General features: G+C 44.7%; 2 protein-coding genes across 3 annotated transcripts; one reads left to right on the forward strand and one right to left on the reverse strand.

Annotated features, from left to right (window-relative positions):
* Positions 1-3563: 3563 nt before the first annotated feature.
* Positions 3564-50415, reverse strand: LOC147642418 (proteinaceous RNase P 1, chloroplastic/mitochondrial-like). 2 transcript variants are annotated; one of them, XM_086806300.1, is made up of 7 exons: positions 49841-50415; positions 48051-49724; positions 47760-47855; positions 40539-40720; positions 40298-40418; positions 4126-4194; positions 3564-4036 (listed from the first exon to the last, which is right to left on the reverse strand). In XM_086806300.1, the coding sequence occupies exons 2-7, from the start codon at positions 49137-49139 to the stop codon at positions 3674-3676; spliced, it is 1920 nt and encodes a 639-aa protein (XP_086662426.1). In that variant the 5' UTR covers positions 49140-49724; positions 49841-50415; the 3' UTR covers positions 3564-3673. The 2 variants fall into 2 exon arrangements, with proteins under 2 accessions (XP_086662426.1, XP_086662416.1); XM_086806290.1 differs by having other exon boundaries at positions 48051-50414.
* On the forward strand, positions 45138-46105 carry LOC147642419 (uncharacterized). Its single transcript, XM_086807296.1, has one exon. It carries the CDS (start codon positions 45138-45140, stop codon positions 45978-45980), a length of 843 nt encoding a protein of 280 aa, XP_086663422.1. The 3' UTR covers positions 45981-46105.
* Positions 50416-72089: the final 21674 nt, after the last annotated feature.

Below are 72089 nucleotides of genomic sequence, written 5' to 3' on the forward strand. Positions count from 1 at the left end.
GTAGAAGGTCTAGGGGCCAAGGAAGAAATCAAGACTCTACGCGCTAAAGGAGTACATTGGCAAACTTGCCAATGATGTGATAGTCTTCCACAAAAGTTACTCTCCAGGGTATGCAGAGAACTTTTTGAAGCTTAAAGCACTTACAAAGGGTGCGTCATTCAAACTTATTCTAACTAATTCAAGTTTGGAAAAAGTTGTTCTACTTCAACGTTCAAAGTTGTTTCATTTGTTCTCGACTCAAGGGTGGGTCCCCTTACATTCTGTGGTGGCCCTTGGCATTGTTACAGGGGTACAAGATCCCACCGTCATCAGGGTAGAGCTTGAAGGGTTCCATGTTTTGATTCCAGCCATCAAGACGGCTTGAGAGTCTAGAGAGCCTAATAGTAAGAAGCCTAGAATATAGCCATGATGACTATGTAACTTTGATGACTCTAACTTTTTATGCTTCGAATGGAAATTTGGGTTGCAGAGTTTTTTGTTTAATATATGTCTTGTACTATATTTTATTAGTCAGCTCAAGAAAATAAATTCAAATTACACACGTAACTTAAATGAAAATTGTAGCCATTTGAGGACAAATAAATCAACAAATTATATAAACTCAAATTAAAAGAGACTTATTTGCACCACAAGATAAGAGCAAAAACTTTGTATATTTATCAAGATATACATTAAGCTTTACATAGCTTTTAAGAATTACATTCATGCGAGATATAAACAAATATAACTAAAGATCCTCGCTCGGAGGATGTCTCGCGTCGTACCAACGGCATGTCCTTTTCAGTGATGGCGACCCTCTTCGGATGGACAGCTGCAAATACCGTGTCACCAAAAAAATCCACTATGTATGCCTGTGCAACCTCCTGGAGTGCCTCCAAGGCCTCACCGTGTAGATAGTGGGCTTGATGCTACGCGAACCCAAAACCTCATGTCATGACTGAGTTGCAGATCCTGCATGATCTCTCGCGCACCACACGTTGGAAGGACAACTTCGGCATGAGCAGCTAGACTGTTATTTGGTATTCCCTAATCTCACGGAGAGCCACAATGCTAGGCCTCCGCCTGCACTTGCGATGTTGCTACGGTGGTGGTTGGATGGAGGATACTCCACGTCCCACCTTGGGGGGACCAGACTCTCTTTGCAATTTGCTTGGTGAGAGCCATGCTCTTGGAGGTGAGGGAGAGAAATGAAAGATGAGAAATGAGGTCACTTCCATACTTATCGATGGAATTTTTAAAAAAATGATCTAATACATAAATTTGATAATTTTTTTATTTTTAAAAAATATTTGTTTTATCAGAATGAGCTCAAATTTTATGTGTACATAGAAGTATCATAGACCACCTCCTAGATAAAATATCAACCCCATCAGAGGCCTGTAGAGCCCTTGTCCGAAGGCTTGTGTGTAGAGACTTACTTTTAAAAAAAGAAGGCCTCTACACGCAAGCCTTCGGACAAGGGCCCTAGAATTCATGTGATTGAAATGTACAATTTCTAGAAAATTTTGGTGTTTGAAAGGATAAGCTTATGCAAGCTATCTCATCTCTCTCTCTCTCTCTCTCTCAATGAGGCCAAGATTAGCTCCTCCGCACAGAGAGGGCCAGTAGTTAGACAACACTCAACCATATCTTCACTCTCTCAGAGCTATCATTGAGGCGGCCATGTCATATAGATAATGGCTCTTTTGTTACTGTGGACTTCTAGAAGGCTTTTGGTTTAGTCCGAGATCACAGCTCTTCGGGCACCGAGGATGATGAGGGGGGTGTGATAGTATTTTACGACTGGCTGGGTTCAAGCATGAGGAAGCTCAATTTGGGAGATCTACAAGGGTGCTCACTATACTTTATACACTGCTTGGATTGTATATTGATGAGCTCTCAAACTTCATCGATAGATTGAGGGGCACATGCTCCCGACTGGTGCTTATCCTCTGATACGCAGATGACATAGTACTCATATTAGACTTACCAAAGGGGGCTGCACACAGACACCTTGATGCATGTCAACACTTTGTGAATAGAGGGATGTCACAATGAATCTTGGTAAGACCATGCTCTCTAACACTTCACATCATCAGGTTGCATCTAGAAAGTTGTTCATGTATCGTATGTATACCTCGAGGTTACTTTCATCGGCCCACTTTCCTCTTCATCCTGATTGTCGAGGCCTAACTTGCAAGAGGTTATGCCACCCTCGCCCAATGAGAGGGTGAATGCTTCCGAGCCCACTTTCCTTATCTGATCACTAAGAGTTGTTGGCTCTTTGACATATTGTGATATAGGATGCCTGATTTTGGGGACAAAACTTGGGAGAGGCGTATTGGTAGAGAGGATAGAGAGATTGCACATAATGATGTTCTCATGTCGATGATCACAAGTAAACCATTGATGCCACATGAGATTTTACCTCTTCAGTTCAAGGCACGTGCATTGGTCGATGCTCTTTACTAGACCATCCTTTGACATCTATCATCATGTATACACACAGGATAAAGACCAAGTGTTCTTGCCAGGATGGCATTCTCAAATCACCAACTGGTTTGATTCACATGGTCTCCGAATGGATCACTTCCCTCCGTTGGAATATCCTAGATGCACCTCTTTTGGATCTCTTTCGAAACGAGATCAAATTCCATCATCACATGGGCTGGACAAGCTATCTCCATTCGAGCTTCCCACAAAGCCTCAATTTTACAAAGAGCATTTCTTGAGAGTCAGGAAAGATAGTGTATTGAGAAACCTGGCTATCTATACGCCATGAGGATTTCCATCATTGGCCGACTGAAGGTGTCCTCTCCCCACCTTCATATAGACACTGAGAAATGGAGGGCATACCTTTGAAGGCACAGTTATGCATACAATGTATCACCAAGGAGAGGAGATCGGGGAGCACCATCTATTGAGATGCCTGATTGCAAGATGCACGGAAGGTTTCATTGTCTGTGTGCAAATGAGGTTTTCACGACCCACCACCCTCCCCCACCCCAAACACACGTGGTTTCCTAAGATATATGGATGTGCAACAACGAGTTGAAAAGTTGCAATGGGTTGCATTTGTCTTCCCACCACATCCTGGCTTAAGGACGGATTAATAGATCCATTAGAAAAAAACTCAACTAGCTTTTTTCCCCAACGCGTATACACCAAAGACACCTAATACATGGCATGTCAGAAATCGGCCCAGTCATAAACCAGTTTCAAATTCAAACAAAAATGTCCAAGTTCGGGGAATATGTGAATTCATTGGAGCATTAGAACTTCATACTTCAATTCTCTCTCTCAATGAAGCGGAGATTAGCTGCTCCGCACAGAGTTGTCCAATGGTTGGGCAAGGTTTAAGAAAAACTACTCAACATTTTGCTGTAGTTCAGGCCATTTTAGTAAATGATGTGAATGCATTGGAGTATTAGAGCTTCATACTTCAATCCTCTCTCTCTCTCTCTCTCTCTCTCTCAATGACGTCGAGATTAGCTCCTCCGCACAGAGGTGTCCAACGGTTAGGCAAGGTTCGAAAAAAACTACTCAAAATTGCTGTATATCTTCACCCTCAGAGAGACAATGACTCAATTTGAACACTCCTCCTGAGACTTACGATGAGTGAGAGGCAATCACGCCTCTATTACAACTATTCATAATCAACTAAATCTAGTAATCAATCTAAGAAAATGAATCATTATATTTGAAAAGAAATCGGAGAATCTGCGAGTCTCTCTGCTGCCTCCAGTTTCAAGAATGTTTCAGAAACCGTTGGTGACTCGTTCTGCTGTACCATGCTTTGGAGACAGGTCAAACTTGCAGGAGATATGGAAGCTGCACTACACACGCTTGCTTCTCTCCCAGAAGGTGATACCGGATCGGATTCACCACGGTCTGCATTCAGGAGCTTGCTCTTCACGAACTCTCTTTCTAATAATGCAGTTTCCAGTTCGGAATGTGATCTGTCCATGTAAGACCTTGTCACACACAACCACTCTCGTGGAGATTCAATGTCATCGCCCCCAGTTTGGGGTATATGCCAGCAGCCATTTTGAGACTCCTGCACAACAGCCTCTAATTTTAGTTTATACCTTGGCAAAATCTGAGGAAGTTGAACTAAAAATAGATAACCCTGAGCCTTGGCTGTACCTGAATTACAGTTGAGTATGGAGGCGGCATGAACAGCTCCAATCCGTTTGTTGAGAATGTAAACCGGACCTGGGTGATAAATCCACAAACAAAGGTGGTAAAGTGCCTCTGAAAACCAGAGTCACAACCCAGGGATACACCTGACTACTTAACAGCTAACAAACGATTTTTAAGAGAGACCATCAGCCCTTAGGCATATAAAGATAGGTCTGAACCACCTAACATACACAATGCCTACCTTTTTATATTGACAAATAAATCAGAAACTAAAGAAGTGCCCTTGATTTGAGAAGCCCATCCCTAGAAGAGATATCTTAAAAAGACAATAAAGGCTATATTAAGACAATCATTGCCTTACATTCTCCAATGAGCATGCAATGTTATCTTACATTGTGTTGCAGCTAATGCAAAGCCACATAATAAAAATAGCTAATCAAGGCACCTTTCTGCTAACATTAAACTACTGCTTCTACAAACAACAAACAGGATTGGCCAAAAAAGCCTAACACCTATAGTCAAGCCCACCCGTCTCCAAAACCAGAAAGAATCAGCAGGGGCAGCCATTTATGTAGAAACAGTGAATGCTGCCAACAGCCAATTACACTTGGAATTTTAAAAACAATGCAAAAATGGGCAAGCAGCCAATTCTCCATGTCTCAGCTTAAGTACTGTCATAAAGTGACCTTGCTGTATTTGGTCTGAAAAAAGGATGATGATATAAGTTTCAATAGATATTTATTTACACAGAACAGCATGAACATGAAGAATCTATAACCTTCAAACATGATTTGAAACTTGAATGTTGAAAAGATTCTCTTGCTGAAAATTGACCTCTCTCTATACCTTAACTAGTACCTTTGTCAGATAGCAAAGAGAAACCTGCTCATAAACTGTCACATGCACTAATGGAATAGAAAGAAGATAAGGAGCAAGGGAAATCTGCATCAATTCAGACAATAGAAAGTGGTGCAAATGGATGAGAAACGTGCTAGAAAAGAGCCTCCATCCAAGTATATCGTCAGGCTGACAGATACAGCCCTAAAACTCATTTTGAGGGGGGGAGAAACCGGAAAAGGGGAACCCAACTGCAATTAGTCACGAAACTCAAATTTCCCTACTAAATTCAGTTTGAGGTGGGAAAACCGAAAAGGGACACACAATCCACTATAGCCATTTCTAGATCCATGTTTTCAACAGTACATTCCCACACAAAAGCACACCAGCAAATACATTTAAATTAAAGCATTCTCACAGTCTATATGGTCCAGCATATACACATAACCGGTGGCTCACCTCCCAAACATAGCTCCCACAAAGCACCCTTGAGCCATGATGCTAGGCAAACACTCTGACCATGCTCTACACAAGGACTATGGTGTGTCCCATACCACGGTAGCCCGGGATCCGATAGTAGAGTAAAAGCTCTTTTATCAATGACTACTGGCTTTCACACCATCCCGTGCCCACAAGTTTCACTTATATTCTATGGCATCGCAACACTAGGGCTGCCTTAAGCATAAAACTAGCCTCAAGTATACATGCAAGCCATTGTGACCCATGGGGCCATAACATGAAGGCTGATGGCTGAGAGGTGGTTGGGTCCACTAGTGATGGGGGAAGGCTAGGAAATCTCTACGATTTAACCTAATTAATAGAGGATTAAGCAAAGCTCACACTAATCAGCCAAGTAGTCCTAATCAAAGTGAGAATGCTCAATGCACACCAAATTATTGATTAAATCTCTTACACAAGCTGAGGCCAAGTATAACATTTATAGCCAAGACAACGTATCTTGACATCATTGCTTACAACACATATTTGACCTCATCCCCTACATCACTCAATCTTCTCTATCCTAACACTCTATCCAACTCACCCAATCACTCACAAACCATTCAAGCTTGCACGTACTCTTTGGTGCACGCACACGCACGCACTCAAACCCACTCCTACTGGAGCTTATTTTCAACACCCTCCCATAAGCGACATAGGGGACACACAAGGTCCTTCCCACAATCTTAAAAGTGGTGAATGCTCATGCCACCCTCCTAGAACAGTAAACCCTTTCCACTCAAGAAACAGTGCCCAATTTCAACTATAAACTCTTGTCACACCATCCTAGGTGAGTGACATGCCCTCTTGTTGTGCCTCCATGACATCAGACACTAAAGATACTCCAACTAGCGTATCCTCCCAAGACGAGGACAAATGTGATGACATGTTTTTCTATGGTGCCTCCATGACATCAGACGCTAAAGATACTCCACCCAATGCAAACGGCAAGTGAGAAAAGTCCTCCTAAATGCCCGCAGAAACTAAAGCAACCACCACTGAAGCAAAAGGTTCTCCACTGAGTGCAAACGGCAACTATGAAGACTCTCCCTCAGAGACCTGGGTAAAAACTTCCTTTGATTGTACTTCTGGCATGATGCAATGAAACACCTTGGGTGTGCTCTCGACCTAAGAAATGAAAAAAGCTGAAACATGCACACATGCATCTCTGATGAAAACACGGATCCTCCCATTTCCCAAGAGGTCACCCATCCCAGTTGTGTTCATGCGCAAGGGCGCTTAACTGAGGTGTTCCACAAATTGATCCAGCCATCCAGACCCCAAAACCTTAAGGTATTAGGTGACCTCCGGTTATCCAATTTGTAGAAACCTCAACTTGCCAAGATTCAAACCTAGTCTCACCACGTGAGTTGTGTTTCTCTCTAGAAGTGTGGATTGCATCTCCAACGCCCCCCCTCAAGCCACACTTTGGTTGAGGTCTTAGCTTCCAACATCACAACCTCGGCTCTGATACCATGTTGAAAACATGGATCCTCCCACTTCCCGGGAGGTCACCCATCCCAATTGTGTTCCTGCGCAAGCGCGCTTAACTGAGGTGTTCCACAAATTGGTCTAGCCATCCCAACCCCAAAACCTTAAGGAAATAGATGACCTCCGGTTATCCAATTTGTAGAAACCTCAACTTGCCAAGATTCAAACCCAGTCTCACCACGTGAGCTGGTTCTCTCTAGAGGTGTAGATTGCATCTCCAACAATCTCCTTCACACTCATCCTCCATTTCTGAAGAAGCTGCCTCCTTAGACTATTGCTCCGATTCTGAAGAAGCCTCTTCCTCAAATTGCTTCTCTTAGGTCTTCGGACAATCCTTCGAGATGTGCTTGGTGGAGTCAGAATAAAAGCATTGTCCAACGACCATCTTGGCGTAACGCTCTTCAGGGATGAGGTGAGTCATGGATGGTGGAGTCACAATAAAAGCATTGTCCAGCAACCATCGTGGCGCGACGCTCTTCAAGGATGAGGCGAGTCATGGAGACTCCCCCACTTGGCTTGTCCTTACTATCCTTTGCCTTGGACTGGCGACCCTTGTCTTTGCCTTTCTGTTGCCCCTATAGTTGAGTTCCATAATTGGAACTCTCCCTCGCCTCAAAGATCATGGGACCTGCAACAACATTTGCTTGCGAAGACGGTTTCAAACAATCCACAAATCATGTTGGAAACATGGCCAGGTCCAAGAGGAAGTGTGAGAGTGGAAGGAGAGGTGGAGAGATCAAGCCATGGTGTGTGGAAGCATAGACATGGATATAAGAGAGAGAGAGAGAGAGAGAGAGAGAGAGAGAGAGATGCAATGGACACAAGGAAGCAAGATTGCAAGAAGTCAATGATACTCATTACTTTGGCAAGTATGAAATACAACCCAAGACTTTGCTTTTATAGGCACTAGGGTGCCCTTATCTTTAATCTCTTAATAAGAGGTGGTTGACACCTTAATAACCTTTCACACCACTAAGACTTGATTATTCCAACACCTCTCCTCAGAGTGAAGGTGGTGAGACCTAGATGCAAAAGAAGCAACCAGCCTCCAACTCCATCACATCAATGCAGAGAAGTAAACTAGCCATGTTCTCCCTTAATAACCTTATGACCATAGTTTTTTCAAACGTCAATCAAACGTCAAACGCGAACGAGTATGAAAGTATGATACGAGTTTGATTCAAACCCTTGACCTGAATCAAACGCAACCCTAATTTTTTAGCATTTTTTAAACAAATCCATATTTACTTGAACATTAAAACATCATAACATGAAGCACCTCAAAACCATAGTTGCATTCAAACGCGTTTGATACGCGAAGCAAACGTTTACAAACGTTTGAAAAAAATTTCAAACGTGGACTTTTTTGGGGGTTTTTTTTAACGCTTCGTCGCCCATCGCATCTCTTGCGCCCCCGCCCACCGTCTCTCTCTATTTCGCCCCGCCCATCGTGTCAAGGGAGTCGAGCGTATCTCTCTTGCAAGTTGCGCCCACTCTCTCTCGAGTGACGAATCTGCCCGCCCATCGTGTCTTGAGTCTAGACTCTCTCGAGTCTCTCTCTTGCTCGACTATGCAGGCACAGCAGGTTGAGGCAGCCCTGCACAGTGCACACAGCCGGGCAGCCCATCTCTCTCTCTTGCGTGATTGTGCAGGCACAGCAGGCTGAGGCAGCCCTGCACAGTGCACACAGCCCATCTCTCTCTCTTGCGTGACTGTGCAGGCACAGCAGGCTGAGTCAGCCCTGCACACAGTGCACACAGCCCATCGATTCTCGAGCAGCAGTCTTTCTCTACTGAAATTTGAAGGCCCAGCACTGCCACTCGCCAGCAAGCAGCAGCAAGCACCTTCCACTGGTGGGACTCAGCAGGTGGGAGTCGGGACTCGGGACGAATATACAGGTAAGTTGGTAACAGGGTTTTAACTTGTGCAAATGGGACGAAAGCGCAAAGCTGAATGGGAGCATGTGTCCATTTTGAAAACAACTGAAAAAGGCCAGACTACATGTAGATGCAAATATTGTGGGCACACTTGGGATGGTGGTCCATCGCGAATAAGGGCACATATTCTTGGTTTATCAGGTCATGGTGTGGGAAAATGTAATGCTGCACCCCAAAATGTAAAAGATGTATGTCGCAGATTGCATGTGGGTGGAGTGCAAGACTCCATGGCAAACATTGATGCATGCGTATCTGATTTGGGAGAGGCTTCTCATGGTAGTGTCGATGTACATGCATCAAATGTTGCAAGTGGTATTGGGCCTTCTAGCTCTCAACAGCACGTGAGCAGAAAGAAGGTGTCAAAGACACAGGGTGCTCTAGCTAAAGCTTGGGATGTACAAGCACGAAAAGAGGCAAACATTGCTCTTCGTCGCTTCTTCTATGCGGAAGATGTTCCTTTTTGGAAAGTTAGAAGCCCATATTTTCTTGACATGGTGAAGGCAATTGGGCAAGTTGGGCCAAGCTATAAGCCTCCCTCATATAACAGCTTGCGTACAAAAGAGCTTGTGGATGAAGTCAAATGCGTTGATCGTGACTTGCTAGACATTAGAGAAAAGTGGAAGAGATATGGATGCAGCATTGTTTGTGATGGATGGTCAGATGCAAGGCGCAGGCCAATTATCAATGTAATGGCTACATCCATATATGGGTCTGTTTTCATAAAAGCAGTTGATACAAGTGGGGAGTTCAAATCTGGCGAGTATATTTTTGGCATCTTGAAAGATGTAATCCTTGATATTGGCCCCGATTATGTAGTGCAGGTGTGTATGGATAATGCCTCAAATTGTTTGCGGGCTGGTGATTTGATCGAGCAAGAGTGGCCTAACATCTTCTTCACTAGATGCACTTGTCATTGTTTGGATCTATTGTTGGAAGATATTGGCAAGCTTCAATGGATTGCTCCTATTTTGGCTCAAGCAAATCTAATTGTGACATTTGTTACACGGAAGCACACAATCTTGGCTTTGTATCGTCAATTTAGTAAAAAGGAATTATTGAAGCCATCGATGACGCGCTTTGCTTACTCTTTTATAATGCTGGTGAATTTATTGGATGACAGATGCTACAATGGGTTATCTCGTATGGTTGTTAGTGAAGCTTGGACAAGGAAAAAGGTCTCACGTACCGTGAAAGGCTTGGATGTGGCTAACATTATATTGGGTGCAAGCTTTTGGCAGGAGGCTAAAGTGATTGTGAAAATTTGTGCACCTATTTTAAAGATCCTTCGTCTTGCAGATAGAGAAGGCGCCACCATGGGTCTCATGTATGAGATGACAGATCGCATGGTTGAGAAGCTGCAGGTTGTAGGAGGAGTGGATGCAAATAAACTGCAAGACATTAAGAATCTTAGTGTGGATAGGTGGGATATGATGCATTCACCTTTACATGCTGCAGCCTATGTTTTGCATCCTATTTGGAGAGCTAAGAATCCTGGTGGTGATTCTTAGGGTTGCGTTTGATTCAGGTCAAGGGTTTGAATCAAACTCGTATCATACTTTCATACTCGTTCGCGTTTGACGTTTGATTGACGTTTGAAAAAACTATGCTCAAAACTAGCAATTGAATTGAAGCAAATGAAAATTGAAAATTGAAATGCGCATTGTGCACTGCGCAAAGTTCAAACTGCAGTGTAGACTCTAGAGTGACTAGTGTAGAGTCTAGACTCTAGAGAACAAAAGCCAGCTGATACAAAATGATAAAGAATCACCACCAGGATTCTTAGCTCTCCAAATAGGATGCAAAACATAGGCTGCAGCATGTAAAGGTGAATGCATCATATCCCACCTATCCACACTAAGATTCTTAATGTCTTGCAGTTTATTTGCATCCACTCCTCCTACAACCTGCAGCTTCTCAACCATGCGATCTGTCATCTCATACATGAGACCCATGGTGGCGCCTTCTCTATCTGCAAGACGAAGGATCTTTAAAATAGGTGCACAAATTTTCACAATCACTTTAGCCTCCTGCCAAAAGCTTGCACCCAATATAATGTTAGCCACATCCAAGCCTTTCACGGTATGTGAGACCTTTTTCCTTGTCCAAGCTTCACTAACAACCATACGACGCAACCCATTGTAGCATCTGTCATCCAATAAATTCACCAGCATTATAAAAGAGTAAGCAAAGCGCGTCATCGATGGCTTCAATAATTCCTTTTTACTAAATTGACGATACAAAGCCAAGATTGTGTGCTTCCGTGTAACAAATGTCACAATTAGATTTGCTTGAGCCAAAATAGGAGCAATCCATTGAAGCTTGCCAATATCTTCCAACAATAGATCCAAACAATGACAAGTGCATCTAGTGAAGAAGATGTTAGGCCACTCTTGCTCGATCAAATCACCAGCCCGCAAACAATTTGAGGCATTATCCATACACACCTGCACTACATAATCGGGGCCAATATCAAGGATTACATCTTTCAAGATGCCAAAAATATACTCGCCAGATTTGAACTCCCCACTTGTATCAACTGCTTTTATGAAAACAGACCCATATATGGATGTAGCCATTACATTGATAATTGGCCTGCGCCTTGCATCTGACCATCCATCACAAACAATGCTGCATCCATATCTCTTCCACTTTTCTCTAATGTCTAGCAAGTCACGATCAACGCATTTGACTTCATCCACAAGCTCTTTTGTACGCAAGCTGTTATATGAGGGAGGCTTATAGCTTGGCCCAACTTGCCCAATTGCCTTCACCATGTCAAGAAAATATGGGCTTCTAACTTTCCAAAAAGGAACATCTTCCGCATAGAAGAAGCGACGAAGAGCAATGTTTGCCTCTTTTCGTGCTTGTACATCCCAAGCTTTAGCTAGAGCACCCTGTGTCTTTGACACCTTCTTTCTGCTCACGTGCTGTTGAGAGCTAGAAGGCCCAATACCACTTGCAACATTTGATGCATGTACATCGACACTACCATGAGAAGCCTCTCCCAAATCAGATACGCATGCATCAATGTTTGCCATGGAGTCTTGCACTCCACCCACATGCAATCTGCGACATACATCTTTTACATTTTGGGGTGCAGCATTACATTTTCCCACACCATGACCTGATAAACCAAGAATATGTGCCCTTATTCGCGATGGACCACCATCCCAAGTGTGCCCACAATATTTGCATCTACATGTAGTCTGGCCTTTTTCAGTTGTTTTCAAAATGGACACATGCTCCCATTCAGCTTTGCGCTTTCGTCCCATTTGCACAAGTTAAAACCCTGTTACCAACTTACCTGTATATTCGTCCCGAGTCCCGACTCCCACCTGCTGAGTCCCACCAGTGGAAGGTGCTTGCTGCTGCTTGCTGGCGAGTGGCAGTGCTGGGCCTTCAAATTTCAGTAGAGAAAGACTGCTGCTCGAGAATCGATGGGCTGTGTGCACTGTGTGCAGGGCTGACTCAGCCTGCTGTGCCTGCACAGTCACGCAAGAGAGAGAGATGGGCTGTGTGCACTGTGCAGGGCTGCCTCAGCCTGCTGTGCCTGCACAATCACGCAAGAGAGAGAGATGGGCTGCCCGGCTGTGTGCACTGTGCAGGGCTGCCTCAACCTGCTGTGCCTGCACAGTCGAGCAAGAGAGAGACTCGAGAGAGTCTAGACTCAAGACACGATGGGCGGGCAGATTCGTCACTCGAGAGAGAGTGGGCGCAACTTGCAAGAGAGATACGCTCGACTCCCTTGACACGATGGGCGGGGCGAAATAGAGAGAGACGGTGGGCGGGGGCGCAAGAGATGCGATGGGCGACGAAGCGTTAAAAAAAACCCCCAAAAAAGTCCACGTTTGAAATTTTTTTCAAACGTTTTTTTTTTCAAACGTTTGTAAACGTTTGCTTCGCGTATCAAACGCGTTTGAATGCAACTATGCTTATGACTGAAGCATGGTGACGGAATGGAGCCTAGTTTTGATACCATGTTGGAAACGTGGCCAGTTCCAAGAGGAAAAGTGAGCGAGAGTGGAAGGAGAGGTGGAGAGGTCAAGCCATGGTGTGTGGAAGCATAGGCATGGATATGGAAAAGAGAGAGAGAGAGAGAGAGAGAGAGAGAGAGAGAGAGAGATGCAATAGACACAAGGAAGCAAGATTGCAAGAACTCAAGTGATACTCATTACTTTGGCAAGTATATTTAGGCCTTAGCCTATTCTTGCACACAAAAAACTTTTTGAAAACGTAATATTTCAATGTAAAAGACAATACAATGCTAGAAAACATCACCCATATTCATCAATAATCAATGATCAAACATCATATAGATTCCAATCTCAAGCATCCATAGGCAACCAAGAATCTTATACTTCAAACATCCTAATATAAATAGATAATGATGACTAAAACAAAGTTTCACTAGTAATGAAATCCAGATAATCTCAAAAAAGTACATACTACATGGCTATACTATATAGCTAAACGACTAGTGTAACATGCAGCGGAAGTATTCTTGATTTGAGGATCCTGTCACACAAATGCTCACACCGTCTTCTGTATCCTGAGTTTCGCGAGTTTAGCAATCCACTTTAAGACTTCAAACTTTAAGAGATTTGAGAGAGAGAAAGAGAAAGAGAAAGAGAAAACTATATTAACGTCCTTTAGAGGCCACATCTGACCTATAGGACTAATCAGATACATCCATGTGATTACATTCCACTTCGGGGGCAACAAAATGAAAATAGAGATAAAACTAAAAATAGTTCAAATTCCCTACATGACCGTAGGAGAATCCTAGATAACATGAAGGATTTCTCTAGCAGCTACTCTTCATTACTACCATGTTTGGTTGTCCTGAAATCTGCAATAACAACTCTACTTCTACGGTAGACTGCCCATTTTCCTTGTTTCCTTGCTTCGTATACTTTATTGAGTTCTTGTTTCCTGTTTTTTAGTTGTGTGGCTATGAGTTCATCCGCCATCCACACCTTCGTTCCCTTAAGTGACCTTGTTTGCTTCATGACTTTAATTTTGTCTTTCATATCTGCGTACCTCAAAACCACATGTTTTCCTTTGATTGCCACTGAGGGATCTCCAATGTCGATGAAAGGGATAGCTCTGCACATCTTTCTTTGAAGAATCTCGCATTCCGGGACATAAGTATCATTCGCAATCTCCTCGTCCTCCAATACCTCCACTTGTTCCCAACCCTCTGACAAACCACCCACCCTAATTTCTTTTGCAATCCATTGCTGCTCGTTCTCTTCATTAATCTATGATATTACTTCTTTAATGAGAATTTCTTTAGGCTGTGGATCAAGTAAATTTACCTGTGTGATTTTCTCCCTGTTTTCTTTTTCGTGTTGTTGTTCCTTAATCTGTTTCTCCAGGGTTGAAAGATGTTGTTTTGTCTGATGTAGTTCATTTTGCAAGGCTGAATTTGTTTGCTGAAGATGTTGAATCATGCCCAGGAGGTACCGCTCCCATGGTGATGGTTTTTCATTGGGTTTGGTAGGAGGGGAGATAAGGGTTTCGGAGAAGGTTTTCTTGCTGGCCATGTCAAACTGCTGGACTGTTTGAGAGGTTGCTCTTCACGAACCCCACCCCCATGAGGTGCAAGCCCTTACCTGCTTGGAGGTGGGTTACAACCCTACCCTACAACTAAGGTGCGCAGGTGGGCAATAGGTGCACAGGTGCGTATGTGAGTAGCAGGAGAGATGGGCAACGGGAAAGAGAGAGAGAGAGAGGGAGAGTTATGTTGCTGCCTTGAGGGCCTGAGCAAGGGCGGGTGGGGATAGGGGGAGCGCACAGAGAAGCGAAGAGAGAGAGAGAGAGAGAGAGAGAGAGAGAGAGAGAGAGAGAGAGAGACGGGCGCACAGAGAGAGGGCGGGTGGGAAAGGGGGGCGCACAGAGAAGCGAAGAGAGGGAGAGAGAGAGAGAGAGAGAGAGAGAGAGAGAGGGCGGGTGGGGATACGGGGGCGCAGAGAGAAGCGAAGCGAAGAGATAGAGGGGGGCGCACAGAGAAGCGAAGAGAGGGAGAGAGAGAGAGAGAGAGAGAGAGAGAGAGAGAGAGAGACGGGCGCAGAGAGAGGGGGCGGGTGGGAAAGGGGGGCGCAACGAAGAGAGGGAGAGAGAGAGAGAGAGACTGTACACCGTATGGGGTCTTGGATTACCCAGTGAAGGGCCCCCTATCCCATTGCCGGAATAGTATTTGCTTTATTACTTTGAAGAGACTGACGGTGGACTGACGATAAGCCAAACACGATCTCTGAGGACCAAGTGTCGGTCTGAACTGTACACGGCTGTAGAAGCAACAATGATGACCAATCTCGAGCCTATGCACTCAAAACGATGCATATGAGAGCGTTGAAAACTGTATGGATGCAGAAAATGCAAGGGAAACTGAATGCTGAATGCTGTAGATGCTATGTTTTACTGCATAGAGGCTGAATTGCTCAAGCATTGATGCTCCTATAAGCTGATGAGGAAAACGCTGAGGTATGAGGTGCTGAATTCTGCAATCGCTTTATGCTCCTTGTGCTGAAGGCTCCAAGCGATGAGGTCTTCAATGCTGATTATGATATGAATGAATAAATGGATGATATGCTGAGCTATTTATATGGACATGGGGTGTTGGTCGGCTGGCTACAGGGCTAGCCGACTGCAGTTGTCCAAGGAAAATATATAAATGATGTAAAAAATGCCCAATAAATGCTGAAAAATATGGAATCTTCTTTGTATAACAGGGTATCACCCATGAAACGGATCTCCTTGGAAGTGCAGATGCGAGTTATGAACCCTGCAAAGTCTTCGACGATGCGGGAACACAATAACAAGCTGCAGGCCCTTCAGCAGGAAGTCCTACAAGCTGGGAAAGAGATATCATCTGAAGACATGGCCATCATTTTGCTGTCCCACTTGCCTGCTCAATATTCTGCTTTCTATTCCTCGTTGATTATTACGAGTGGCAGGCTCAGCACCATTACTTGGGAGGAGCTTGTGCCAATGCTATGGTCTTGGACCAGGAGGAACGTTTCACGAACCCTCCTCACATCGGAGGTTCGGAGGCCTTAACTGCCCAACGGTCGAAAGGCCGGAATAACAACAAGGGCAAAGGGAAGGCTTCACCGGAGAAGTCTTCTGAGAAGAAACCTGATTCAGAACGAGAGAAGCTGAAGGCCGAAAGATCATGTAATGATTGTGGCGAGAAAGGCCACTATTGGAGGAAGTGCCCTAAGCGGACAGGGAAGAGTGCTGATTCCTCAGCCTCAGCTGCAAAGACTCCGGCATTTGTGCACTTAGAGATGGTGGACTCCGATGCTTCATCATCTTCGAGCGAGGAGGCAGTTAGCTTCACCACGAAGGATACCCGGGAATGGATTCTTGACAGTGGTGCTTCCAGGCACATGACTCCATCCCGTGACTTCTTTCTGGATCTGAAACGGCAGTCAGGTCGCATCTTTATCGGCGATAACTCCACTATTCCGATACATAGTGAGGGCCGGATGGAGATTATTCCCGACGGCAAGGGGGGCAAGCATGCTTCCCGTGTTCTTTATGTCCCTGCTCTGGGTTTTCATCTTCTGTCAATGCATGAAGTATGCAAGACTGGCTTTCGGGTGGAATTTGAGGAGCATTCAGTTGCTCTACGGGACCGAGAGACTGGCCAGGTTGTTTGGGAAGGCGGTGTGGAGAATGGTATCTACAAGCTCTCTGCACTCTCCTCATTGACAGATTCTCAGATTGGCGATTTGTGGCACTTTCGTTTTGGCCACTTAAATGTGGATGCATTGAGGCGAGCTTTTCGAGACCAGATAGTGGTTGGCTTGCCAGATGTTGGTAGTAGGCAAGGGCACTGCAGTTCTTGCATACGTGGTAAGCAGCACAGGGAATCCTTTCCGAAGCAGGCTTTCAGGCGGGCTTCGAAACCATTGGAGTTGATTCATACTGACTTGTGTGGATCTCAGCAGACACCATCTTTGGGAGGATCTCTTTACTTTATGCTGCTTGTTGATGATTGTACCAGATTCACATGGGTCTACTTTCTTTCCCAGAAGGACCAAGCTTTTGCTCGGTTCGAGGATTGGCACGTGATGGTGAAGAAAGAGTCTGGATTTCAGGTCAAGACTCTCAGGGCTGATAAAGGAGGTGAATTCTCCTCGACTGTATTTCTCAGGCTTTGTGCAGATCATGGCATCAAAAGGGAACTGGCCAATACTGGATCCCCTTCGGAGGATGGAGTTGTTGAATGCAAGAACAGGACTGTGGTGGAGATGGCGAGGACCATGCTGGAGCATCGTGATCTTCCTCATCCGCTTTGGGGAGAGGCTGTGGCAACGGCTGTCCATACCCTCAACCGATCTCCGACGACTTCAGTACCCCATATGACTCCATTTGAGGCATACTTTGGTAGGAAACCTAATGTCTCACACTTCCGTGTCTTTGGGAGTGACGCATATGTACATATTCCGAAGAAGCAGAGGGGGAAGCTTGACTCCAAGTCCCGCAAGCTTGTATTTGTGGGGTATAACTCTCTTTCCAAGGGATACAGGTTGTATGATCCAGACAGGAACGAGATTGTTGTCAGCTGGGATGTGGTCTTTGACGAGCATGTTCCACTGTCGAGGAGCCGCCACTTCTTGGAGATCCAGAGGAGTCTGATGATGATTCCCATACCATCATTCCAGTTGATCAGCCTCAGTCAGTACAGGAGGTTGAGCCCGCAGCTAGAGTAGAGCCCCCGCGACCACAGGAGGCTCCACGATCTGTTCGAGTACCTAGGTGGTTGTTGGACACCCTTCGGGAGTAAGGTGTCACGGAGCTACCCTCCGAGTGGACCACAGAGGACGGCCCTCAAAGATCACATAGAGTCCGAGATAAAAGCAACACAGCAGAGCTTCTTCAGGTGAACTATGCTTTGATGTCTCGTATCATGCGGGACAAAGAGCCCACTTCCGTAAAGGAAGCCCTTTCACAGGATACTTGGAGGAAAGCCATGCAGGTGGAACTTGATGCCATCGAGAAGAACAACACTTGGGAGTTGGTACCGAGTCCATCGAAGCGGTCAGTCATTGGTGTCAAATGGGTCTTTAAGACCAAATATGCGTCTGATGGGTCGGTGGACAAACACAAAGCCAGACTTGTGGCTAAAGATTATGCTCAGCAGCCAGGCATCGACTACGAGGATACCTTTGCACCGACAGCGCGGATGTCCACGATTCAGACCGTTCTTGCCCTTGCTTCTTCTCAGAGGTGGCCCGTGTATCAAATGGATGTAAAATCTGCGTTCCTTAATGGTGACCTGCAGGAGGAGGTGTATGTTGAGCAGCCTCCAGGCTTTATTGTTCCACGATCTGAAGGGATGGTTTACAGGTTACGTAAGGCCTTGTATGGTCTTAAGCAGGCTCCCAGGGCTTATATGCTTGGTCCGGGCATGGAAGACCGGGTTCCGAGCAATAGCTATACAACTCTGGTTATCGCACTGGATGACTATGGGCTCCTTCTTTTTTTTTCCGAGAAAAGATCCTTTCATTAGTTATGTAAAAAACGCCCGTAGGGCTACAAAAGAGATCTCTCCTGCTCCTAAAAGAGGGAAGAGCAGTGAATACATCATGGCAGCCCGGGAGACTCTCCCTAGGTGCTGCAAAATACAAGCATCAGTCTAAAGAACTGAGCGGCTAAATCATACAATAGGGGGGGGGGAAGAGCCAAACAGGTGGCCTGTAGTGCCAACGGGGGGATCCCGTGTGTAGGGTGTAGAACGGGCCGCAGCGCCAAGTGGTGTGGAAGGCCTGGCGCCGTAAGATCGCCTCATCCACCGGATGCGGTCGTACTGTCCTCGCAGGGTGTGGATCAACTCCTGCCAAATCCCCCGAACAGTCTCTGCTGGTGGCTCTAATCTCCCCTCAAAGGCCGAAAAGCACCGGGCCCTCCAGGTGAACCAGATGGTGAGGCTGCTGAGGAGCTCCCATCGTAAATCCCTCTCCTGTGTCCAGCTGGCGGACGAGAAATCCGGTGCCGGAACCAGGCGAGGCTGGCCCCTAATAAATCTGATGGCCTGACTGCCCTGCTCCATCTCATAGCCCATAGCAGGCCCTGACGAAGTCGACCAAGCAGCGGCACCCCACGTAAACATACCCTCTGGAGAGAGGGGGGCCAGAATACGCAGCATCCGCAGCCAAATCTGCTGTGCCTGAGGGCAGTCCCAAAGGCAATGTCTCTGTGTCTCCATAGGGTGGCCGCATCGGACGCAGGCCGCCGGAAGACCGCTGTAAACAAGCCAAGTGCCGACTGCTGAGCCCCTGTGGGCGACCAGCCACTGAAAAGCCGAGATCCTGCGGGCCTGTCGACTAGCCCAGAGCCGAGCCCAGAAATCCTCCAAGAACTCCTGTGATAGTCCCTGCAATCGCCAATGCCCCGCTGCCGCTGGAGAAACCGTCCTCCTCGCCGTCAAAATATGCCGTCCCAGCCGAACAGTATACTGGAAAAAGGTGATCTCTGTGGCCTCAAGGGATGCATAAGGATCATGCCACTCGTACTCCCCGGGGTCCCACTGTAGCCGGGCCAAGGGGCGCGCTGCATATGCCCATATGCGCCAATCCGAGAGCACGTCAGCAGGGTCGGGGTCAATATGCCACTTCCGAGAAGCGGCAGCCACTACCCGAATCCTCTGAAAGGTGCACTCTGCAACCAAAGGCGACTCCACCTCCACTCTCTGGAGTCTGCCCTCATCCTGAATCTCATAATAGAGGCATCTGCCATCCTCAGTGCTAGCTCTGACAGCAATCAGGATCTCCAACTGTGTAAAGGCTCCCATCCACCGTGGGGCCACTAGCTCGAGAGGTGTGAACCACTCCTCTGTAAGTGCCTCCTGAATATCATCCCGCATAATCAACCCCCCTCTGAAGTGACTCAGCCTCTCCACCTGGGTCTCCTCTGGTAGACTGCAGAAAGCCTGCCAGTCTCCAAAACTACGAGCTGGGCCTGCCGCTAAAGGTCCCCAGGCTAGACGAGGCCGAGAACCCAGCATATGACCCTGCTCTGTACGAACCGCTGGGCTCCAGATGAGCGGCTGCCTGGCCCGCTCCTCAACACAAGAAGGAGGCCGCTGGGAGAGCCCCGGTCTCAGCAGCTCCCAAGCCCTCAGGATACTCAAAGCAAATCTGTCCTCCCATCCTCTACTGAGGCCTGTCCTCCTCATCTCTATGAAGATCCAGCGAATCTCTGGTGCCCAAGTACCCCCTGCAGGAGGCGCCCGAGCCTGCAGTCGCTGCAAGAGGAGCTCTTTCCAAGGCTCAGCGCCTGGAAGCAACCCCCGAACAATAAGCTTCCCCAATAAGGCTCTACTCTGATCGACTGGATCTATAATGCCCAAACCGCCCTGAGCCAGCGGAAGTGTAATAATTGCCCATGCAACCTTTGCCCGAGCTGGCTGACCGTCCCGCCCAGACCACAGAAAGTTCCTGATCAGCCTCTGTACCTGGCTGATGCAAGAGCTCGAGAAAATCCAGCAAGACGTAATGTACCACATAGTCGCTAACAGCACCTGATTTGCCACCACCACCCTCCCAGCCAAGGATAGTCGAGCTGTACTCCAATACAATAGCTTCTTCCGAATGCTCAGAAGAAGCGGGGCAATCTGCTGCTCAGGTGACAAATCAAGGCCAATCTGGCATCCCAAATACCGCACTGCTGTGCCTGGAGGAATCCATCTAAAACCGGGGTCCGGGCTCCATGCCGGAGTGGGAGCACTACTGATCCAAAAGGCCACTGTCTTGCGCCAATTGATCAATGCTCCCGAAGCTGCACTAAAAACCTGGAGCGACTGCTCTGCCCGAATAAGATTGGCCTCTTGGCCATGCAAAAATAAGCCCGTGTCGTCTGCAAACTCAGCATCAAGCAAATCCTCCCCCCGGACTGGGAGCTGAAGTCCTCTCAAACCAACCTCCTCTGCCGTCAAATACATACTCATAGCCTCCGCAAAGAAGAGAAAAAGGAAAGGGGCGAGAGGACACCCCTGACGGACTGATCTGGTCAGCTCAAAACTCGGCCCCCGACCTCCTGCAATCAGCACCTGGCTGCGAGCTGTGGAATACAAAGCTGCCACCCCTCTGATCCATCCTGGCTCAAAGCCCAGGCGTAGCATAGTGCCCTCTAAGAATCCCCAATCAACTCTATCGTATGCCTTCTCAAAATCGAGAAGCATCACGACCAAGTCCTCGCCAAGAAACCTAGCTCGGGCCGTCGCCTCCCAGAAAGTAAAGATGTTGTCAAGGATACTGCGCTCCTTGACAAATCCTGTCTGAGTAGCATGAATCAACTCCCCCAGGAAGGGCTGGATCCTCAAACTCAAGGCCTTTGCTAAGACCTTGTAGACAGTATTGAGGATCGTAATAGGCCTCCAATGCCGAATGTCATCCGATACTCCCTCCCCCTTGGGGATAAGATAGATCAAGCCCTCTGAAAAGCTCTGCGGCATCACCCCAGTATCCAAAACATGCTGAAAGCCCCTGCGGAGGCCTGGCCCCAAAAGGTCCCAATAGCGCATAAAAAAGGCCGGCGTCAGTCCGTCCTCCCCTGGGAAACTATGTCGCGGCAGGACCCTCAAGGCCTCAGCAAGCTCAATCTCTGACAGAGGCGCACCTAGAACTGTGCGCATATGGTCTGTAACCCTCCTTTGCACATGGGCCCACACAGTCTGTCTGCACACATCTCGATCCTCAGTGGCTGGCTCCGCTGAAAGCAGGTCACTATAAAAAGCAGTGGCAATGGCTCTGATCTCCCCGATCTCAGTAGCTATCGATCCATCCGGTCTACCAAGCTGGCGAACTCCTGCTCGCGCATGACGGGGTCCAGTGATCTCAAAAAACTCCCCAGTCACTCTATCACCAAGCTGCGTCCACTGAGAGGCCTGACGACGATAGTAAAACTCATGTCTCTGCTCCTCTACCTCTCTAACCTCCTGGCGTGCCTGGCTCAGCTGGGACGCCACCCACTCACATGCAGGCTGCTGCTCCTGAAGGCGCTGTAGCGAAGCAAGGCTGCGTCTCAGCCGTTGCTCTCGCTCGCGAATCTCTCCCAGTCGTGTCAAAGCTGCAGCGTGTAGAAAAGAGCTCAGATCAATGAGTCCCTGGGCACACTGGCCCGCTGCATCCTGGTCAGAGCACTGACTATCATGCCAGATCCTCTCAATGTCCTCAGCGAGACTGGGATCTGCAAGTACCCTCTCTGGGATCCTCAACTGCAAGCTGGGCTCCCGTGTCCCCTCCTCCAATGTCAATATAACTGGCGCATGATCTGAAAATGAGGTGCCAGCAAGAATGCCGACGGAGCCCCCTCGCTCCCCTAACCGATCGCCCACATAAAAGCGATCAATCCGAGATAGATTAGTCCCTCCCTGCCGGCGATCCGACCGAGAGAAACTAAGACTGTCCTGAGACCGGGAGAAAGCCCCATGCTGCCATGCATCAGTGATCCTCAGTGACATGCAAAACCGGTCCCAAGCTGCAAGCTCCGTGCCGTGCACTGTAACATGACTGCCTCCCACCCTATCTGCCGGGTCCTCAAGCATGTTGAAGTCTCCCCCAACACACCAATGTGCGGCCTCTGGCAATGCATCTGTAACCTGAGTCCAGAACTCTGCTCTGGCACTAGCATGATTGGGCGCATAGATGTTGAGCACACCCAATAGCTCATCATGCATCCTCAGAGTGACATACTGTGCTCTACCAGGCACAATGATCCCTCGATCCACAATGGCCTGCCGCCATACATCTGCAATAACCATGCATACTCCTCCCTGTCCACCCAAAGGACCAAACCCTGCAGACCAAAAAGTGTCCCATCTACCAGGCATCACCGAACCATATCTCCGGATCCTGCTCTCACCCAAATGGTGCTCCTGCATCATCAAAATGTCAATGCTGCCACCAACCAGGCATCTCTGAAGCTCCTGCCTCAAGCAACCTCGATAGCGTATAAAGTGTGCTCCGCCAAGGCCCTGTACATTCCATGAGATGATCCTCATGGATGCCCTGCTGAGGAGGATGCTGTCTCAGCCGTACGGCGGGCCTTCGCAAGCGGCTTGGATGGAGAGTAGTCCCCATCCGAACGGCTGCGAATCTGCCCACCCGGTCTACTGCAAGAATCCCGGATCAGGCGCCAGTGGCTGTGGCCCATGGCGACTGCCTCCTGCTCTGACAGAGAAACCTCGTGTATACTCACATATCCAGGGTCGCGTGCCAAGTCTGCCACTATGCGCACGACCAAATGCCGAATCCCTGAGGTATCCACACTCCCGGGATCCAAGAAGAAATGAGCCAACTCCCAAAGTCGGCCTATCACATCAGTCACCTCCAGATCGCTCATGTGGTGAGAAAACTCAACTGCTTGAGTCTTCAAAGTGCTGAGAGCGAGCTCTAGAGTCCACTCCCGATCACAAGGTCCACATAGAGGGAACGAGAAGGCCACCGCTGAGTCTAGTGCCTCCTCCCCGCGGGCCGAAGGTATCACTACATGAACTCGAATGGGTGCTGGCTCATGGGGGCCCTCTGCTCCAAAAAGCCGTGTAAAGGTATAATCAAAGGCCTCCGAGCGCTGTCTAATGCCAAGGCGACTCAGCCGACTGCGGATAGATGAAATCCGTGAGGCCCTAATCGGCATAGGTCTCCTCTGTGATGCTCGAGCGAGGTCAGTGCTCAGCGCTCTCCGGACTGCAGGTGAGTACCGAGCCCACCAATGCTCCGAGCCTGGAGAGGAGCGGAAGATACTCCCGGCGGAGACCAGGGAAACAAACTGTAATATGGAAGAGGCGCTCTCCCTGCTCCGCCGCTGCTGGGTCAAATCCATGCTGCCAAGGTCTGAAGAAAGCCCGAGCACCCCTGATGTCCAGAGGACTCATGGCAAGGACCTTGGCAACGCTCTGGGCGGCCTCGAACTCGATCTGATAATGGCCCCGGCCCAGGAGCTGAACATCTAGAATCTTGCCCACATCTGCAAGGAGGCGAGCCTGAAGAAGATCCCTGATCTCCCCTCTGCTGGGGCGAGTGCCGACTATACGGCAGATGGTGGAATGAGCCTGGAGGCGTTCCACCTCTGCAGTGAGGCTCGCTTCCTCTTCCGGCGAAAGAGAAAGCCTGATGGGGATGTCCTCGGGGGCGGGCGAGGGGGCTGCGGGTGAGTCCCTCTGAGGCGAGGCGGGAGGAGTCTCCATCAGAGTCTGAAGCTCAGGCGAAGGCGAGGCGAATGCGGAAAACCTACAAGAAGCGGGCTGCACCCAAAGAGGCGGAAGACGCGGAAAACCTACAAGAAGCGGGCTGCACCCAAAGAGGCGGAAGACCGGATGAAAATGAAGAAAAAAAAAAAACAAAACAAAACAAAACCCCCTGGGGGTGACCAGTAGCACGAAAGAGGAGGGAGAGGGGGAAAGCGAAGGAGAGGCCCTGGGGGGGGCGGCAAAAAAACAACGAAAGGGAGGGGAGGCGGGGCGCTGGCGCGAACAGGCGGAAAGGGGGCGAACAGGCGAACAGGCGAAGAGTGGGCGGAAAAACAAAAAGGCAGCTAGGCGGGGGGGGACGAAATGGGGAGGAGGCGCAGCAGCAGGCAGGCGGGGGGTGAAGATGCGAAACGGCGAGGAGAGGAAAGGGACGAAATAGCGAGGAGGGGGGAGGCGCAACAGCGAGGAGAGGGGAGCGAAGGCAGGCGGGGGGTGAAGAGGCGAAACGGCGGACAGATGGGGGGCGAACCGGCGACAGAGAAAAAAGGGGGGGACGTGCAAGCGCGCAATGCAGGGTGGAGGCGGGAGGCTTCAGCGAGCTCGTCAGATTTGCCCTAACTTTACAAACATCTTACAGGGCCACCTTGAAAATAGAGAAGTAGGGTCCTGAAAATAGAGAAGTAGGGTCCTGAAAATAGAGAAGTAGGGTCCGACTATGGGCTCCTTCTATGGAAACCCAATCTCGCCTAGTAGCCTCCGCAGCCACACAACCTCACAAGCAGCACCACAAGCAGCACGGTACTCTGCCTCTGTCGAAGAAAGGGCAATAGTTGGCTGCCTCTTGCTGCTCCAAGCTACTGCTCCTGAGCCGAGGGTAAAACTGTATCCTAAAGTAGATCTCCTCGTGTCCGGATCTCCTCCCCAATCTGAGTCACTCCAGCCTTGGAGCCTGACTCCATTCCCTCCTGTGTAAAAGAGTCTCAGATCCTTCGTACTCTGCAGATACCACAAGATCCGCAATCCTGCGTCCCAATGAGTCTTCAATGGCGTCTGCATAAAAGAGCTCAACAGCCCCACGGAGAAGCTCAAGTCCAATCTGGTGTTCAGCAACCAGATCAATGAACCAACCAACTTCCGGTACTGCGAGGCAAGGATCAGTAACTGTTAACTTTGTGTTCGGGTCCATCGGCGAAGTAATAGGCTTACAGTTCTCCATCCCAAAGGCCTACTGTTGAGAGACGAAAAACCCCCTCTGGGTCTGCCAGATCTCCAATCCCAAAAAGAAGTGGAGTAAGCCTAAGTCGGTCATCTCAAACTCCTTTGACAAGGCAGCCTTCGTCACTCTAATGTGCTCCACATGACCGCCGGTGAGGATGAGATCATCCACATAAAGGATGATAAGCGTGACCAGTATCACTTTGTACGTGACAAGATCTTGGCTGGTGACATCTTGCTACTTTATTGTTCGACGGAGCACAATGCGGCGGACCTCTTCACAAAGTCTCTACCTCAGGCTACGCTCAGGCGGCACTCCAGCTCCCTTGGGTTGGTTTCACAGCCAGGAGCTGAGAGGGGGTGTTAGAAGTCATCTCCTGTCTATATTTATACACAGGGCCTCTGTTGTGGGTGTGCCCGCCCTGTATAAGGTGTTTTATCATTTTTCCTCACTCCCCGTATTTTTCCCTATTTTTCCCATTTTTTCCAGTGGTGTGGAGGGATGCCAGAGGTTGGCAGGAGCACTTAGTGGTTGGCCGACTGTCCCATCTGCAGTCCTGTGGCTGGCCGACTGCCCACACATCATTCGTGGGCTTCTGGATTGCTGGCCGACTGGATGTATGCAGTCGTGGACCTTTTGATTACTGGCCGACTGCTCATGTAGTCATGAAGGCCCTTCAGTGCTGGCCGACTGCTCACATGGGGCATATAAATAGGCCCCATGTCCCCACCACTTCCTCATTCAGTCTTTTGTGGGATCTTGTGTATAGAGAAGAGTTTACACACCTATCTCTCTGTGTTTCTTGTGCTGTCTATTTTCTGCATTCTACTTGCTCTTGTCTACCCAAGTTTGGTTATCATTTCTGCTGCATATTCTGACATGTGGATGGATCCCAAGAAGGACTTTGGTGTGAGCCCACTCACATGGCAAGAGAACATGTGTGGCTTCTGAGACTTGACATGGCAGAACATGATGGCTTGTGAAGCTTGACATGACAAAACATGTGTCGCTTCTAAGGCTTGACATGGCAAGAGAACATGTATGGCTTCTGAGGCTTGACATGACAGAACATGTGTGTCTTTTGAGGCTTGACATGACAGAACATGTATGGCTTGTGAGGCTTGACATGATAGAACATGTATGACTTCTAAGACTTGACAGACAAAACATATATGGCTTGTGAAGCTTGACATGACAGAAAATGTATGGCTTCTAAGGCTTGACATGACAGAATATGTGTGGCTTGTGAGGCTTGACATGGCAAGAGAACATATATGGTGTCACGTAGGCTGTAACGCCTGTGACCGACGGCAGACCGGATGGCCAAACGGGGCTTTAGCATCGACGCCTCGGCCGGAGCGCCGAGGACGTGGCCATCCGGGGTTCAGTGGGAGAGGACGCCCATGCGGAGTCATGGGCGGCCAGGCTAGTGTGGACGGCAAGCCACACACTATATAGCCTTGGGGATGAGGGGCATTCCTCATTCTTCCTCTGTGGCTGGGTGGTGAGCCAGAGGCCGTCCCCTCCTGTGGTAGCACCCGTAGTGGCGCTACGGTGATCTAACATTGGTATCAAAGCTTGGCGTCGGGATCGCGAGTGGCGTGCGAAGCGGGCCCAGCTGTTAAATGATTGGCTCTCAATCAAAATTGGGGGGATAACCTTATCCCAAAGGTCTTCATCATCTTCTACAGCAAGAAGTCGTGGACAGAAGAGGAAGTTGGCCATAGCTGGAAGGAAGGTTTCCTCTATTTTCTCTCTCTCTCTCTCTCTCTCTCTCTCTCTCTCTCTCTCTCTCTCTCTCTCTCTCTCTCTTGCACACACCCAAGCTCTCCATTGTAGGTAAGCAATTTCTGTTTTTTTTTTTTGCTTTAGAGCTTGTCAATTTTGTGTTTAATTCTCTGTAAGAGAAGAGGTCGACTGTGCATTCACAACGGGAGAAGAGGTCGACTGCATGTTTCTGGAGCTGTGGGGAGGTGAGGTCGTCGGTGCGCTTACCATCTATCGATGGGTGATGTCGTCGTCCATCGCCTGCGTTGTGGGAATCTTGTAATGGTGGCCTGCCTGGTGCTGCCGACGGCCAACCAAGCTAGTGCCGACGGCCAGCCCACAAGCGGCCAGCCAGGCCAGCGCCGGCGGCCAGCCCGGCCGGATGCACCTTATCGGAGGGTGAGGGGTCTGCCTTTCCTTGCAGTGGGGGGGACCGCGTGTCAGGCCAAAAAACGAATTTTTATTTTTTGTTTTTTTTTAAATCCAACGAACACCTCTCTCCCGGCAGTGGAGGGATAATCCACGATGGTTCAGGCACAGGTTCCCGCGGGGAACAATTTTTCTTTATGAGTTGCAGGCACCTCTCTCTCGGATCGGAGCATCCCAGAGTAGCGACACTTGTAGAGGCTCGCAGCGCAACACAAATCGGCATTCGACAACAGTCGCAAGCGACCATAAGGGGGGTGACTATTCTCTCTCCACCGCTCATTTTATTAGCGTTTTTTGTAATTTCCGAGTTCTCGCATTTATATTTGTGCAAGAATTAAAATATATTTGCTAGGCGTAGTGTGTCCCCACTGCCTTCTACTTCTCTAGGGTTTTTAGGTCTCTTGTCCTCGGTCGCGGGTTTGACCCGACCGAATTGTCAGGCCGTATACGCTAGACCGTTGTCCAGTCCGGAGTGCGCTCGTCGATCACGCGTGATCCGCCAGCGCCCTCCTGGTCTGTTGACCCTGCATTAGGACACAGCGAGCCCGCAGCGGCCGCAGTAGCAGATGACTCCTTTCTGGCCGATGAGCCAGATAACATGAACACCGACGTCGCCGAGGGGACCGAGGAGGACCTCTTGGAATATGACGACGACGATTATGACCTATTGAACCCTGCCGACGTCCTAACAGAGACGGAGCTCTCTAGTGGACTTTTTAAATATCTTAATGCAAAACTGAACAATATGGGTAAAGTCCAAGCTGACTTAGTCACGATGCTACAGAGCATCTCCACACGGTTAGACGCACTAATAGCCGCCTCGGCTAGTACTCCGACTCCTCGTGATAGACGAGCTCCTGTGGCACGGGTGAGCGTAGCCTCGCCAATGGTTGCAGGAGTATAGGCCGATGCGCCTGCGGGGCCGTCCGTAGAGACAACTTCGTCGTTATTGAAAGACTTGAAGCCGCCTAGTTTTGGTGGCGAGGAGAAGGAGAGAAACAAGGACTCGGTCAACATGTTTCTAGCGAAGTGGTCAGGCTTGCACTCACTGCGACAGCAACCTAGCCGAGTGCAGCCCGTAGAGGCTAGCCTCTCATTAACCAGCAAAGCGTACAAGTGGTGGATGAGTTTGACAACTCGTCTTGCCACTTGGACGGAGTTTGAAGCGATGTTTCGAAAAGAGTTTTTGCCTATTAATGAGGCGGAGAGAAGCTGGGAGTTATGGGACAAGTGCTCGATGGAGAACAAATCCCTGACTCAGTACATCTCAGACTATAGAGAGATAGTACTCAAGCTAAAGGGGATCGATGCATTCCAGACATTGCGAGGCTTTAAAAGAGGCCTCAAAGATGATTACCTTGAGTACATACTACATAGAGCCCTTACAGCCTAAAGACTTAGCAGAGGCAATTAAGTATGCGCAGATATTTGATGACATCAAGCGCCGTAGTGCACGTGGTGGTTCGAGCAGGGCCGAGGGTAGTGAGAAGAGGAGGTCAGGCCTTAAAAGAAAAGGGTTCCACAGTGATAAGCAGGGGGATAGGATGGACCAGGGAGGACAAGGTGGTCATTGGTCTAAAAAACCGCGACCATCCAGGAAGAAAAGAGACAACGAAGTCCAAAAAAAAAGAGGAGTATATTAAAGCGCGAAAGGAAAATTGCTGCTTTAATTGCAACGATGTATGGCACACGAAGGCTGAGTGTCCAAAGCTTAAAGCCAGCACGAGCGGCAACGAGCCCAAAAGAGATGGTAATCCTCTACGCAATTGCATACAATGCAGAGACTCCCTCTCAGTTTCACAGAGTTCAGAGAGGTGACAGTGTGTCATTGTGATGAGCATCACACTTGTTCGGTGACACCAGCGATGTGGCAGCCTACTGTAGGTCCGCATGACATGGTGCGCATGTATGGCACCATAGGTGGCCGTAGAGTCACACTTTTTATCGATGATGGAGCTAGCCACAACTTCTTGAACTACTCGTTAGTCAAGAAGTTGGGGTTGACTGAGACCTAGAGCGATCATGAGTATACTGTTGGCCTAGCCAACGGGTATGACAAAACGGTATGGAATACCGTAGTATTGGGGATCCCATTATCTATGCAGGACTAAGAGGCTCCGCTTGACTTTCAGGTCATGCACTTAGCTAGAGCAAACGTATATCTAGGCAGGGAGTGGCTGTATGGCTTGGGCCCTAGTCTAGCTCGGAGTTACCTACATAATACGCTACGTTTTGAGCATGGAGGTAGAGTCATTACCCTGTAGGGCGACCGTACTGTCCCCGCCACACCACTTATTTCCTCCATGGAGCTGTGCACAGCGGTCCGCAAAGACCAGATAGCAGAGGTATATGCTTGTTACCCTCTTTTAAATTCTGTTTCCGTAGATGAAACTGTAGATGATGTTTGCGTAGACAAACAAGGAAAACAAAATAGCCCTGGACGAGACCCACTGTTTAAAAACCCTTTTTGGCATGCATACGATTCAAACAAGAAAAAATCCAAGGCGAAAGAGACATTAAATAAAAAGTACATAGATACTTTAATGAATTTATTAGAGGAATTTCAGGATGTTTTTCTTGATGATTTGCCAGACGGCTTACCACCATCTAGAGAAGTAGACCATGGCATCGAAGTTATGCCAGGATCAAAACCTATAAGCAAACCTGCTTATAGATTAAGCCACTCCGAGGCAGAGGAGGTGGAAAAACAATTGACGGAATATTTGAACAAAGGCTTCATTCGGCCTAGTTCAAGTCCGTGGGCATCGCCTATTCTTCTGGTAAAGAAGAAAGACGGATCTATGCGGATGTGCATAGACTATAGGGCTCTTAATCAGATAACGATTAAGAACAAGTATCCGATGCCACGCATGGATGAGTTGTTTGATCAACTCTATGAATCAAGATACTTTATAAAAGTAGACCTGAGATCAGGGTATCATCAGGTTAGAATTAAAGCAGAAGATGTTGCGAAGACAACATTTAGGACCCGTTTCGGGCATTTTGAGTTTCTGGTTATGCCATTTGGGCTAACCAATGCTCCAACGACATTTATGACACTGATGGACAGCATTTTACATCCATATCTGGGAAAATTCGTAGTAGTTTTCCTAGATGATATTCTTGTGTACAATAAGACATAGAAAGAACACATAGAGCATTTGCATCTAGTGTTGTGTTGTTGCGAGAGCACAAACTATTTGCAAAGAAGAGCAAATGTGAATTTTTTGAAACAAAAATTCACTACCTTGGCCATATTATATCTGCCGATGGTACACGGATGGAGCCAAAAAAAGTAGAGGCTATTCTTAAATGGCCAGCGCTGAAGAATCTCGAGGAACTGCAGATTTTTCTTGGCATGTCACGGTTCTACCGACAGTATGTGAAGAACTACGCGAAGATCGCAGTCCCGTTGTGACTGACCAGTTACGATCAAAAACTAAAAACATTAGTTGGGGAGAAGCCCAACAGAAGAGCTTTGATAAGCTCAAGGTGACCGTAGTAGCTGCACGTGTTTTGACTATTGTCGATCCAAATGAGCTGTTTGTCTTGGAAACAGACGCTAGTAATGAGGCCATTGGGGCCGTACTTATGCAAAGGGGACATTTGAGAGTAAAAAGTTAGATCGTGCGCAGCGTAACTACTCGGCTTACGAGCGAGAGTTACTAGCGATAGTTCATGCACTAAAAAAGTGGAGACACTATTTATATGGTGCTCCTTTTGAGGTTCGGACGGACCATGAAAGTCTGAAATGGCTTTCAAGTCAAAGTGAACTGAAGGGTAGAAAAGCTCGGTGGGCGGAGATTCTACAGGAGTTTGACCTTCAGATACGTTACCAGAAAGGTAAGTATAACGTGGTGGCAAATGCACTTAGTCGCATGCCACAGATTAATGAACTTAGTTTCACAGTCTTCAAGAATGATTCTTGGAGTCACTACGTGGTTTATGTGAGCGCGATCCATCTTTTACAGAGACCTCGCGCGCTGTACGCGTACGCACTTCTTCACAGACGTGACCACCTCCCTCGTTGGCACGGATTGCTAGTCCGAAGAGACTGGCCGAAGGTGCAACAGGAAGGGACGCGAGAGTTAGTCCGGAGAGACTAGCCGTGTCTTCTGGGTATAGTTTGGAGCCGGAGAGCTCTGACGTAGGCCCTTCATCACCTTTGACTGCCACGGCTTCAAAGGGGGGTGATAAACTTTGTCGAGGGAAGAAATATGCTAATTACTCCATTGGCGACGGGTACTTACTCTACAAGGGTAGAGTATGTGTACCAACTATTAGTGACTTTCGGGCCCAAATTCTTAAAGAAAGTCATGATAGTCCAAGTGCGGGTCATCCCGGGATTCAGAAGACCTATGCACTAGTAAAAAGACAGTTTTATTGGCCTAGCTTGTTTAAGGACGTCCAGACTTATGTGCTGAAATGCAATAAGTGCCAGGTCAATAAACACGAACGTCTTAAGATTGGACGACTACTCCATCCGCTGGAGATCCTCGGGGGAAATGAAAAAGCATTTCCATGGATTTCATTACGGGTTTACCCAAGAGGAGTCGAGGGAATGACTCGATGTGGGTGGTAGTGGATAGGTTAACTAAAATGGCAAAGTTTATCGCCACGAAGAAAACTGTTAAAACGCCAGAGTTGGCAAAACTCTTTATTGAACATCTCTACAAGCTATATGGCCTGCCCGCAGATATATAGTGTCGGATAGAGATAGAAAGTTCAACAGTCATTTTTGGAGGGAAGTCTTCAAAAAGTTGGATACTACTCTGAGTATGAGTACGACAGATCATCCGGAGTCTGATGGTCAAACTGAAAGAGTTAACCAAATTCTAGAGGATACGTTGCATTCTTATGTTAGTAAGAAGCAATCTAATAGGGAAGAGTACTTGCCCTTATTGGAGTTTGCCTATAACAGCTCCAAACACTCAGCGACGATTGTCATGTTAATGTATGGATTCCAGCCGAGATCTCCGATGGCTGTAAGCCTAGAAAAGGAGAAGATTCAATCTGTCAAGGATTTCCTTGAAGATATGAATGATATGCTCAAAGCCGCACGTGAGAGCATTCGTAGCGCTCAGGATCGCGCTAAAACTTATGCGAATAAAGGACGTAGAAAGGTGACCTTTGCAGAAGGTGACTTTGTATTCCTCAAGGTTCCTGCGAGGTCAGAAACCATGAAAACGGGAAAGTGTGATAAACTTTCTCCGAGATATTGTGGTCCTTTTAAAATCCTTAAGAAGATTGGGGACGTAGCATATAAACTTGAGTTACCGGAGAGTTCTCAAGTCCATCCTGTCTTCCATGTCAGTAAACTGAAGAAATCAGTCCACGGGTTAGAGAACGCAGTTTCTCCAGAGATTTTAGTGGACTTGATAGAGCCACCAAAGATACCACATGAACCTGAAAAGATTCTAGGGTATCGTGACAAACAAACCCGACATAAAGTGTACCAGGAGATACTTGTTAAATGGACAGACAGGGATGAGGAGGCAGCTACTTGGGAACGTCGTAATGCAATTTCCAAGAGGTTTCCCCAGTTTGTTTTCGAGGACGAAAACTCTTCTTAAGGGGGGAGTAATGTCACGTAGTCTGTAGCGCCTATGACCGACGGTCGGCAGACCGGATGGCCAGACAGGGCTTTAGCGTCAACGCCTCGGCCGGAACGCCGAGGACATGGCCATCCGGGGTTCAGTGGGAGAGCACGCCCATGCGGAGTCATGGGCGGCCAGGCTAGTGTGGACGACAGGCCACACACTATATAGCCTGGGGGATGAGGGGCAATCCTCATTCTTCCTTTGTGGCTGGGTGGTGAGCCAGAGGCCGTCCCCTCCCGTGGTAGCACCCGTAGTGACGCTACGGTGATCTAACATATGGCTTGTGAGGCTCGACGTGACAAAACATGTGTGGCTTCTGAGGCTTGACATGACAGAACATGTGTGGCTTGTGAGGCTTGACATAGCAAGAGAACATATATGGCTTCAAATGACAGAACATGTGTGGCTTTTGAGGCTTGACATGACAGAACATGTATGGCTTGTGAGGCTTGACATGATAGGACATGTGTGACTTATGAAGTTTGACATGACAGAGCATGTGTGGCTTGTGAGGTTTGACATGACAGAGCATGTGTGGCTTATGAAGCCTGACATAACAGAACATGTGTGGCTTATGGAGCCTGACATGACAGTACATGTATGGCAGATACAGCCTGACATGGTGTGCTTTTCTTGCAAAGCATGTATGGTAAATGCAGCCTAACATGGTGTAATTTTTCTCAACACTAGCAACCCCGGTGCTCACTTCGTACTTCTGTTTTGGGAAGGATTCAGCATCCCTGAACATTCAGAAAAGCGGCTTATGGATTTACGGATATTTGGGACACAGTTGGCTCTCGTGCATGTGTTTGGTTATTATCAGAGTTATTGACTCAAAATATGGAAATAGTTTCTTGATACGCTTGGCTCTTGTGCCCGTATCTAAGTTCGGATCGTGGATTTGGAATACTACTGATGTAATATTTATAAGTTAGTGTGTTCACATATCATTAATGATGGGCTAGACATATTATTATTTTTGGGCTTGGAAAGGTGGACAAAAGCAGGCACCTAAATGAAACTTGGGCATCAAGCCAAGAAAAGCATAAAGTTGATATTTTTGGACAAAAGCAGGCATCAAGCCAAGAAAAGCATAAAGTTGATATTTTTGGGCCAAAACTCGGAGTACAAGCCAAAGAAAGCATAAAGAGGATATTTTGGGCTGGTTCAGCCACTTTTATCCAAAGAGGGAAAAAGCACTTCAAAAATAGAGCTAGCCGACTCTTTTAAAGCAGGTTTGGGCTGTTTTATCATTATGTGCATCTCTCTTGGAGTTTTTCTCTCTTCTCTCTGCTAGCCGACTTGCTCCAAAGATGCTACAGGGCTGGTCAACTTCCTCCATAGATGCTAACAGGGCTGGCCGACTGCAGACTCTCTCTTATCTGTTGCGCTGGCCATACAGCGCACAGCCCTGTCTTCCCTCTTGCACAGGCCGTACAGAGGCTGCACAGCACCTCCTCTACTCTCTATGCTGACTGTACGGATGGTACAACAGCTATACAGTGGTTTTGCAGCCGTATAGAAGGTGGTACAGGTTTCCACACCAAAGGGGTATTTTTGGCTGTTTTTATGGACTGCTTATGGACTGTTTTTACGGCTGATTTGAGAGCTCTTCGGGGGCTGATTTGGGCATGGAGTTCGGGGCAGCTTTTGGCTCCGTACCGGGCTGATTTATGGATGGTTTATGAGCTGATTTTTGAGGACTGTTTTGGGAAAGTTTTGGACAGCTCCTAGAGATGTTTCTATCTTGGCACTGGATAGAAATCTGGACAAGATCTGTGCTGATGCTTTGTAGAAAATCCAATGCTGTATGCACCCGCACCTTGGTATCTTGTAAAAGCTTCTATGTGAATAAAGAAGTTCCTACAGGGGTACAGGGGGCCGGCCGTTCCGGCTCAATGCGGTGTTTTTATATTGTTTATGGTTCTTCCGCTGTGTTTTCATATCTTTGTTGACATCTAAAGTGACTGTCCATTGCATCCGAGTTCCAGTCTGGTTTCATTGAGAATCCCGCGATGTAAAGTGAAGCCACCGCGGAGGGAGAGAGCTACTCGACGAGAGGTAAGAACCAATGGTGAGGGTGGAAGCAAGGAAGGTGTTGATGAAGCTGTTGGTGATTCCGAGGATTTGGAAGTCTCCGGGGTTTCATCCAAGCGCACGTCCCAAGCTAATATAACTTTCTCTTTGTTGGGATCCCAAAGCCGGAAGGCTTTGGAGTGTTCGTTGTAGCCAACGAAGATCATTTTGGTGAGCCCAAAACTTTTGAGGAAGCTAAGAATGAGAAAGAAGAGATCGACCCATCTCAACCACGGTCCTGTTCTTCTGTTCTACTACCCCGTTTTGCTAAGGAGTGTAGGGACTAGAATACTGTCTCTGTATGCCATCACCCGTGGGAAGTACAAAAGGAAGTGAATGCTCGAGAAGTAAACTCACCACCATTGTTGGAGCGCACTTTGACGACTTTGAGGCTAGTGTCGGCCTCCACCATAGCAACCAGTCTTTGAACTTTGTAAATGTCTTAGATTTCTAGGACAGAAAAAAGACCCAGACATTCTTGGAAAAATCATCCACCAATAAGAAAAAATATATGGCTCCTCCAGGTGTGATCGTAGTCATAGGTCCGCTCAAATACATATGGACAAGCTGAAGAGCGGTGGAAGCCCTAAAAGAGGCCTCCTGTGGAAATGACTCCCGATGTTGCTTGCGTTGTAGACAAGTTGAGCAGATGCCATACATCTGAGGTAGTCGAGGCAAGCCTTCCACCATATGGCAGGAGACAAGAAACTCCAGTGAAGAGAAGGGAAGATGCCCATAGGAGGCATGCCAAAGAGTAATATCCTCCTCTGTAAGAAGAGCTTGATGAGAGACTAGAAGTTGGAACAGATGAGAGTGATCAAGATTGGAAACTAGTGATCTTGTAGAGACCACCCTCTTGTATGCCCCGAGCGATAATCCTATGAGAATCTATGTGAATGATCTCCAAAACCTAATCATCAAAGTATAAGCTGTAGCCTTTCTGGTCTATCTTGGAAACAAAAAGTAAGTTTTTGGATAGCTTTGGAACATAAAGAACATTCTCTAGGTAGTGGGGCCTCCTTGAGGGAGTGACCAAGAATATTACCCATAATCGGTGTATCAACAGGTTGATTGTTCGCAAGTCGAACCTCCATAGAGACAAAGTGAGAGTCCTCCAAGATATCCTTGTTGTGAGTCATGTGAGAAGTAGCCCCGGAATCCACAATCCAGTCCTTGAGAGAGGTAGTAGTCCGTGCCTCAATGGATGAGGTGCACTCCAAGGTGGAAAGGTACGTAGTGTACGGCACGCTATCAGTACGTACGGAACAAATTTTAAGGTACGTAAACAATACGTACCATTTGTAAGCAGTCCTAGAAACCTGAATATTTTGTAGACATAGCAACCAAAATACTTAAAATAAAGACTGAACCTCATTACTTAAAGTTTAAGTTTAAATCAATTATCAATTACCAAGCCCATTACACAATACCTCATGTCAACAGTCATAGTGATATAAGCAAGAACCATGAAAGTCATAGATGATAAAAGAGAGTACAAATATCATGTCTACAGCACATGTGTTGGTCCACAAGTGCAAAAAGCAAAACAATGAAACACTACACTTGTCTAGACTCTAGAGCATAGTCACAAGGGACGGGGGACGGGGACGGGACGGGGGACGGCCATAAGTAGGGAACGAGGACGGGGGAGGGAACGGCACTCAAAAAATACTCTCTATAAATTTCTGCCGCCGGGGGGATCCAAGGGGGGCTCGTCTCTCGTACTGTCTCTCTTATTGCTGTCTCCAACAGCCATAAACGGCTAGAAGAGCCAAGGCCCAACAGCCATAAACGGCTAGAAACCAGGCAGGCGCAACGGCCAAAAACGGCAGGAGCAACGGCAAGCCCAACGGCTCTCTGCCGTCCCCGCACAGCACCGTCCCCGTCCCAGCGCCGTCCCTGTCGCCGTCCCCTGTGAGAAACGTCCCGTGGGGGACGTCCGTCCGTCCCCGTCCGTCCCCGTCCCGATTCGCCGTCCCGGCGTTCCAAGCCTCCGTCCCCTCCGTCCCCTGTGACTATGCTCTAGAGTCTAGACACAAGAGTCTCAAATCTCATCATCAGATGAAGATGATGAGTCTTCTGAAGAGAGCCACACGCCACACATTTTTTATTTTTTTAAGTGATTCCGTACGGATCCATACAGTACGGTAACGGTACCGTACCGTACGGCTGTACCGTATGTACGGATCCCGTACGTACGTACGGCAACAACCTTGGTGCACTCTTCAACTAAAGGCCACATCTTTGTCGTCTGAGTCCTTCTATTTTGACTTTTTCTCCTCGTCTCTCTTCTTCTTGAAGCAATCGGGTCGAAGATGACCAACATTGCCACAGTAGTGGCATTTCCTCTCTGTAGATTTGCCCTTTTCTTTTCCTTTATCTTTATCCTTGGAGCCTGAAGCAAACTTCTCCTTGGATTTGCTGCCGTTTTTATTACCTCCTTTGGGTTGCCACTTGGGCTTCCCTTTGGCTGAAAAAGCTGACTCAGTAGGAGAAGAGTCAGAGATCTTCATGTGATCTAGCCTATCCTGAAGCATGCCAATCACCGCATCGACTAGGAGAAGAACAGGGCAAAAGGCAATGGTATCCTTAAAGGATTGATAAGATGGAGGAAGTTTGCCCAATAAGTCAATAGTCATCATCGGGAGTCTGGACTCCCAAGATGGCTTGTTGTTGACGGATCTTCTTGAGTTCTTGCACTTTGGCCATGACATCGTCCGTCTCAGTAATCTTCAGCACATTGAGTTGAGCTTTTAAATGAAGCTTCCAGCTGTAAGTGTTCCTTTGAAAACAGGCTGCAAGTGCATCCCATAATTCCTTAGAGGTTTGGATAGCTTTATCCATACCAAAAAATTCCGAGAAATATGGCTAGGTCAAGTTGTACGAGGTGACTGTGCAAGCTCGAAGATCCATGCTGGTCTAGGAATTTACAGTCTGTGGTGAGTTAGTTGCGGGGTCCGGCTTTGGAGTAGAAGCATCGACGAACCACCAAAGATCAAGACCCACCAAAAGGTTAAAGATGGCATCCTTCCACTGGGGATAATTGGAGCCATTCAGTTTGGAGTCTTTCTCCAACTGGGGAATGGTGAAAGTATTTGAAGCCATCCTCTGTGTGAAAACTCCAAGCCTATGCACTCTTCCAATGGAATGTAGGAAGGCTGCAAATCTGAGGCTAAGAGAAGGGGCTGATTGGGACTGTTCTAGGCTGTGAATGTATGCTGAAAATGAATGTATGAATGCGTTTTACCTTCACCGAAAGGGCTGTAGCAAAACGATGATATAATGAATGCTGAAGACACAAGGTACTGTAGTGGCTGATTGCTGAAGGTGCTGCGTTTTGTTGATGATATGCTGAATGCTCAATCGTGGATGCTCCTTGTGCTGAAGGAAGAAACGCTTGATTGTTGATGATTATGATATATATGAATGATGGAAACAATGCTATTTATATGCCTTCATGAGCACGTCGGCTGGCTGAAAGCTGGCCGATTGCATCATGTCTTGCATTAAATGGATAATGTTGATAATAATATGGTAAAATGCCAGATAAATGATATAAAATATGGGGAAAATATTGGATGATATTCTGAGGCTTTTGCAATGGTCTAGATGTTCTATATGCATATGGGATGAATGTTATGCAAAATGCAAACATGATCTGAAGCAAACCATAAGGCTTCTACTGACTTCTACATGCATGAATGATTCTCTCCAAGTGGGTTAAGGGACTTGATTGACTGACTGACTCTCTAAGGCTGAGGAATGACCTACATAGCTCGTGCCTGAAATATCCTGGACTAAGGATTACAATGGGGTCACGACGTACGGCAAATATCAAATCCTAAAGGGTTCTACTATTGTACAATGTTGCGATAATGAGCCATCTTGTCACCATGTACTGCAGTGCAGAGTGCATGTTGTTAGAATTTGTGCATCTTTGTGTTTTGGGGCTTTACCATTTATTTGGTATTTTATTGTATTTTACTCCTATTTATTTGTCCAGGGCCAGTTGGCCAATCCTAGAGGCAATCGGCCAGGTCCCTATTGCACTATATAAGGAGTTCTCCATTATTCACTCATTCATTCCCTTGCAAGTTGCTGGCCATTGCCATTGTAAAGCTTTACTGCAGTTATAAAAGGTGATCTTGTCCAAGTCTCTCAATCTCCTTTGCACTCTCTCATATGTTCACTATTTATGCTTCCACCTGTGCTATCTCCTTCATGGTATCCATAGTTGCCAGGCGTTTCATGAAACGTGTTTCAAAAAAATTTCATTCATTTTCCACAAGTTTCAAAATTGTTTCATACAAAAAGGGGGGGTACAAGCCTCAAAATTTATATACAGTTTATAATATGGTCATCATTGGTGCTTCTACAGTCATGTACAATTTAGCCCGACTCTTGGTCTTTCAAAGGTCTTGCGTTTGCCTTATCTACAGTCCAAAGTCGGTCCCTCGTTCATTCTCTTCAAAGATAATAAAGCAAATACTCCTAGCAATAGGAAGGGGCCCTTCAGTGGGTAATTTGGGACCCAATAAAGTGTACCGATCTTTCTCTCTCTCTCTCATCTCTTAAAGTTTGAAGTGATAAAAGTGGATTGCCAAAGACTCACAAAACTCAGGATAAAGAAGGCGGTGTGAGACTTGCCTGACATGATCCTTCATTACGCATAATTCCGCTTCATGTTACAAGTATTGAGGCTATGTACTCTGTTTATGATGAGGATGACGCATGATTCCCTCTTTTGATTGGATACATTACAGTCATTGCACTTGTTAGGCCCACGTAGTATGCAAACCTTTTACTTAGGGTGTTTTTATTTTTTCCCCCCTTTCCATGTTCCAACTTTTAGACTATTCATGGAGCACTTGTACTACTGTTGTTTGGTCTCATAGACCCTTTGGGTCTTTCATAGACATTAATCAAATATTATTTCTCTCTCTCTCCCCAAAAAAAAAACCCTAACACACACCCACACACACATACAAATGTAAACATGTATGTACAATCTAGAAACTTCTTTTAAAAAGGCCAAAAATATTACACTAAAGTAGCATGCTTTCTGGGCTACCATATAAATGTTCTACGACACCTTAAGGAGTAGCAAGTTCTATTGCCATACCTGGTGTCTTTCTTTCCATTTGGGAAAAAAATCACTTCCTAGAAGTTCGAATAGATGATCTCGCATCTCATCATTCGTCACAAGAAGACATTTGCAATTGACTGCAGCATATAACCAATACCTGAACATACAAAAGCAACCAGCAGCCTACCACGTCAACCAACAAGAAAATATATAGAGAGGAAGTTAAAGCTACATGTCTATCTGCATGACATGAATAATAACCGTAAATACTATATACCAATCATCATTTGAGCCATGCGGGGTAGAATACAGTGCATTATTGTTTATCCAACCATTGACAATATTTTGAGATCGTGGTGTTAGAGGTGCTCCATTTGATGTGCGTCGACGATGCAGAACTATTAATGGCGGTTTCCCAGTCGAGCTCCGAGCTTTTATAGTGTTTGCCACTGTAGCAACCTGTGAAATAGTTCCATATATAGCTTAGATTTTTTAATCGTACAAAATGACATCTAATCATGGTCAACCAAACTAACAACAAGAAAGCTTGCAACTGCAGTTGTCCATCACAAGCCAGACATGGATGAAAAGTTTTGAACCTCAATATATAAACCTATGTAGAGTAGCTGACTTTTGTGACTTGCAATGATTGGGTCAAGACAAAAGGACTCGGTTTGATGATACGCACAACCTGTGCGGTCTCCTGATAAGCTGCTGGGCATTTTAAGCTAGAACTGTCCTCGCTATCTAAACCGAAACCATATAAAACCTCTCTTCAGTCCCAAAACTACTGTCAGCCTTTAGAATTTACAAGAAACAATATACGTGACTCTCTCAAGTTTTAGACTGGGCTCTCTTTCTTCAGTTACTTAAGGTAATCGGTCCTTGACCATGAGTGTTTTCACACACATAGGGACACACACGAGTGTAAATCCCAAGTGAAGGAGGTGTTGTCTTAGTAGAGACCTTCAATAGCCATGGCCATTTAGGCTCTAAGCTACATGTGATACAAAAGAGCACAGTGTGCCAACACCGGAAACCCTCCCTTCAAGCCTGATAGAAGAGCTTGACTACACATGATTGTGCCTACATCAGTCTACCAAAAGACCCCCTCGCTCTAAGTAGAGATAGGAGGCTTTTATAGAAACAAGGCTTACAAAATACAACATACAAACCAGGACGATTTGTCATATTTTAGGGGACTACCACAGGCAGAGAACCCTTGACTCAAGTACTTAGAAAGCCCAGTCGTAATCTTCCTCATCAATAGAAAGATTTTTCATCATTGTGAGGTGGATGTCTCTACTACATCTTCTTCTTCTACCACCAGATTTGCATGCACATCAGCTTGTTCCTTGGCCATCCATTAGAAACACGTCTTCAGAGTGTCCCAGTTTTTTGCAATAAGGACACTTTATGGTCCTGCTTGGTTTGCCTTTGCCTTTCATCTTGGAGATACAAGCTTTATCAGCTACTTCTCCAACACCTTGCTCTGTAACGTGCATACCGCACTTGCATGCCATGTGGCCATATCTGTACAGCACGCACAAGTCTTAGAGTGGTAACTGGCTCTTTGTAAGCCCTACTCCAGGACAAGTCAGCCAGGGATCCGCCGTTTTTCAATATTGCTACAATATACACCGTTTTGATGCCGTAGGGTGTTTGCCCCATTTTGATGCCATGAGGTGCTGCAAAATGCGTTGTTTTCAGTTCTCTCTCGAGGCCAAGCAAGTAAGCGATGGAGGCTGAAAACGTGGATAAAGAGATTCGTTTTCGAAGTCTCCAGGCAAGGTTGTCCTCTACGCCTGTGAAGGCGCAATAGCATGGAGAAGACAAGGGGCTTTTGCTTGAAGCTTTCTTGATAAAGTTTCATGGAGTTTCCTTGATAGAGTTCGGGGTGATGACTTGATTTTGCAAAGCTTGGAAGAAATGGTAAGTCTTCTTGAGGATTATGGGCTATGTCTTGATGCTTCTCCATGAATAAGCTTTGGGCTTTATCATTAGGGTAAAGAATGAAGCATTGCTTGTCATTCATGATCAAGAAAACACACCATTGAAGCTTCTTCATGTAAAAGAAACCTCAAGATTCATGCTTATGGCATTTTTTTTAAGCATTTCGATGATATGATGCATAGCCCTCGCCATTGGAAGCTAAATTTGTATGATTAGAGCACCATTACACACCATTCATGTTTTTCTTGAAGCATTGGACACTTCCTTGAAGCATTTTGACACTCTTCATGCTTCATAGAAGAGATTGCAAGCCTTTGAGAAGCAATCAAACAATGCAAGCATTTGGAATGCAAGTGAACCTTTGACTGAAGCAAAATTGATATCATATTTTATTGACTTTTTACAAAAAAGCCAAAATAGAGAGCATTTTTGCTTTGATTGGACACAAAGCAAATTAAAATTTAGCAAGTGCTTCTCAACAAGCCTTAGTTCACTTGATTCCGGTATTTCTAACATCTGGTGTCCCATTTGAGAAGCCATGGAAGATTATGATCCTCATGATGATGAGAGCCATGACTATGAGGGTGATTCTCATGATGAGAGCTACAACTATGAGGGTGATTGCTATAGCACAAACAATGGTAGTGGCACCGATGAAGATGAAAATTGCATGGGTTCCAACATTGAGGATTACACTCCCAATAGGGATGGTGGCAATCTTGAAGACTCCACATGCATGGATAGTGACAATGAAGATGTAGGCTTTGATGCTTAGGCCTATAATGACCAAGGTGATGTAGATTATGTTTATGGCCCTCAAGGGCATATGGAAGATGTAGATTTTGATGACTATGTCTATGATAAGCATGCTAGTTATGATTCTTCTCACAAGGTCACTTATGGCAATGAGGATTGGGTCAATGAAAGTGAAGACGAATCCCAACTCAACACCTTTGAGGGTAACAATGGTAGTGATCTTGTGGACACATGTGATGAGGATGATAATAAAGAAGACGACGAGAGTTTTGATACAAAGCAAGCAAGAGCCAATGGATTTGGTGCTTTCCAAGCAAGAGACATTAGTTTGGGTGCAATGCATGCAAGAGCCAATGGTTTTGATGCTATGCAAGCAAGAGGCATGGGTTTGGATGCAATGCAAGAAAGTAGCAATAATGCCTTTGTTAAGAATCAGAACACTCGAAGACTCAACCTTTGATAACATGATGAAGTCTCTTGAAAACCTTAGACATAGTCAAGGTGAGTTGTTCAAACAATGGGAGAATCAACTACATTCTTTACCTTGGCCTATCAACAAGTCACTGTCAGAATACACAGTGGAGATGATGACCAGATCTGGGAACACAAGAGCAAAAAACGCATGCAGAAAAACAGCACAAGAGAGAGAGAGATGTAGGCGTGTAACTCTGCTCTGATATACACAAGAAGATCCCGAATATGATACAATGAGTGGTATGGGGGTGGGGGCCTATTTATATGCCCCCACATGTGCAGTCGGCCTACTGAAAAAGGCTCCACCACTGCATCTACAGTCGGCCAGCAGCATGCAGCCAGTCGGCCAGCACTGAGGGTCCACGACTGCATCAAGTACAGTCGGCCAGCTCCAGTACACACATCTGATGTAGTCGGCCAACAAATGAATCCTCCTGCCAACTTAGGGCTACCTCCCAAGCCACAGAAAAAATGGGAAAAATAAGGGAAAAATGCGGAGTGGGGAAAAATGATAAAACACCTCATAAGAGCGGGCACACCCACAACAAAGGCCCTGGTGTATAAAACTGGACAGGAGATGACTTCTAACACCCCCTCTCAGCTCCTGGCTGTGAAACCAACCACAGGGAGCTGGGGTGCCGCCCGAGCGAGTCCCGAGAGAGCGACTTCGTGAAGAGGTCCACCGTACTGTCCTCCGTCGAACAGAACTCTAGCAGGATGTCATCAGCAACGATCTATTCACGAACAAAGTGCCTCTGGATGACCATGGGTTCCTCCAGTGGAAGCCCAAACCTGCAATGCAACCTCTGCATTCTCACCACCTCACAAGCAGCATCACAAACAGCCCGGTACTCTGCCTCTGTCTGCGACAAGGCAAAAGATGACTACCTCTTACTGCTTCGAAAAAGTGCTCCTGGGCCTGAAGTAGATCTCCTCGTGTCCGGATCTCCTCCCCAACTGTGGAGTCGGACTCCATCCAACAATCCCCCTCCTGTGTACAAGAGTCCATGATCCTTCGCATGCTGCAGAAACCACAGGAAACGCAATCCTGCCTCCCAAAGAGACATCTGCAACCATGAGCTCAACTGCCTCGTCACGAAGCTCCCGTCCAATCTGGTGTCCATCAACCAGATCAATGAACCATACAGCTTCTGAGTCACAGAGACATCACACTGCTCACAAGGATCAACACCTATTACGGTGCACAAACAAGTCCTGGAAACCTGATGAAACCTGTCAACCCCCCCCCTCTGAATCCGGAACCACAAAGCCTGGAGAAACCACCTCCTTCTTGATCCAGGTCATTGGTGATGGGGAGGCCTCAAATCGAGCTGCAGGCGACCTTCTTTTGGCAAGGTATCCACACATCACATTCACTCCATGCATTGCACATGGCTTGAATAATCTTCTGAAAGACATTGATGGTCTTTCATGGGTAGTACCATGCATAGCAAAGGGAAAAGACATAGTTTCATTCATCACTCGGCACACATTTAGCCTCTCCGAGTTTAGGAAAAGATCCCCAAACTTGGATCTTAAAAAATATTCGGAAACTCGTTTTGCATATAATTTTATTATGCTAGAGAGGCTAGTTGCACTCCATAACATTCTCAAGCAGCTTGTAGTGAGTGATGAGTGGAGCACGTGGCCCACTGCCCGTAGCACACAAGGAACAACTTGTTACACCCACATCATGGATGCTCCTTTGTGGGTGAAGATTGAGCATGTTGTCAACATTACGAAGCCTTTGTGGGTGAAGATTGAGCATGTTGTCAACATTACGAAGCCCATTATCTACATGCTGCGTATGGTGGATGGGAAAAAACCTTGCATTGGCAAAGTTTATGAGGGCATGGACAAGATGGTGGAGCGTATCCTTTCTTTGGAGCCCGACACAACAAAGAAGGCAGAACTTCAAAGTTTGTGTCAAGCAAGGTGGGACCGATATCACTCACCAATGCATGCAGCTGCATTTGTGATTGATCCAGAGTTTCAAGGCAAAGGCCAGGAATCGGATGAAGAAGTCACAAATGGCTGGGACAAAATCCTTGCCAAATTGGTGCCTGATGCTACGATGAGAAGCAAGATTAGAATTGATTTGGGAAAGTACAGAGCAAAGACAGGTAATTTTGGTTCAGCAGATGCCCAGCAAGATAGGACACTTATGGGAGGTGCTCTTTGGTGGGAGAACTACGGATCGGGTACTCCAGAGCTACAACGGCTTGCAATGCGCATTCTCAGTCAGAATGCAAGTTCTTCTCCAATTGAGCAACTATGGAGTGTTTTTAGCCATGTTGCCTCGAAGAAGAGAAATCGGCTACTCACTACCAGAACAAATGACCTCGTGTATGTGTCAGCCAACTTGCGACTATTAGCCCAGGTTGCTAGTGGTGACTTTGACCATGAGAGCTTCATAGATATGGAGCCACAGTCTGAGTCGGATGATGACGACCCTCCACCTCCACCTCCACCTCCACCTGCATCGATGCATGATGCATCTATGGATGATCTAGCTGACATCTTTGCACCTATTTGATATCACCTAGGACTTTAGGTTTCTTTGTTCTTAGCTATCTAGCTTTCACTATGTGGCTGTACATTGTACAAGCTATTGTACTTCTGGTTTTCTAAATATGAACAAGGTCATTGAGTTTGCTATCAAATTCTTGTCTCTTGTTGTCTACTTTCAATTGTATATTTGTCTCTTTTTTGCCTGCTTTTAATTGTATATTTGTCTACTCATGTGTATTGAAATATGATAACGTGTCGTTCCGGATCCCGTTCCGGATTGCAAGGGGTCCCGTTCCCGTTCCGGATTGGCCCCTCGTTCCCATATCCGTTCCCGTTCCCTGGTGACTATGTCTGATATCCACAAGAAGATCTCGAATATGATACAATGAGTGGTATGGGGGTGGGGGCCTATTTATATGCCCCCACATGTGCAATCAGCTTGCTGAAAAAGGCTCCACGACTGCATCTACAGTCGGCCAGCAGCATGCAGCCAGTCGGCCAGCGTTGAGGGTCCACGACTGCATCAAGTCCAGTCGGCCAGCTCCAGTACACACATCTGATGTAGTCGGCCAGCAAATGAATCCTCCTGCCAACTCAGGGCTGCCTCCCAAGCCACAGAAAAAATGGGAAAAATAGGGGAAAAATGCAGAGAGTGGGGAAAAATGATAAAACACCTCATAAGGGCGGGCACACCCACAACAAAGGGCCTGGTGTATAAAACTGGACAGGAGATGACTTCTAACAGTCACATGGTCAAATGCCTTCTTCTTCACAAGACGTGGATGGAGGAAACCAATGTGCAAAGTTCTATGGTGGAGCCACTACAAGTGAAGGTAAAATAAGGACGATCATTGATGTGGATGGTGGTAGAGCTTTGTATGCATATTTTGAGCACTTACATGCTATGGATCATACCTATGTGGTTCTAGGTAATAGATACTATACTCCGGGTGATTTGCAAGATACCCATGATGTTGATGGTTGATCTTGCTTATAACTTGGCATAATTTAGATTTGGAGATTGTGTGACAATTGAGAATGCATGGCTACGTCATCTTTTTGACCCATGTTTTACAACTTGGGAGTTGGTCCATGGAGTTTTTCATTTGATCCAGGAAACTACGAGGACCTTTTGATGTTGATGTTATTTATGCATTGGCATTCGTGGTTTCCCGACAGCGACTTGGTTTATTATATGGGATCATGGACTGTTGGATACTTACTATGGTCTATGACTCCACATGTTGTTGGTCGATTTTGGTTTGTTTTGCACAACCATCCTTCGATTTTGAGGACGAAATCATTGTAAGAGGAGATGGTTTGTAACATAAGAAATTATGTGCTTGGATGTATTACACATGCACATGTGGGATGAGGGCCTAAGCACATGATATGGATGGGCAACCCATGTGTGAAAGGTCCAAGGAGTAAGTGACTATATAAGTCAATTTTGAAATAGTTTGTACATCTTTTTGACATATTACCATTTCGGTCATCTTCTTGCCTAGAACAAGCTTTCATGGTGAGTTCTCCCTCTCTCTTGAGAAGCAATGTGTGTGCTCCATTATGAGTGCAAACAGTGGTACTCTGGTTGAGTGTACCATTTCCCTTTCTTGCAAGTGTTGTGTAGGACTACAAGATACTACAACAAAAGCGGTTGAAAGGAAGAAAAATGCACGCTACTTCAAGTGTAAGGAAGATGTGACCCAGGCTAGGCTTTGGAATTGCCCACAATTCACATCATCAACAGAAGCAAACTCATCTTTTCTTACTTATAAACCCAAAATTGAAAACCTTATTTCACCTGCGAAAAGTTGAATCCACGAGCCTGCGAGTTGTATAATCCGATATTTGCACCATCTATGACAGCCTCATAAGGCCCATTCTCATCTAGCCATTCCTGCCAATCAACGAAATTGGGATTCCTGCACCTCATTAGGATTTTGCTTGAGATATCTATGAAGCAACACCGTGCAAGTTAAGCAATTGGCAATGAAGCTTATAGATCAGACATAAGATCTTAGACCACCATGTCAGAAGTGATCAAACCTTCATATCCCTCTCAAAGCATGCTTCAAACCAAACAAAAACAGACCTGAAATGCCTGGAACTCATATGAATTGTGCTCTCTTTGAAAAGCCAGTTCAGCAACAGACTTTGCAAACTTCTCTGTCTCTTCTGGATCTAGATCAATAGTACATAATTTTTCTCCACAGGACAAACAAAACCCTGTTTTGCTTACGTTTGTTCTCTTTGTTTTCCATTCCCCTTTGCCCAACCAACCTAGACCATGCCAGCCTCCACCTCCAGCCTCTGTGGCTTCTCTGAGTGCTTCCTTTAGCGATGGATTGTCCCATTTCGCCTTTCCAGCAGAAGCCGCAGCCTCACTGTTGAACCACCTTTCAATCGTCTCCACAGTAGCTGGTGAAAGATCTCTCACAGTTGTCCTTAGTCTCTGTAGCAGGGAATAAACTTTCTCCTCAAGCCCAGCTGCTATGCTGAGTTTCAGTAAGGCCTCTAGTAGGTTTTCATCAGGGAAAACACCAGCTGCAAGCATATGATCATCCACTTCAAAAGCTTTTTCCACTTGATTACTTTCACAGAAACATAGCAGGGGTGGACCGTATGATCTGAGCTTGGGAACTATGTTTGCAGCCGCCATCTTCTTTACAGTCTCAAAGGCCATTTCACCATCACCCTTAGCAACAGCTAATCTGGCGACAGATGTAAACGTAGCTTCATTGAAGGGCACTTTTGCCTGTAGCATGTCCTCATAGATTTCTGTTCCCCTCTTTGCTGCAAACTCCTTGTCCTCTGAGCTGAAACAAATCACATCAACATCAGAGTCTCTATCCATGCTTCCTTCTGATTCTTTTCCAGTCTCTTTATTGGCCTCATGAATTGCTGCATCAGAACACTTCTCGTCTTTCACACTTTTCGTCCTGGTCATGCTGCCTGAAGCTGCCCCAGAACATATGTACAACAAAACATTGTAATGATGTTGCTTCAGCTTCAACACCCCCCCTCGCTTAGCAGTGTCGTAAACTTCAAGTGCACCATGAAGATCTCCGTGTTTCGAACACAAATTGAGCTTTAGGATGAGCTGCACTTCCTCCGGGTTCTTTTTTGCACGTTTGGACAACCTGAAGCCATTGGCTTCAGCCATACTGTTTCTTGATTGCATATCTTTTCTTGCTTCCCTTTCAAGCTGGGCTTGCGAAGGTGTTGTATGGGAAGCCTTCTGCACTTGAGAAGAGTTCGTGGGTGATATCCGTGTACCTGAAGCTGCCAACGTACTATTATTTCTTGATAACACAAGTTCATGTGAGAAAACTTCCTTGCTGCTACTCTTCCTTGACCACACAGCTTTGTGTGATGAAAGTTCCTTGCTGTTATTCTCTAGTGACAAAGCAAGCCTGCTGCTGCTCTCTCTTGATGAAACAGGTTTGCCACTGGGCTTGCTGCTAGTTGCTCTTGATGAGGCCTGCTTGCCACTAGTCTCTCTCGACGAGACCGGCTTGCTACTAGTCTCTCTCAGCGAGACCAGCTTGTCACTAGTCTCTCTTGATAAGACCCGCTTGCTGCTACCCGCTCTTGATGAAAAATCCTCGCGACTGATCTTGTTGCTTGTCGAAACAACTCTGTGTGAAAAAAACTTGCTGCGGCTCTCCGTTGGCAAAGATGAAAAATCCTTGCTGCAGTTAGCCTTGGCTGTGTCCTTTACGCTTCCTAACACAGGAGCATTGCTATTGCCATTTTCCTCATGGACCTGAGCGATGCAGGATTTCTTATTTCCTTCAACTAATTTATCTGAGTTTCTACTGATGCTATCAGAATAAGGAAGCTTTTCTTCTCTCAAAATAGAAGCCGGTTTTTGATGCTTACCTTTCCTCTGGAATGGCCTGGTTGCAGGTTGTGAAGAAACCCTAATCCTACATGGCGCTACAAAACCCACTGTTTTTATTGAAAAAACCCTCCTCTGAAGAGCTATGGCGGTCCTTTCATCAGACCAGGACTTTTTCCAGCAGATTGGCACCGCAGCAGGACGGTGAGGGCGAGCCGCAGCAAAGCGTCTTCCAGGAGGTTGAACCCTAAAAATGCCTACTACAGAAGAAGGTGGAAAGGCCGTCTCGGAATACCTTGGACAGAGCGTGTGCAAAGGCAACTCCATCAGCCATGGAGAGTGTCGAATTTGAACTTTGGATATTATTTCATCTAGGTCACACCCGTAGCGGCCATCCTTAGATTATATATAAAACCTAAGGTCATAAGGTCATACTTTACGATAAGATGTGGCCAGCAGGCCCCTCGGGGTCTTCACCACTCCTCCTCCTGTGTCGTGCCGACACATATCCGATCAAGAGAGACGAAGAGAAGACGGGGTTGTATCCTCTTAGTTGCCTTCAGTGGAGTGTGCGAGATATGCCACAATTGGATTACCCCAGCAATGGTTTGCATTAAAAACATTTAGTAAGACCTATAACATGGGACAAACGGTTGATTGATCGATTGATAAAGCCCCCCCCCCCCCTTAACATTTTTTGATTAATCAATAAGAAGGGGAGCCCAAGCCCAAGGAAAAAAATTTTGAAAGGTTTATAAGGTTTAAGGCTAAATGGGTGTTAGGTAGGATTTAGCATGTGTGAAATTTTTGGGACAGTGTGCATGCATGGGGGCATGGGACGGTCGCTCTTTTTTTTATGCGTGTTGCATGGTTAGTGGTTAGTGTTGCTCTTTCGTATGCGGCTCACTCCTGCGTTGCATGGGGCGGCTCGGTCGTGGGCGTGGTCGTGGGCGTCTCCTATGCACCTCCTCTACTGCTAAGGTGAGATGCGGGTTGCTCCTTTCTCCCTGATTGTTGCATGGTCAGTGGTTAGTGCTGCTCCTTCATATGCGGCTCGCTCTTGCGTGTTGCATGGGACGGCTCGGTCGTGGGCGTCTTCTGTGCACCTCCTCTGCTGCTCTGCTGAGGTGAGATGCGGGTTGCTCCTTTCTTCTTACGTGTTGCTCACAGCGTCCCCATGTCTGTGGTGGTCTGTGCTGTGATGGTATGTGGTTGGTTGCTGGAGTCGTATGTGGGGGGTGGTCTGTGAGACGGTCTCTAATTAGTTGTTGCTGGTTTGATTTTATTGTTGATGAGAACCCTACTAATCTTGATTAATGCTTGTTCTTTCTATAAATTAATCTTAATTGTTCTTTTTGTAATTTCTATACGTGGCCTCGAGAGGGCGCGTACGGCTTTGGTACGGTTTAAGGCTAAATGGGTGTTAGGTAGGATTTAGCATGTGTGAAAATTTTGGGGCAATGCGCATGCATGGGGCCTGGGTGGCAATCAAGGGGGTGCATGGGGCGCGGCTTCGATCATGGGTTGCATGGTTAGTGGTTAGTGCTGCTCCAGCTCGCTCTTGCACGTTGCATGGGGTAGCTCAGTCATGGGCGTCTCCTATGCACCTCCTCTCTGCTGAGGTGAGATGCGAGTCGCTCCTTTCTTCCTGCGTGTTGCTCAGAGCGTCCACGTGTCTGTGGTGGTCTATGCTGTGATGGTATGTGGTTGGTTGTTGTGGTGGTCTGTGATGGTCTCTGATTAGTTGTTGTTTAGTTGCTAATTAATGCTTGTTTGGTTCGATTTGATGAGAACCTTGCTAATCTTGATTAATGCTTGTTCCTTCTGTAGATTAATCTTAATTGTTCTTTCTGTAATTTCTATACGTCGGCCTCATGGGGGGGCGTATGGCTTTGGTACGGTCATTTTGGGTGGGATGCGACGTTGGTTGGGGTAATAAAAGGACACCTGTGTGGGGGCTCTAGGCTTGGGAACTCATTGTTGGGTCGTTGGGTCGTAGACTCTGTGTTGTGGGCTAGGGTTGGTGGGCCTGCCCTGTCGTAGGCCCTGTGTTGTGGGGTTGGGTTTGTCCGACTGTCGTAGGCTCTGTGTTGTGGGGTTGGGTTGGGTTGGATCTGTGTGTTGGAGTGGGTCTTTGCCATGGCACCTCGCCGTCCTCAAGGACTTACAAACATCACGAATGTAGGTAAAGATACAGCAGGCCCTTCTACGTGTCCACAGGATAAAGGGAAAGTCTTGGAGGCTACTACATCCACGGATGCCCATGACAAAGGCAAGGGCATGGCAGATTCATCAAATCCTCGTATTCTCACACCTTGTGAAGGAAATAAAGTGGTTAGAAATCTACATATGGTGAAGAGTAGGGCAAGATCTGTCGGTTCTGACCCTAGTGTTAACAATACCACTGAATGCAAAAAAAAAAAGAGCCACTCGTTAGGTTGACCAGGCTGCTTGAGGTTTCTGTGACTGTAGGTGTTGGGAGTGGTGACATAGATATTGCATTTTGGGAACCACTGGAAGACTTTGTCCCCGGTCTGAATATATTAGTGGTTTGTTTGCTCTTGAGAAGGGTGGAACATTGAATCATATCCACTTCCAAATGTTCATTAAAATAATGGTAGTTTCCTTGATCTCTGTAGGCAACCTTATAAAAAAATATCTTGCATGGGATGTATCAAAACCAGTTGTTTGGGGGCATTGTCATGTGCAAGGGTTTGAAACAAGTTCGCTTGCACACATTCGAACGCATGTTGGGTTATTGCATGAAAGATATGTTTAAACCTCATTTTAAGTTTTTTTGTCACAATGTAATGGCGGAAGAAATTACTAGAATAGACTGGAGATTTAAAGAACAAAGTCTCTCTGTCTCGCCAGTGAATGTATTTGCCCGAGTATATGTGTACATGGATAACCACATTCCTAATAGGCTTGGGTCAACATTGGAGTCAACACTTTTGCACATGCTGCACACGAGAAAGTACTACCCATTTGCCCGATGATCCCTAAAACTAGAAATGGGATGGACAACAAAAGAACGGCCGCAGCATGGAAAGTGATGAAGATACCGCATCTCACTCAACCGATTGATGTTGCGATCAAATTTTCTTTTTGGATTCTCCTTGTTTACAGGTATTATCCGGATGTGGATGCTGGCAATGAAGCAAATGAAGAAGGTGATGGGAAGCCCAGTTCGAGAAGCAACCCCATCAATCTTGAAAGTGACGGAGATGTGTTCTTTTGTGCTGAGGGTGGTTCCTTGTCTGAAGAAGGGAATCATGGATCTTTTCTAGATGGCTCCGACTATGTACCTTCATTCCATGCTTGCAAGACAACCAAACATGTTTTCATGTGACTTTCAAGAAAGAAATTGTTTGATGTGAATATCAATTTTTAGAATGCAATGTAAATAGTACTTTAGCCTTTTACATACACAAAGCAATAACCTTGTACATACACGAAGCAATAAAGGCCCCCTAAAACTGATGAATATATGCAATAACTTTCTGAAAAATGTCTATCTTTTCAAATTTTGTGCAAGAGATAATTTTTTTTGCAAACCATTGAATTTAAAATATTTATTGCAAACCAAGGTTTAAACCTACCGAAAAGAATACTAAGGTAAGAACCTTAGTAAAACAAAGCGAAAATTTTTTTCAAGTCCTTAATTAATGTGAAATTTATTTTTTTGTGAATAGGCATGCGAAATTTTTTTAAGTGAATAAGATTGAGTATCTTTGAAGATTGGCTTGTAGAGATAATGCAACACTTCCTAACTAATGGCGGCACATAAGCACACCTTATGATACAAACGAGACAATTTTCAAGTCAAAAGGTTGATTGCTCAATTGAATAACATTGAGTATCTTTGAAGATTGGCTTATAGGGATAATGCAACACTTACTAGCTAAAGGCACATAAGTACACCTTATGATACAAAAGAGAAAAATTTCAAGTCTTATGCCACAAGGATAGCCACCTCATCAAATCAGGCTAAAGGCACATAAGTACACCTTATGATACAAAAGAGAAAAAAAAAAGTATTATGCCAAAGAATCTTTGCTAGTATCCAGCATCTCATAAAGTGTTCTACTCCCTTGTAATTCTTTTGGGGCTATTGATGCTTGATTATATACTAAGAATCCATCTAAGAAGCTATAAGCTTCTTTCCTTTACGACTCTTTCCCAAGACATGTATGGAAGTGGGTAATTAACTCTCCACATAGCAGCACTACTTCAAGCCAACACACTCTAAGTTTCTCATTCCTCTTTTGCACGACAACAATAGGGTGATACCTAATTTGGTAGGTTCAATTTAATAGATTAACCCATCATCTACAAGTTTTCTAACACACTCTAAGTTTTGCATCCCTTTTTTAGACAACAACAATGGGGTGATACCTAATTTGGTAGGTTCAATTTAATATATTAACCCATCATCTACAAGTTTGCCAATTTCCTCCTTGACTATCATTGGTGAGCACTTTGAATTCCATTGATGAATTGCATTGAGTAAAGATGTTGTTTCATTGGATGTGATCCTTCAATGATGTATGTGGTACCACTTCAAGTGGCACTCCTTTCATATGCGTATACTTCTAGGCTAAATAATCCTTTAACTCTTTTAAGGTATTAATCCTTCTAGGATAAATAATCCTTTCTCTTTTAAGACATCAATTAAATCTTTCTTCTTCTTTGGAGTAGGATTTTTAGCAATGTGCTTTGGTTTAGGATCCTCTCGAGTTTGGCAATGTCTACTTTTTTAACCTCTATGACACACCTTCGACCTTCTTTAGAAAGTTGAGTCCTAAGACAAACAATAGTTCTTTCATCAAAATCATAAAATTTGAAATGATGAGGAACTTTTCCAAGATCAGGTTCTTGGTTCCTCACTTTTTCCCAAAATTCATTTAGCTTCTCTTTTCGCTTGAGCAAGCATTTTGTTAGACATCTTTGCTCAGATTTACATAATTTTGGTTGATCACGTCATTCATTTAGGTTTCTAATTTTTGCTTGTGCTTCATCCAACATTTAAACCTTGATGAACCTTTTGCTGATGAATCAAAAGATTCACTATGAGATGAATTGAAATAAGTGTCATGAGATTCACTAGTTGCACGTGTGATTAATCTCTTCACCCATTATATTCACAAAAGTACTAGTAGGCAGGTTCACATCTCCGTTCATATCTAGCTACCTAGTGCCAATCTTGGGCATAACATCAATTATTAATGATAAATGCATCTAGTTTTCACAAAAGTTAGGTTCTCCAAGCAGCTTATAGAGATAATTATTTTATTAATAATTTTCCTTCTCTCATTACAAGACTGGCATACTTAAACAAAAACTATTCGAGAGCTATTTAATATGTTGTATTAGATTCATCTTCATATAAACCTCCACCCATGGGCAGGGTCTTTCACGTTTTTAGATCAACCTTCAAAATCTAGTTGTCCTTTCTCAAGTACACATGATCCATAGAACTAGTATGAATTCTCTCATAAGCAGGAGACTAGAATAACACCGTAAGAATCTGGTTGCTTTAGGAAGTTTATCACTACACAAGTACGATGACAAGTGACAAAATCATGATTTTCAAACCATGGAGTATTACCATTAATCTAGTTACCATATTATTTGCTATGTTTCACTATAAGATCAGTTTACACCAAAGGAGGTTTGCTTCATTTCCCCTAGTAATGCTAAGAAACAATTGTCACACCAGCGCTTGTGGCCTTACAACCTTGGCAAATAATTGACAATGTTGCATTTGTATTATCTTTCTAACAGTTATTACAAAGGTTATACACATTAGTAAGTTGGCCAAGTTTTATCCTTCTAGTTTCTCAATAACACTATGATTCATATCTTACATAAGTAGTTGCTAAATATAACAACATTACATGCTTGGTAAGTTTCCGTCTGATCTCTTAGGATAAAATTGCAGTATGTCCTACAAGTACATTCTTACACTATGCTCATGACCCGTAGGACCATTTACATATAATTATGGTGTTATCATCTCCTCAGGAGGTGCATGCCATCTTTCATCAAACATTTGGACATCAAGTCAGGTTTCGTACCTCCTCATGACTCCTCTTCAAAAAGTTCTAAGGTTTAACTTAGAATATTCAATGGTTTTGTAGGTTCTAGGGCTGTTCCATTTGCATGTATGGTATTATTTATGTGCCCTCACTAGCCTTGAGCTTGGCCTCAAACTTTTCTTTGAACTTTGGTACCAAAGTTGTAGCTTCTTCCGATAATCAGCTCGTTTTTGCCAAGTTAAGATTACGAGTGTCGCAACCCATCTCCGATGGGCCGGAAGCATTTTGCATTTTCAAGGAAGCATTTTCCATGTAGTTACAAGCAAAAGAAATATGTGTAAAATCACCCTTCCTTTCCTTTTAGACGCTAGGCACATCGAGTTACACACAAACACACATAAAGATGTATATATATATGTACGTATGTGTACGTGTACATGTAATCCATTGAAACCATACATGCTAGAACTGGAAGATATGTGTATGTGTGTGCACGCCTATGAATGCATGTGTGCATGTTACATACACACATGTAAATATGTGTCTGTGTATGCGCACGCACCCATAATATCCATAGATATTGTTCACACTCATACATATATGTATACATCGTCCTCAATAGATATAAACACATCATGATTGCCATATATATCCATATAAAAGCTTCTAAAGCACCAAACTTGGCATATAAATATACATCTAGTATTACAAACCCATAAAATGATGACAATCTTTAAACACGGCTTCAAAACAATCTTCGGACAATTGGATTTTCTCTCCTTGGTAGCCTATACCCCGCGCCTCCATCTGGCAGAATGTATGCCAGAAAAAAACATTAGCATTGAATATATAATTCTCGTTGAAAAAAAGTAGGATAAGGATAAAAGCTTACAAAACTCATTTGGTGGATTAATATTTGAGGCGAACGGGGTTTGAATAGGCTTGTAAACAGCAAATCAAAAAATTCTGTATTGTCTAGTGTATATGCACTGAAAATCTAAGTATCAGGCTTTTCATAATCCACAAACATTACACATATATGAAGTTGATCTGTAACCTTCCGCAATTGTAGATTATAAATTCCAAGGAGCCCAAAGCTCTCATCTCATAACTAACTGTCTCGACCATACAAACCTAACAATAATCTGGGTTCTAAAAAGTCAATTGTTGCAAAAAGAATGTTTCAATAAAAATATAAGTTAATAAAAAAAACACTACATAAAAAGGAAGTTTCTATATATACCGTAAAACACCAGTGCTCTCTAGCAGTTCGATAGTTAGAGATGTTGTTGCTTGTCCTTCCCAAAATGCAGGGTCTACAATTCAGCCATGAATATTAAATACATCTTGGAAAACGATAATACCTATATTATAGCAAACGTCTAAAAAATTTACCTTCAATATCTTGTCCATCACCGACTGCACTTGCACATCTTTTGGAAACAGGTGCCAACACAGGATAACCTTGCAGACCTTTTCACAAAGGCTCTGCCTCGTGAGAAGTTCGAAGCTTTTCGCAAAGCTTTGGGCTTACTCCCTTTTGTGGATTCGTCCACATAGCTAGACACTTCCCTATACATGAGTGCTAGCTCTTGTTCACCGCATCACTCCAGGGGGGATTTGTTACCATATTATAGTAGTGATGTGTGTGAACACACTTAGGACCGCCGGGGCACTTTTTCCCTCACTAGGAGGTTTTTTCCCCCGTGCATTGTATATACGCCCATTATCTTCTAGGGCTTGTTATCTTTCATTTTTGGCACTCATAATACACTACTGTGTTGTGCTCAAGCTTCCTCATCTTCTTGAAGTTGTGTGTGCATTCCTGCAACCCTAATTCCAACACTAACACGTGACATAGCAACGTACAGTTGTCCATGTGTGAATACTTGTATGGCCAGATAAAGTCCCAATACACTCAATGTTTATCCTTGGGACTTATTTATTGACATACCAAAAGCTAACCTGACAGGAAATTGCCTTCTTCTCATGTCAAAAGGAAATTGAAGCATAGTAGGCATAAATGTTACCCTGGGAATAAAGACTATGTCTCCAATGTTTGTACATGTACTGATTTCTGCTTCTATCACCTTTGAGTTAAATTGCTTACATATCAATCTAGTACCATTATAAAGTCCTCGTCAAGGGTCCAAATTTAAGGGCATTAATCTTTAGAAGTAAGCGATGAGGAGGGTAAGTTCAAACTGTTCAAGTACTCAATTGGATACAGTATTGCGTCATTCTCATAAGAAACAACAAAATCTGCATTGAGGTATTCTCTTTCCAGACCAGGCAATGAACTCAAGGCTAGTTCATTGATCTCATCAACCTCTAAATTTCATGGTGCAAAAATAGCACGGTCTTTGAAGAACCATGCATAATCCTCAACTCTCTGAAGATCTTTGTATACCAAACTCAAAATAGAGTTGCCATGGACCAACATTTGCGGTGGAATTACCACTCTGCCTTCATTGTTTACCTGACCTATAGTGCCATCCCCAATTTGTAATGTCCATTTGACAAATTCATGTTCTATACCATTATAAGCACTCTGTCTAACACCCGCATGTTTTGGGTGAGCTTTAAAACACTCACATATCTCCAAATATGTGACCGGCATAACATTGCATCAACAATGTCCTCGCAATCCCTTTGGCACAACCGATAAGATTTGCATGAAGTCACCACCAAAGAGTATAACTTTTTCACCAAACACTGTATCACTTTGCATAATGTCCGTCAATGTCATGTCCAGTGCTTCATATGTGTAGCTATGCATCATTCGAGCCTCGTCCCAAATGATTAACCTTGTAAGCTTCAACACCTCGGCCAATGGGCTATTAGCTTTGATTCGACATGTGCTAGAAGCATTGAGTACTAATGGGATTTTGAAACGTGAGTGAGCTGTACGACCATTTAGAGTAACAATGTGGCTATTCTAGATGATGCACATGCTAAGGCAACGTGTTTCTCTCCACGCAATCGAGATAGCAAGGCATTGTAAAGATAAGTTTTGCCTGATCCACCTGGTCCAAGGTGCACTACTAAAAGAAACCTTATATATCGCGTGCATTCAAGGAGAATTAAAAAAACCCCATATGTGTGGATTTTTCATGAATAAAATGACTCCTTTTCCTTTATAGAGTTACGGTTTTTTTTTTCAAAATCAATTTAAAAAACCCCTTCTGTAAATGTATTTCTTTAAATTTACCTTAAACTTTTGAATTAAAAAACCCCTTCATTTGAACTCACGTGTTATACTTACATATTTTTAGGTGAACCCCCTGAGCCCTCACTACATCTAGCAATGTGATGCTTGGTCGAATTAGTCTCAGAGGAAAAGGCTCCATAATTGACTTTTTTTACAACCTCTTTAGAGCATTGCATCAGTGAATGTGCCATATTATTAAAGTCCCTCTCCCTTTATTGCACCATAGACTTGAATAGAGAGTCATAGTGTATGGTTAGAGTAGTCTATTTAGGATACCGATAGGGATCATATTGTTACTCGTATGGGTCTTGCTATTCATAGGACTCATAGCTCTCCTATTCTTGGGATTTTGTCTTTGTAAGCAGAGTTATCAAGAGTATTGTTATACTGATGTGTAATCCTTGGAGAAACTAGTTGAGGTGGTAGTACTGGAGGTGGATCTGGCACAACTATGGGGCGGCCTATATATACCTCTTGGTAAGGGGTTTTGGTAGGTAGGCAGCGGAGCTTATGCTAGTTGAGGAGTGAATAGTGGGGTTGGCAAGGCTAATGGGGCTAGCTTGGTGTGCAGGGAGCATCTATCATGGTGCCGAAGGTGGATATGGCACAACGGTGGTGGCCTATATACCTCTTGGGTAAGGACTGACTAGTGGAGTTGGCAAGGCTAATGGCTAGCTAGGTGCTGTGTGCGGCGGGGAGCATCTGTCATGGTGCCGATAGAGTCTACCCTATTGGGTTTTCTTGTGGTACCAAGAATGAGCTGAGTCATGGTTCCCGTGGTGGCACCGGTAATGAGCACAAAATTTTTGCTATCTAGGCCCTAGTAGCAATGGATACTTTGCTACCTTAGTAGCTTGGTATCATGATCTAGTCAATATGGCATTGGTAGATGGCTGAGGATATTCCCTTCAAGTCCCCATATGACCAAGCAAACACATCAAGATTCCTTTTTAGTAACTCAATGAATCCTTGCATCTCTTTGGAATTTAGAGACTTACCCACCTTGAGGGTTCATTCTTTACCTGCCTTGGTCTTTGTCAAAATTAGATCTTGATGTCCTTCCCCTTCCTTAATGAAAGTACCTTTGATTGGTGAGTGACGAGTTTAACTCATGCTCATTGGGTGGAGGTCTTCTTCTACTACTTCCTTTCCTTTGTTGGTGGCCAATTTTATGGTCTTTAGCTCTAGGGTAGGTTTTCCCCCCTAGAAAGGTGGGGTTAATTAGAATCTTTAAATCTAATCTGAGTCCATCTCTTATTAGATTTAAATCTAGTAAGAATCTTTAAATATAATAATATTCCATCTCTTATTAGAATCTTTAAATCTAATAAGGGTCCATCTCTTACTTGTGAATGGACTTTGGGTAGCATCCACTTCACTCTTTAATCATTAGAAGTGTCACATGGTGTGACATCTTGGTTAGCATCTATTGAATCTTCCAATGATGTGGAACCTTTTCCTCTATATCCTCTATAGAATTGTAAGATTGGCCTAGAACAACCATGATCTCCCAAAAGGAGGGATAAGGAACTACCATGTGATATTGGTCGCATGTATGCTAGCCACGGTCTTCCCAAAAGGAGGGGGTAGGAACTACCATATGGTATTGGTTGCATGTATGGTAGCCATGATCTTCTCAAAAGGAGGGGTAAGCACTACCATATAATATTGGTCACATGTATTCTTTTCTTGCCATGGTTTTCTTTATGATATTGGTCGCACGTATGCTATAGTTAATATTCCTTTCTTGCCATGGTTTTCTTTATGTTGGGAAGGGTACCCACCAAGGGCATTAATTCTCTTTGGTTTTCCATTCAAATAAGCCGATTAGTTGGCTGCAAGCCTTTCCATGCCTAAATCCATTATCTCATTGTTTGTCATTATGTTCACTATTGTTGACCCTCCATCTACCATGGCATTTGGAATTAACATCCTCATACTCCTACTCCTACTTGAGGAGTTCCTGGGTTAATGAAGGCATCAACTTCATGAACTTCCTTGTCCACCTTGGAAGGTTTCTCTGGACTTGAGGATCATGCACAATCTTAAGCCTCTCTATTTAGAGAGAAGGGACTTGAGCCTTTTCCTACATGGGTGATTTAATACTAGGAGTTGCCTAAAGGTGATGTTATGCTAGAAAGTATCTAGGTCTTTGATGAGATCATACTCTTTGACTCGCACTATTGGTTTCTCTAGCCCTGTTGGAAAAGGGGGCCACACTCCTACCTTGATCACTTTGGATTTTTTTTAAGTTTTAGTTTTTTAAAAATTTTGAATCTTTTTTTGTTTTTGTTTTTTGGGCTAGTTTGGCTCTCACATCAGGCTTGGTTTCTCAAGGCTCGCGTTTCACATCTAGTGGGCTCACACAAGTTTGGAGCAATGCAAAGTTATGGGCTCACATCTCTAGGTGGCTCACATCATGTATTGTGTATGAAATGTCTCACATCTCACGTATCACATCTAGTGATGAGCTAGACTCATGACTCACATTATGTCCCACCTCTACTCCAAGACCCCCTAACTAATCTCTACTTCTATTATCTAATCCATGTCTTTACACTAAGTATACCCAGTTAGCTTGAGTGCAACCATGGCACTTAGAGAAATAACCAACATTATTGCTCCATCACGAGCATGCAAAAGTTGGAATTGCATGTCCAGGTGTTGGAAGAGTATGCACCACTATGAAAGGAACATCTCAATGCATAAACAAAGCATGCACAAGGGAGGGTCAAAATAATGTGGATCTTTGGTAGATGGATATCTATACCATAATGACCCATTCTGTGTGATTTCCTCCGCCCTTCAATGACCTCCCCTTATTCATTCACTATGTTGGAGAAGGGGAGAAAGGATTACTTGGGTACTACAGAAGGTTAAGCATGAGTGATGCATGGAGAGTCCAACTCCTCTACTCATAAATGCAGAATTCACAAAGCACTCTCAGTGGTGTACAACAAGGATTACAAGATTCGCAAGCAAAGATTCTGGAGCTGGAGGAACCAAATTGAGAGAAAGAGGCTTGCATTGAGAAGCTTCAAGACACCATCTCCCACATGAAGAGCACGTAGGGCGATATAGGGAGTAAAAGAGGGTGATCAATAACATTCAGAAACTTGCAGTTGGTGGTGGTACACAAGCGGAGAATTGATGCATCAAGGTTTGCTTCCTAATCTTGACCCATTGCACTTGAAGCTTTAGGCTATTTTGTAAGTAATTTGTTTTTCTTTATGCTTGACAGGACCTTCCTTAACGAAGCATGTGGGTGATAATGGTCATCAAGGTTTTGGGGATTTGCTATGTAACTATGTCAAGAGGCAAGATGTCATGTCTATTGTCTGAGATTGGCATCACAAGAAGATACTTCTAGGCGATGGCAAATGATATTATACATGACTTCATCGGCCTTTTGAGCATTGAGGAGGTCCAAAATACGTGCAATGAGGTGGACATCAGCATTAAAGGATACCAAGGCCTCCATCACTTGTGTGTGCAAAAGGAGTCGCTTCGCAAATAAGGATCACGTGTAATATTTTCCTAGCAACAAAGAGGGCATGTAATGATGATGTGCAATGCAAAATCAAGAAATTCTACCACATCAATTTGAGCTTTGATCACCTTCGTAATCCATGACATCCTTTCAAACATCCAAGCCAACACTTCATGTGTCTCCTTTGGTACTTCAAATGCCCCAAGCCACCATATTTCTCTCTCAACCTAAATGCTGAATAAGGGCGATTTGGGCTTGAGAACCCTCTCCCTGTTAGCTGCCTGACTTTTTGGACTTTCATCATTGACCTCTACACGTTCCTAACTTTCATCATCAACCTCTATAGTATCTTATCATAGCCTTTTGAAGCCATTCCAAATCCACAAATATATTATTAAACTCATTTGTAGGGGTACACGAGCCTATCATTTTTATTCTTCTTTTCCCCCCGGAAACTAAAGATGGATGAGTGTGAGCATCATCACCACCAAGGCCCCGAGTTCCCCTTGGATCATAAGGCTACGGACTCATTGACCAAGAAATGCATCCCCCTTGAGCCTCAATGATGCATTGGTTGATGCTGTGGCCATGGTGTAGGGTGAGGTACATGTGATGGAGTAAGAGCACGTGCTGCTTGAGTATTTCGAGAATGTGTAAACTGAGGTGCTCACGAAGTAGACCTCGGTGCACCCTGATGTGGTTGGGAGTGAGAAGACTTGAGACCCTAACCTCATAAACATAAAATGCACCCCAATAAACTTGGGAAAATACGCCCAACAAGATGATGAGCAAGAGATATAGGCAAATTCAATGTTTTTGATGTGAAATATGATGATCACTATTAGACTTTATACTTTACTAGTTACACTTTCCGTGTAGTCATCTACATGGACAAATGAGATGCATGTGTGGCAGGATTTGAAGGGCATATGGTCCAAATTATGCTCTTGTGCACTATGTGGGGAAGCTATTGATTCAACCATATCGCAATCGTGCACAAGGAGTTGTCCCCCAACCTTGCCTTCACCCTATATGCCCTAAAGGCCTTATTAAAAGTTTTGTGTGTAACAACTACACAATCCTTGTAAAGAAGCAATGTTTGGCATTAGAATAAAGGGCAAGGTGTTAGCTAAGGTGCTAGCTAGACCAGCTAAAGTGGAAGCCTAAGGAGAAGTTAAGTCCAAAGACATTGCTCATGTAATTCTAGCGAATTACTACTATAGGAGAAGAGACACACCTAAAAAATTATAAAGAGCATCCCCAAGGACTATAGGTGGCATCCCTTTTTTTTTTTGGTTTTGTTGGAATTAGGGTTGCAGGAAAGCACACAAAGCTTGGAGAAGAAGAAGCAAGAATGCACACAACACAAAGTGTATTAGATTGTGTCAATGTACAAAAGATAAGTTAGCCCTAGAAGGATGGGCGTATATACAAGCCGGGGGAAAAAACCTCCTAAAGAGGGAAAAAGTGCCCCAGCGGTCCTAAGTGTGTTAACATACATCACTGCCTATATATATATATGGCAACAAATCTCCCCTGGGAGTGATGGTGTGAACGAGAGCTGGCACTCATGTATAGGGGAGTGCCATGCCCGAAGTAGATCAGTCCACAAAGGGGAGCAAGCCCAAAGCTTTGCGGAAAGCTTCGAACTTCTCACGAGGAAGCACCTTTGTGAAAAGATCGGATTGCAGCCAACCAATTTTCTGATTTTTGTGCCTCATCAAATGAAAGAGGTTCTTCCTCTTCACACATACTAGACACAGCCAAAGCATAACAATCTGATGCATAAGAGGCATGCTGAAAACCTGAACGAGTACGACTAGATATAGGTGCATCAATTTTACTATCACGCAAGGTTTGCACCAGCCATTTAGGCATATTTCTAGCCTGCTCATTTTCAGCCCTATCCTCAGAAATTACATCCTCTAAATCTGCATGAGAAATAGGCTGATCTATGATGTCGTTTGAAATCTGCATAGGCTGAATATTTACCTCATTAGAACTTACATTTGAATTCCCACCTGTAAACAGAGGCAACAATGTATCAAATACATCCCGTGAGCTCACACCTGTCTCTTTGGTACATGATAACAAAGGCTGCACAGCATCTTCCACAAAAACAACATCTCGACTAATCAAGATACGCTTTGACTACGGATGATACAATCTGTAACCCTTGCTCTCAGCACTGTAACCAACAAAAATGCATTTGACAGCCTTATCATCCAATTTTTTGCGTTGTTGCACAGGCACTAAAGCATAGGCCAAGCAACCAAAGACACGCAAGTGACCAATAGAAGGCTTCCTGCCATGCCAAGCTTCGTATGGAGTAATAGACTGCAAGGCCTTAGTGGGACACCTGTTGAGTACATATGCAGCACACATGACAGCCTCAAGCCAAAACGTGAGGGGTATATGGCACTGTACATTGGTGTTTTATCCCACGACTAGCCAGAAATGCATCAAACTCTTTAGACATGTACTCCCCCCCTCGATCAGAACGGAGGGTGCCCACAGTACAATTGGATAAATTTTCAACCATAAGAAAAAATTATTTGAAGCACAAAAACACTTCGGACTTTGCCTTCAGTGGATATACCCATGCATGCCTTGAGTAATCATCAATGAAAGTCACGAAGTACAAGTGTTTACCAAATGACGGAGTTTGCATAGGCCCACATACATCACTATGTACACGTTGCAATTTGCGAGTGGCCCGCACAGAACCATCCTTTGGAAACGCAGAACGCTGCATTTTGCCCAAAATACAGCCTTCACAAACATGTTTCAATGGTGCCTCAAGAGGGGGCAATGAAGCAACCATATCAAATTTCTGCAAACACAACAAACTAGCAAAGTTCAGATGACCAAAACGAGCATGCCATAGTTTTGCATCTGAAACTGCCTTTTCATCAGAAACTGCATTTGCTGAATCTTCCACACACTTGTCATAAGAATTGAGCCTATACAGCCCACGAAACAAGGTGCCAGATGCAATAATCGTATCACCAGAAGTCAAATCATGAACAGTACATTTGTCATCCATAAATTTGACTACAAATCCAAGTCTAGCAAGCGCAGAGATAGACAATAGATTCTTTTTTATCCCTGGCACATACAAAGCATCTGAAAGTGTGAAAGCGCTACCATTTACAGCAGCAGTAAGCATAATTTTACCAACGCCCTTCACTGGGTAAGAAGCATTATTGGCACATATGACAGTATTCCCATTAGAGACAGCCTCAAGACAAGTGAACATATCACGATGCGAGATAATGTGCTTTGTAGCACCACTGTCAAAATACCATACATTAGAGTCAACAGAAACTGCCAAACATGCATCATGTACAGATGGGTCATACTGGCAATACACGCTAAACGCCCATTCTGTATCCTGCACAACATTTGCAGAATCTGCATTTGTAGAAGCATCCGCTATTGTGGCTGCATTTGACTCTTTCTTCTTTGCCTCTTTAGCCTTTAGCTTAGGGCATTTCTTAATGACATGATCATTTGCCTTACAATAGTTGCACCTGGTCTTTTTCTTACCTTTATCAAGAGCCTTCTCAGACTTATTGTTGCTACCTGTGGAAGGAGAAGAAGTTGTTGCAGACCTACTAATAGGAGAAGAAACAGTGGAAGGGGCTGCCTTACCACTTCTTCTCTGCTCTGCTGGGCAGCAATACAACCCTTAAAATTTTAGTCTTAACCATTAAAAGTAAACTACGGTCAACAAAGACCATCTATTTACTCACGCAAAAAGAAATATAACATAAATGTTCTATGTGCTCCTTGGCATGCAAAAGGAGCACTTAAAGCTCTAGAGTTATCAAAAGCTTCACCTTTGAATCTTGTTAGATTAGTAAGCCTTCATTTATTCCTAGTTTTTGACTAACTTACCCCTATTTATCTACAAAACTTACACAGTTTTACCTATGGGTGCACTTCTTCAATTTAAAAAAGGATGACTACTATGGTACTTCGCACAATCCTTCTAAGGAAATTCATCAAACTTGGTCCTTAGATTAAGTTCCTACATCTGGGAGGTATAATTTCAACCCAATTCAATGCTTGTACTCCCTAATCCCCGGGAGCTATGTAGTTCACCCTCATTTTCATGCTCTAAAATTCTTTAATTCTTAAGGGAAAATATGCCTAAAATGTATTCAATTATAGGAAGTACAATTTCAACCCAATTTAAAGCTTTGGTTCTCAATGCATGTACTCTCTGAGCTGGGTTTTATATGTAGTTCTCCCTCATTTTCATGCCATTCACTTCTCATTTTTTGATTAGTCGTGGGGTTTTGGGCAGTTTTTTGGTGGGAAGTAGGCCAGGTGACCTTCTCTCACGCCAATTGGACCTTCTCCTTGGCTCTAGTTTGACCCTTCTTGTAGTGTTTTGGGCTCTAACTTCAAAAATAAATTAATCGCTACAACTCACTAGAGATCAAGTGTATTTAGAGGGAATGTTATGGGGGGCAATATATATAGGCTAAGGGAGTGATTTCCTTGTGCTCCAACTTGACCCTTCTCCCAATGTTTTTTGCTCCAATCTCAAGGTTTAATTGACAGCTACAAACCATAAGAGATCAAGTGTATTTGGAGGGAATGTGTTGGGGGGGGGAGGGGGGGCTTATATATAGCCTAAGGGAGTGAGATCCCAGAAAGGAAGGTATGCCACTTGGTGGCACCTTTCTTTCTCACATTTTTAGAAATAGGGTTATCTATAAAGGCATGGTTAAGAGGTTCTATTTTTTTACTTAACACTCTTTTCCTTTAATTAAAAACTTCTATACCACGTACACCTTATAACTTAACCTTACCTTCATATATTCATATTTTTTGGAATCCCATGCATTGGAACTTTTTTTTTTTGGATGGTTACCCCCACCATTTTATGCTTCAAGACCATGTATTCATGTTTTTTGGAAGCCCATGCAATGGAACTAGTTTTGGGATGGTTACTCCCATCATTTTATGCTTCAAGACCCAAGGAAATTTACATTTTGCCCAAATAAGATATTCCCCAAATCCCATTTAATTAAATTAACTCCTCCTCCTAATATTGGCACATTTTCTAGTTTACCAAGTTTGATAGTATCAATTAAGATTTTGTCTTCTTTTGATGTTCTCAGAGGGTTGAGACAATAAAATTTTGAGGGATCACATGACCTAAATCAGAGTTTGGATGCCCACTTTCCTATTTTTTGTCTGATCCCGACCCCATCAAATGTTCTCATCAAAATTGTAACTTTAAAAACACAACTCAAACAGAGTCCAAACTGGAAAAATGATCACATACACATGTTTATGAAGCTAAAGAGAAATTTTCCAAATGAATAAATACTTCATCAAACCTACACATTCTCTCTCTAGAAATTTGAGTAGAAAATATGTTTATTTACACATGCTTACACCTTTGGGTTATCCTTGGGGAGTAATCTTAAACACTTCCAACACCGAGGGGTTAGCCTATCATTCAACACTTAATCTATGAATTGGGTGTTCAAGAATGCACTCAATCTAACCCATGGGTTAGCCTATCATTTGACACTCAATTTGTGAATTTGGCGTTTAAGAATGCACCCACTTGTCACTTTTTCTTTCACTCACACATACCTCAAAAAATAAAGTATGCACACACTCCTCTGAATACAATTTAACAACTCTTAGTGTATTCACAAATTTAAATTTATATACAAAAATTCACCATAAACCTTCATAGCCTACGAATTACACATCCAAGTCCACTTGAGAATTATGCTCGAGTTCTCAAAACTATACATTTGAGAATTACACCCCAGCTCTTGGAATTACACATCCGAGTACAATATCTCCTTGATTCTAAGCTCCTTTAGTTCTTCCCTATTTTCCAATTGTTGTCCTGATGAGTGGTCATTCTATTATCTAGATTTATGTGATTTATGGCTCGAGAAGCTAGCTTAGAAGCTACCATCTTGATTCTAGGATTGTCTCTAGAAGCCTCAGTGTAAGAATCTTTTGTAGAAATAGCATAATTGGTCCTGCCCATCGTGGGTCCCTCTACTATTCCTAGTTGGGTCTGCTATACCAAGTCTCAGGCTTCACTCAACCTCGAGATCTCCTCTCTCGGGTTAGGATATTCTTGTAGTTTCTTGGGAAGGGGTTCTTCATATATTGGTCTCTGTTTGTATTCTCCTTTCCTGGCTCTCTTGGCCATTTCCAAGAGTTTGTATATCCTATACATTATTAGGATGGATCCATCATCATCTCACTACTTTTTATCGTTCGTTCCTCATCTAAAGTGATTTGAATAGGAGGTTTTGGAATGTCTTCAATTTTAATATAACTTGTAATATCTTCAATTTCAATATATCTTGGATCATCCCTTGGATTCCTAGTTTGTTTTTGCCTCTCATCCCTATGGGCTTGCAATGCCTTTTAGGCTTTTTCTTTAAGCTCTTTTGTTTTGTCCATGAGGATCAAATCATCGGGGTTTCCCACTCCCCATTCTTTGTTTAAGGTAATTTGAGTGGAGGAATCTGGAACATCCTCAATCTCAACTAACATGGTAGGTATCTTGGGTTTTTCTCTTTTGTTTCATTCACCTCCTTAATACCTTGATAAGTCCTTGGTTTGAGTGGTTCGGTTGTAGGTTCATTTAGCAATGCTAGTGCCTTTACCTTGCTATGGTCTCTAATTTTTCTTTTCCCTTATTTGCTCTTAGGGGGTCCAAGATGTTATGGATAGGGAATTGCTTAGCTTGGGCCCTTGTCTCATGATCTCCAGTGGAACTTCTTTTTCGTCATCTGAAGAAGACATCGGGCATGTTACACTGGCTATCCCCAACCCCGTGATAGTAGGCGATGACGTATTCATGGGAGGATATAGGTTTGTTGGCTTAAGAGGGCAATCACACTAATAAAATGATCAATGCCACACTTTGCACATCTCTATTCAAACGCTGGTAGGTTAGCACTTGTTATTGCTTTTGGGTTAGCTCTTATACTTGGGAAATCGAGGCCACTCTGTAAGGGCCTTGACATCTAAAGTAGGCTAAAGGAGCTCATCTTGGTGCATTGATATCTCTTGTTCTCGTCGAGATAAGCTCCTAATGCTATTTTCATTAATATAGTTAGTTGTGCTACTGCTAGTGCATATTTAGGATCAAATGTCCTGGTAAGGCCATGTGGTGTTCACCCCTTTGGTGGACTTCCAACTGTTGAGTCTAGATATTTGACATATAAGTCAAGTGCGTTCTGAGGTTCATCGATAATTGGCTTAATCTTGACTAACCTCATAAGAGTGGATCTCACCAAGGCTAGTTGAGAAGGTAACACTAGAGGTAGAATCTCTGTGTTGTCCCTATAAGAATTCTTACTTGAGTAAGTTGCATCATTGGGAGGTGGCATTGGTAAAGCTAATGGTTGTGGAAGTGCAATGCTAGCACTCCAATAAATCTTATCATTCACTGGGCATGGTAGCGGTTGGTTGATTTGTAATTTTTATCTTATACAATACCCACACCCTTGATTTGCTCTAGCTTCTTTGAGGAGGACATGGCATTTATGAGCTGTGTGGTTGCTTCTACAAAACATCACACCATATCACTTCACGTCTAGGAGCTAAATGAGAATGGCTTGATTCCCTCAGAGTGACCTTGAGTACTTCTTTGAGTCCTTTTGATCATATAGTCTTGCTATATCTTCAGCACTCTTGGTGGCACCCTTAGGTGCCTCGGCTTTAAAAAAATAAAATTGTGGCTCTTAACTAACGCTAGGCTCCATTTTGTCAATGATTCTGACCTTATATTGTTTGTGGATGGGGTGCTAGTAAATTTTTCATTCAAGTCTATGGCATTCAAGCAACACTCTAATGTTATGTAGTTTCTTGCTTCTCAATCCTTCCAAGAACAATACAATTAGCCTGGTTTGGCTCGATTTCTCCTATGTAGAGCACTTGTTATTCAAGTTATTAAGACGATTAATGTAGTCTCTCACGATTTTGTGTTCGAGCTACTGTTATGGGCTACCGCACCTCCCACCACACATCCACAGTTGGAAGAAGCAATAGACAACAACTATCGCTAATTACCAATGCTTTGAGAGCTCACGTCCCTAGAGGCTCTCTAAGCTCACTTTTGGAAGCTCTACTCCTCCAATCTCCACCTCCACGCTATCACCACCACGGAGTCATTCACACCACAATCCAAGGAAATATTCCTCTCACTAACCAATACACATGCATAGAAGAGGAACATGCACTAGAGTACAATCTCTCTCAATCTCTCTCTCTCTCTCTCTCTCTCTATATATATATATATATATATATATATATAGATATAGATATATATATATATATATGTATATATATATATGTATATATATGTATATGTATATATATGTATATATGTATATATATATATATCACAAGACAAAGCAAGAGCTCTCATAGCACAAAGGGGGATTGTGTGTTTCCATTATGAGAAATTGCCTTATATACAGTTGGCCCTTATTCACACTTGGGCACCCAAAACTTACTAACTAAGGCCTTGGGTGGCCAGTATCTCATAATGTACAACCTTTATAGTGCCTTTACATTACACTTATTAATGTCCTCAAATGGAGGAGCATCTTTGTTAAACCAAAGTGGGATTAACATCCCCCCTACCTGATGTAGGTTATGTCCTCAAAACCTCTTACCTAGAAAGACTTGGTCACTGAACTCATGTCTATATAGAAGTTCTAGTGGGATTGAAGCTTTTTAAGGGTTCTTTTGAATGCGGAGTGTGATGTATAGAATCCGGTGTCTACCATATCCTCGAATGTGACATGCATGTAACTTGGTAGACACTTGAGGTGATGATAATAAAGCATCATGCCTCGTTTATTCGGGTCTTTGTTCATGTCAAAGCAAAGCTTTTTGGTATCAAATCCATCATACCTTTCTTTAGGTTGATCACAATAAGCACTATGATTAACTTCATGAATTTGACGGCAGCAACTATGTACGGATTTAAAATTCTTTGCCATGCTCGTATCCATGTGAGCATTTGCTGCCTTCAACTTGTGATATCCTGGAATGTTGATGGCAAAAATTGAGGGAAGTTGTAACAGACTTGAGAATCCCTTTGCTTTGCTCTTCATGGAACTGGAGTGGATTGAGCCTTCTTTTGATTGGCATGAAAGTGGATCCACCCTTTCTGTTTTGGCGGGGAGCATTGGTACTGAAAACTAAACTCTGGCACTGTGAGGTGCTCCTTGCGCCAATCAAGTTGTATTCTAAAATCCTCAAGTCGGCGGGGGTTATTATCATTTGTGTTTATTTCTGTATATCCTTCCCTTATATGTACTAGAAACTGTTTGCACCATCTCTGCAAAAATAATAACTGGTCATGAACATTATACAATGCGGATTTCTAGCAGATCGACCAAGTGTGGGTTGGCTAGCTTGGTGTATCATGTCACATTTTCCTATAAGGTCCCCTCTCCTCCCATTGGTAGCAGCTCTTCCAATTCAGGCATTGGGGCTCGGAGAGGGTATGGTACATATGGTTGCTTCCGTAACTC

This window comes from Cibotium barometz, chromosome 1 (genome assembly GCF_041138505.1).
Source record: "Cibotium barometz isolate CiBa-2024 chromosome 1, ASM4113850v1, whole genome shotgun sequence".
NCBI classification, from domain to species: domain Eukaryota; kingdom Viridiplantae; phylum Streptophyta; class Polypodiopsida; order Cyatheales; family Cibotiaceae; genus Cibotium; species Cibotium barometz.

Coding starts and splice junctions, on each gene's coding strand:
- LOC147642419 (XM_086807296.1), top strand. CDS start 45,138: ATGGATGCTCCTTTGTGGGTGAAGATTGAGCATGTTGTCAACATTACG.
- LOC147642418 (XM_086806290.1), bottom strand. CDS start 50,126: ATGGAGTTGCCTTTGCACACGCTCTGTCCAAGGTATTCCGAGACGGCC. Junction 47,856..48,050: donor ATGAGTTCCAGGCATTTCAG/GTCTGTTTTTGT, acceptor GTTGATTGGCAG/GAATGGCTAGATGAGAATGG. Junction 4,037..4,125: donor CATACTCAACTGTAATTCAG/GTACAGCCAAGG, acceptor GCTGTTGTGCAG/GAGTCTCAAAATGGCTGCTG.